The sequence below is a fragment of the Syngnathoides biaculeatus genome, chromosome 20 (assembly GCF_019802595.1).
Source record: "Syngnathoides biaculeatus isolate LvHL_M chromosome 20, ASM1980259v1, whole genome shotgun sequence".
In the NCBI taxonomy this organism is placed as follows: Eukaryota; Metazoa; Chordata; class Actinopteri; order Syngnathiformes; family Syngnathidae; genus Syngnathoides; species Syngnathoides biaculeatus.
In genome coordinates, this window is record NC_084659.1 from 2158665 (window position 1) to 2230753 (window position 72089).

The 72089-nt window shown below is 41.7% G+C and overlaps 2 protein-coding genes, 1 non-coding gene and 1 pseudogene across 12 annotated transcripts; 2 read left to right on the forward strand and 2 right to left on the reverse strand.

The window, feature by feature from the left end:
* Nucleotides 1-1156: 1156 nt before the first annotated feature.
* LOC133493630 (oocyte zinc finger protein XlCOF6.1-like) lies at nt 1157-16079 on the reverse strand. 3 transcript variants are annotated; one of them, XM_061807224.1, is made up of 4 exons: nt 15192-16079; nt 12523-12663; nt 3530-3719; nt 1157-3071 (listed from the first exon to the last, which is right to left on the reverse strand). In XM_061807224.1, exon 4 carries the CDS (start codon nt 2953-2955, stop codon nt 1759-1761), a length of 1197 nt encoding a protein of 398 aa, XP_061663208.1. In that variant the 5' UTR covers nt 2956-3071; nt 3530-3719; nt 12523-12663; nt 15192-16079; the 3' UTR covers nt 1157-1758. The 3 variants fall into 3 exon arrangements, with proteins under 3 accessions (XP_061663208.1, XP_061663207.1, XP_061663206.1); XM_061807223.1 differs by lacking the exon at nt 3530-3719; XM_061807222.1 differs by lacking the exon at nt 3530-3719 and having other exon boundaries at nt 12523-12668.
* An 18075-nt stretch (nt 16080-34154) lies between these two features.
* On the reverse strand, nt 34155-53161 carry LOC133493637 (gastrula zinc finger protein XlCGF17.1-like). Of its 8 annotated transcripts, XR_009793070.1 has the most exons (5): nt 49514-51251; nt 44960-45116; nt 38815-39207; nt 34859-34966; nt 34155-34778 (listed from the first exon to the last, which is right to left on the reverse strand). XR_009793070.1 is itself a non-coding variant. In XM_061807255.1 (4 exons), the coding sequence occupies exons 1-4, from the start codon at nt 49931-49933 to the stop codon at nt 34950-34952; spliced, it is 987 nt and encodes a 328-aa protein (XP_061663239.1). In that variant the 5' UTR covers nt 49934-51251; the 3' UTR covers nt 34843-34949. The 8 variants fall into 8 exon arrangements, 7 of the variants coding, with proteins under 7 accessions (XP_061663239.1, XP_061663240.1, XP_061663236.1 ...); XM_061807255.1 differs by lacking the exon at nt 34155-34778 and having other exon boundaries at nt 34843-34966; XM_061807252.1 differs by lacking the exons at nt 34155-34778; nt 34859-34966 and having other exon boundaries at nt 35011-39207; nt 49514-49857; nt 50440-51255.
* trnat-agu (transfer RNA threonine (anticodon AGU)) lies at nt 39592-39664 on the forward strand. The gene has a single exon. It is a non-coding gene; the product is annotated as a tRNA-Thr (tRNA).
* LOC133493941 (piwi-like protein 1) lies at nt 51390-57742 on the forward strand (annotated as a pseudogene).
* The last annotated feature ends 14347 nt before the right edge of the window (nt 57743-72089 follow it).

Sequence of the window (72089 nt, forward strand, 5' to 3'; positions counted from 1 at the left end):
GAGAGCCAAAGAATTAACCCTTTTTGTCAAATCTGCACCATGTGAAATTTGGAAAAGACCAAAGAGGCCAACCTGAGATTTGAACCCAGAACATCTCTCACCTTAAAGCCCATGTGTTATCCCTATAAACATTCTAAAATACATACTGTAATCAAAAGTACATACAATATTATTCACTTCAATGTCTTTACGAAAAAATAAATATGAGTGGAGAGAGCGTCATTGTTTGCGCAAAGTTGCGGAAATCTCATTCAACATCAAGTGGTAGCCACATTGGCTTCATCTTCTGTCCTTGATGTCACACTGGGACATTTGCCATTGAAAACATGCTGTGCCACCTACTATGGGAGACGAATATGCCCCTTCTGACACGGAAGCTCTTTTCATAACTGAGTGAAGTGACCTGGGCAAAATTACACAAAAGCTCACTGTAGTCCTTCTACAGGTTTTCAGAAGAATAGTACTTGGTCACTGGCTGAGAGATTCAGATCACATTTTGGTTCATAGGCGTCAGAGAATGGTGGTGTTATGGAAAGAATGGCAATTTTGTTACCTTGAAGGCCCTCATAATTCATTCACTTCTGTGCTCCATTATGTAGAAAAAAGGAAAAGAAAGAAAACAAAGTGTACAAAAACAAACAACCAAAACCTACGCTTGCGCGTCTGGATTCTTCTGCAGAAACTTGCCTACCAATATGGCTGCATAAACAAATGCACGTGGTGTCGCGACGTCACATTTAAATCTTCAATACTTCGAGAAGTTCAAATTCAGCAGGAAAAATGTTTCTCTCCAGTGTGTTTCCTCATGTGTCGTTTGCTCTTACAAGCAAAAGTTTTCCCAGACAGAACATTTCCATTGATAGTTGTCAGTGGGACAAATCACTTTCAGACTTTTAAATCACATTATCATCAGAGTGAGGAGTGACTTTATGTAATCACTATCGGATAGTGGAGTGAAGAGGCCGTCTTTTTGTGATCCTCCGCAGTGCCCTAATTTGGAGTTTTTCAGTTTCTTCAGCCTTGTCACTTGGGACAACGTTTTGCTTGATAGTGTGGGCCTTTTATCTTGGAGGGTTTGCAATGGGGGAAAAAATACATTTTAATTCCCTTTAATGGGGAAAATGTATTTGATGTATAAGCAGATGGAGTCAGCCTTATTGTATTTTATTCAAGATCACAAAAACATTTGACCACCAAAGTTCATTCTTTCCAATGTTTCAATAAATGATTCACTTATTTGATATTGACATCACTAAAATATTGAACAAAATGCATGCATAATCAGGAAAATGAAAAATACATTTTGGGACAACTGGTAAACAACTAATTCCCTTTTGAATGTCTCTTTTTCATCAACAAAATCCAACATTAAAAAGCCCTGGCAATGCTGGTGTGGGAAAAGGAATGTACCATTCTCTGAAGTGTGACTTCTTGTCCTCGTATTTTGTGCATAATATTTCAGAAGTCATGTGATAAACCTGACAAGGATTTAAGTAAATGCATGTACTATTGTAATCTTTGTCTCAAATATGTAAAGTACAAATACTGTTTAAATATTTTAATCCTCGTACCCGGATACACATACATGAAAATTGCTGGTGTGCATCTGTGGGGTGGGGTTGGAGAGGTACTTCTCAGTTTTTCACATTTCACGGAAGGTTCGGGTCCTGGAAACGAGGGATTACTGCACTGAGAAGAGAATTTTTGACCAAAGTGAGCAGCCAAAAGTTTCTTAATTGTGTCTTTTTAAAATTTCATTCACAGAGAATCTTTGGCCACATCTGAGGAGGAAAAAGATTTCACACCAGTGTGTGTTCTTGTGTGTCTTTTTAAATGTCCCTTCTCAGTGAATCTTTGATCACAAACTGGACATGAAAAAGGTTTCTCACCAGTGTGTGTTCTTGTGTGTCTTTTTAAATTTCCCTTCTCAGTGAATCTTTTATCACAAACAGGACATGAAAAGGGTTTCTCGCCAGTGTGTGTTCTTGTGTGCATTTTTAAGGTTCCCTTCTGTGAGAATCTTTGATCACAAACTGAACAGGAAAAAGGTTTCTCACCAGTGTGTGTTCTTGTGTGTCTTTTTAAATTTCTTTTCCATGTGAATCTTTGACCACAAACTAAGCAGGAAAAAGGATTCCCACCAGTGTGTGTTCTTGTGTGTAACTTTAAATCTTTTTTCCATGTGAATCTTTGACCGCAAACTAAGCAGGAAAAAGGTGTCTCACCAGTGTGTGTTCTTGTGTGTAATTTTAGGCTTCCATTCTGATTAAATCTTTGACCACAAACCAAGCAGGAAAAAGGTTTCACACCAGTGTGGGTTCTTGTGTGTCTTTTTAAATTTCCTTTCTCAGTGAATCTTTTATCACAAACTGGACATGAAAAAGGTTTCTCACCATTGTGTATTCTTGTGTGTATTTTTAAAGTTCCCTTCCGTATGAATCGTTGACCACACACTAAGCAGGAAAAAGGTTTCTCACCAGTGTGTGTTCTTGTGTGTATTTTTAAAGTTCCCTTCCGAGTGAATCTTTGACCACAAACTGAGCATGCAAAAGGCTTCTCACTTGTGTGTATTTTCATATGCTGTTTGAAATTCCTCATAGAAGCAAAGGTTTTCCCACACCGAGAACATTTCCAGCATTTGTTGGTAGTGTGACATGTCATATCACCTTCTGATTGTTCATCATCATCATCATCATGACCATCTGTTTGTAATGTTCCATTGTGGCACTCTCCATGACTTGAGCAGTTGCTGGTTGTCCTGAATGTCGTACCAGGGTAACACCGACTGCCAGAGAAAAATTCCTTGTGTGTTTTTACACACTTGGCCAATAAAGCTGAATCTGATTCTGGAGGCTCCGCCCCTCGTCTCTCCTCACTTCGACCTTCATCTTCACTCTTCAAATGGACACCAGTGGCTGGAACCTGGATGATTTCCTCCTGCTCTTCCTCTTTCATGTGAAGGACATCTTCCTCCTCCTCTTTGATACGCTTAACCTCTGCACCTTCTTCTTCCTGTTTGATGTGACCAGACACTGACTGCTGCCGCTCTGGATGAAGATAATCACTGACATCTGCAAGACAAAAGACAAAGTGGTTCAAGTATTTAACTGCAACTGCATGATGTAGAGGAGGAAATGGGGTGTTATTACTCAGTAGCTCACAATTGCAACAGATCACAGGTAAATGAATGACTTTGTTGTGACGGAGGACAAATGTTCAGGATGGAACAAAGTCCAAGTTGGCATGGTTTGAGCCACGACGAAAAAAAATCCAGAACTGAAATGGGAAAAGAATTTACGTGTTCCATAATCCCCTAATATTTTATCTGTATCGTGTATTGTTATATTTTTAGAGCAATAGAATGCAATTGTCAGTCATTGACAATTCTTCTTTTCCTTTTGGCCTATCCCATTAAGGGAAGCCACAGCGTGTCTTAGATGAATGCATATTTGTTTGACACTGTTTTACGCCGGGTCCCCTCCCTGATGCGACCCCTCTGCATTTAGCCGAGGATTGAAGCTTACAACACCTGGTATAGAGCTCGTGGACGTGACATTAGTGTCTGCACGGCGCCATATTGCCAGTCAAACCTAGCTGCTCAGCAGTGCTGGAGTTGATGAACCGGAGTAGATTTTTCCAGTTGCCCGAGACCTGTTGTGCAGTTGGTTGTCACAATAGACGAGAGAATTCTTCAAAGAGATCATTCTATGGGATACCAGCTGAAAAGACGAGAAAAGATCGATGGATTTCGGCAATTAAACGGGATGGATGAGGCCCAGTGAAATACACACAAGTGTAGCGATCACTTCATTTCAGGTAGGAATTATTCTTCTCAATCTCAAATAACCAAGAAGTATTTATAATGCCAAGTTGACTAATTTGAGAATAAAATGTATTTAAAAAAAAGTTTGTGTAAAACCAGGGGTCATTTATTTAAATATTGGTATTTGTACTGAAAAAATGAGAATTGTATAGAGATCCTGCACATGATGGATGGTGCCCAACGAAATACATACGCCTGTGTAGTGATCATTTCAGGTAAGAATTATTCTTCTCAATCTCAAATCATCAAGAAGTATTTATAACGCCAAATTGACTCATTTGAAAACAATGCATATTTAAAAAAAATAAAATGTCCGTCACAGAGAGATTTACGGAGATAAGCGTGTGGGAGCAAACACTTCAGTGTAGGGAGGCTAAAAACTTTTTCCAGTCGTAGTTAATGAATGCTCGTTTGTGTAAAACCACGGGTCATTTATTTAAATATTGGTATTTGTATTGAAAAAATCTGAGTGGGTCAATCACGATGTGGGATTTCTTCCTGATTGAGAACAGATTCAGCCACTAAATATTTGTATAAATCTACATTTTTATACGCTTTCAAACTCTTCTGTGTAACTCTCGATGACTGACTCACCAGATACATGTGTATATCCAGTTGTCCAAGACGGGGAAGCGATTTAAGTCAAATTTCTTATCAGTGAAAACATCGAGTTTGGCATTAAATATGGATTCTCTATGCCAACTGTCTCTAATTTTTCCACGTACGTTTGTTTATTATCACCATCTGAATGTCTAACGGTATCGGACAAAACTCTGGGTGTCGTGCTATAAGACATTTTCGTTTCATCTCAACGGAATTAACTTGTAACAATGCTTTGTTTGACCGGCAATAATGGTGATGCCACGTGATTTTATGATGTAGGTGCACGAGCTCTATTCCCAGGCGGTCTCAGATCCAAGAACTAACTGGGTTCCCACTCTTTTCCTGGAATTATTTTCCAGGACATTTTCAGCTAATACAGTGCGAGTCAAGTTATCACAACATACACTTGTAAACCCCGCCCCCAAGCTTTGGAGAAGTGTTATTTTCTACAATAGTACCTTATATTTTGTAAATGCAACCAGAGTGCTTCAAAGTTTATTCCTCTCCCTCTTTCTCTCTTGTACTTTCTCCACAAAATATTTTCATATATTTAACACATAACCAAAATTAATTTGTTAATTTACTGTATTTAGTTTACAGTACAGTTTACTTTGTACATGTGACACATCCATTGTTAAAGTAAAAGTCAAAATCACTGCAAAAATAAATTAAAAATACAAATATCAAAATAAAGTCGTATCCTGCAGTGTAAAAAGGTTAATATTAAACAAAGCAATGTCAATGAAATCAAAATGTTTCTCAAAAAAAAAATCTCAGTTACTCTAGCTTCTTGACACTCTCCTGCAGATATTTCAGCGTTTTGGCTCGAGCTTGTAAGCTCTTCTTTTTTTCTCAGTCACACTTTTGAGATTAGCATTGGATTTGGATAGTAATGTGAAGTCCCGTTTTTTTTTTTCTGCATTCACTGCCATTTGGTCTGCCTCCTTCTGCATCATCTTGCTGCTTTTCATTTTTCTTCTCTGTTTTGCTTTGATATTTTGTACATCTCGCTGGAGCTCTGTTCTTTTCGTCTCATTTGCAGTTTGTTCTTTTTTCTTTTTTTCATCCTCAAGGTACTGTATACACCTCATTCTTGCTTATTTGCAGTTTTGGTCTTTTGGCAGGGCTTCATCAACTGCACTCTCAGCCATTGCATCCTGGATCATGCGCAAAGCTATCAGACCCTTCTCCTTCAAGTTTTCTACTAGCATGTCCTTGTTGACGGAGTACCCTCGTTCCACTGTTGCTTGTCCATGAGACAGAGTGAAGAGACATTTCATCATGAATACTCTGCTCTGCCACTGAAAAAAATGACAAAAAATTCTTCAACCCTGCAACCGTAAGAAAATTTTGGAATTCTGCCTTGAGGTTTGCACTTGCATGCACTCAGAATGTTTTATACTGAGGAAGGAATTTGTCACACTCTGAGGCAGTGCACCATTCTGCATTGAGGAGAACCTGTAGGAGTTTCTTAAACATCGCTATTGCATGCTCAGTTTCTGTCACCATGATCTGAGGGTCCAGGGAGGTCATGTGTCGCACTGCTGGGTACACAACTGGATTATCTATCCATCCATCCATTATCTACCGCTTTTCCGGGTCGGGTCATGGGGGAAGTAGCTTCAGCAGGGATACCAAGACTTTCCTTTCCCCAGCCACTCCTACCAGCTCTTCCGGAGGGATCTCAAGGCGTTCCCAAGCCAGCCGAGTGACTGAGCCTCTCCAGCGTGTCCTGGGTCGTCCTCAGGGTCTCTTTCCAATGGGACATGCCTAGAACACCACACCAGGGAAGCATCCAGGAGGCATCCAAATCAGATGCCCCAGCCACCTCTTTTGGCGCCGCTCAATGCGGAGGAGTAGGAGCTCGACACTGACCCCCTCCCGAGCTTCTCGCCTTATCGCTAAGGGAGAGCCCTGACACCCTGCAGAGGAAACTCATTTTGGCCGCTTGTATCCGGGATCTTTTTCTTTCGGTCACGCCCCACAGCACGTGCCCATAGGTGAGGGCAGGAACGTAGATGGACTGGTAAATTGAGAACTTCGCCTTTTGACTTAGCTCCCTCTTTACCACAACGGACCGATACAAAGTCTGCATCATTGCAGACGCTGCACCGATCCGTCTGTCAATCTCCTGCTACATTCGTCTCTCCCTCGTGAACAAAGCCACAAGATACTTGAACTCCTCCACTTGGGGAACGATCTCATCCCCAACCTGGAGAGAGCACGCCATCCTTTTCCGACTGAGGACCATAGTCTCGGATTTGGAGGTGCTGATTCTCATCCAAGCTATTTCACACTCTGCTGCGAATCGCTCCAGTGAGAGCTGGAGATCAGGGCTTGATGAAGCCAACATGACCACATCTGCAAAAAGCAGTGATGCTCTGAGGCCACCAAACCGGACACACTCTACGCCTTGGCTGCGCCTACAAATTCTGTCCATAAAAGTTATGGGAAAAAAAAAAAAAACGGTGACAAAGGGCAGCCTTGGCGCAGTCCAATTCTCACTGGAAACGACTCTGACTTATTGCCGACAATGCGGACCAAGGTCTGACAGCAGTCGTAAAGGGGCCGAACAGCTCGAATCAGAGGGTCCGGTACCCCATACTCCCAAAGAATGCCCCACAGGACTCCAGAGGGACACGGTCAAATACCTTCTCCAAATCCACAAAATACATGTAGACTGGTTGGGCAAACTCTCTTGCACCCTCGAGGACCCTGCCGTGGGTGCAGAGCTGGTCCACTGTTCCACGGCCAGGACGAAAACCACATTCCTCCTCCTGAATCTGAGACTGGACCTCCCGACAGACCCTCCTCTCCAGTACCCCAGAGGAGACATTACCAGGGAGGCTGAGGACTGTGATCCCTCCATATTGAGAACACACCCTCCGGTCACCCTTCTTGAAAAGGGGGACCACCACCCCAGTTTAGCAATCCAGAGGCACTGTCCCCGATGTCCACGCGATGTTGCAGAGGCGCGTCAACCAGGACAGCTCCACAACATCCAAACCTTTGAGGAACTCCAGGCGAATCTCATTCACCCCTGGGGCCCTGCCACCAGGGAAATTTTTAACCAACTCAGTGACCTCAACCCCAGAGATAGAAGGCCAGAAATGCCCGATAGCACTCCTTCTTCAGCTTTACAGCATCCCTCACTATTTGTGTTGCCCCCACGACAGGCACCGACCACCTTATGCCCACACCTCAACAATGGAGGCACGGAACATCGTCCACTCAGACTCAATGACCCACACCTCCTCCGAGACGTGAGCAAAGTTCTTTTGGAGGTGGGAGTTGTAATTCCTTCTGACAGGGGAATTTGCCAGCCGTTTCCAGTAGACCCTCACAATATGTTTGGGCCCACCACATCAGACGGGCATCTTCCCTCACCATCAGAGCCAACTCATCACCAGGTGGTGATCAGTTGACAGCCCCCCCCCCCCCCTCTTCCCAAAGTGTCCAAGACATGCGGTTGCAAGTCAAATGAAACAACCACAAAGTCTATCATTGAACTGTGACCTAGCATGTCCTGGTGCCAAGTGGACATGTGAACACCCTTATGCCTGAACCCCAGCGAGGATGACGCCACCCCGGCGACAGTAGCTACCGCGAAATCCTCCTGTCTCCTTGAGTCAGTCCCCTTGCCGGTCCCCGGTGGACATACGGGTGACTGCTCACTGTTCTCCCGTCTGGTTTTCGGGAGACTCTGGTAATATCGAGTCAGTGCGAGCGCCACTTCGAGCTACAGGCAGCCGCCTTTGCCTCAGAGCCAAGATCGCTTCCGTTATTTCCAACCCGACGGGACGCGGAGAAGCGTAGGCTACCGCCGAGTGGAGCTGCAACGTGGACACGTCAGACTTCGGCATCCTTCATGAAGTCCATGGCGCAAGTGTTCCAGTATGCAGACCCTTGAATGCGTAACGGCAAAGTCTTCGATCACGGTGGCAAGGCAACTGCAGGGTTTCCGACTACGCGATTGGCTTCCGCATTCTTTCAGCCAAATGCCAGTGGAACAACAGGGCCCTCCAAGATAAATTCTTTCAAGGGCTGTCCCCTGGAATAAAGGACCAGTTGGTCCCACTGGACTGGCCGACAGACCAGGACCCTCTCATCGCTCTCACTTTGAAAATTGACAAGAGACTCATGGATCGGTAGCAGGACAGCGCCTGGCAAAGGAATATGCTTTTACGTATCAGGGATGCCGAGGCGGAGAAGCCCAGGCAGTTGGGCCTCTCCGCCTGTCACCCAAAGAACATCTACGTCAGCAGAGGGACGGACTCTGCTGACGTAGATGTTGTCAAACCAGCTGGTACCTCACCCCGAACCCTGACTACGGTGATTCTCAACCTCGTCCTGGACAGTCCGGACCAAACACGTCACCAAGTAACTCTATGTTCAGGAAGACAGCCACTCAGGGTGACTGCTTTCATCAACTCTGGTTTGGATGCCAATTTTTATAAATTCCCATCTGGTTAAAAGCACAGGTCTCGGGACTCGTGAGTGACAGCGCCCCTGTCATGCATACTCAGCGGATGGCAGTTTTCTATGCAAAATAACCCACCGTACTCAGACTCTAATGTAGACATTCCTGGACTCTCATTAAGAATGCATCAGCTTCCATGTTTTGGACACCAAGAACCATAATATAATCTATAATCAGGCTGACTTTTTTTTTGGGAAGGCTGTCACGCTATCGACCAAAACTGCCATCGACACATTGAGCACCCCTGCTCTGTACAAATTTACCTGTGATTTGGAACCCACAACGTTCTTGTTCTTTGCACCTGTGCAATCCATTATTCCTGACAAATTTGGTCTTTTGGAAATGTATGAAGAGTGAATCCATTCTCCTGAGTATTCAATAAAAATCCAGCAACTCAACGAGGCGGATTTTGGCTAAAACGCAGAAAATACACCCAATTTCTCGCCTGTACAAGAGGTAAGGACACTCAACTCTGCTGCTCCAACTGTCTGCAAAATACATCACTTCCGGCTTCCTTTTCAACCCAAAACAGTCGATTTTTCATGGCAGGAGTTGGGGAAAAAAATCGTTATACGGCAACATCCTGGCGTCCTGTGAACAAACGGATGATTCGATTCTGGCTGATTTTTTTTGGTTAACAACATACAAAATTTCATGGTTTTGGTGTCAGTGGCACTTTTCTATCACTAATTGTGATCAGAACTGTTTTCATTTTTTTTAAACCCGCTGCTCTGTCCCCAAAATTCCCAATAGTGTAAAGCCCAACTTACATCCAGTAAATGACACGATATTCTCAGTAATGAAGTTCAATAAATCCAAACACAGATCCTCAATCAATGATGGCCACCTCTCAGCTGTCCTTCACAAAACCACCTCAGACATTCAGCCAGATTTTAATGCCCTTGTTCAAACCCAAAACAGACTGGATTATTTTCACTAAAGAGGTAAAATGTAGTGAAATCAAGTAACAAGTTTCAGTGTTTATGGAGCTGGAACAAATTCAAAATAAATTGATAATTACTTTTGTGTATTACTTCGACGGGAGTATTTTCGGATTAGACATTATTCCACATATGACTTATTTGACCTATTTATATGAATATTGACAGAATACTTTGATTCCAATTACCAGTACAAGATATTAAAAATATCGAATTTAATGCATTTTACAATGGCACCAATTATGTTGTCGCTTTCAATGGTGTGGCCCTCTGACACAATTCTGGTTTCTCATGTGACCCCTTGCAAAAATGATTTGCTCACCCCTGGATTAATTTCAGTAGCCTAGAAAAGAATAAGTAACTTTTGAACCAGGCGGTCTACTACATTTTGTTTGTTTGTGTTTACCCTTTCGGGAGAGATTAGACCGTGCAGCCACATACTGTGTGTCTATATAAACTGTATTATACACACACACACACACACACACACACACAACACACACACACACACAAGCGCACGCACATGCACACACACACACACACACACACACACACCACACACACACACACACACACACAGAGTTCCCCTGTTATTCACTGGGGTTACATTCCTTACACCCCCGCATCCATCCATCCATCGTCTACCGCTTCTCTAGGTCCTAAATAATGAAAATTCGTAAATAATGGATGCAGTATTAATATACCATGTATAATTTGTACCATATTGTAACCATAAAATGCACTTAAAAATGAACAACATGCCTAATGTGCACAATTATTGTGTGACTGGTCCAATGAAGTACACTTGAACACAATGGTTATACCGTTACCATTTATGCCTCCACATTTTAGTGTGTATGTAAGCTACACTGTAATGGCACTCACTAGGCAAAGAGCAAGAGGTCCTGGGTTCAATCCCGGACCAGCCTGTGTGGAGTTTGCATGTTTTCCCCATGCTTGCGTGGGTTTTCTCCAGGCACTCGGGTTTCCTCCCACATCCCAAAAACATGCAACATTAATTGGACACTCTAAATTGCCCCTAGGTGTTTAACGGTATCAGACAAAACTCTGGGTGTCATGCTAGAAGACATTTTCATTTCATCTCAAAACTTTCAACAATGCTTTGTTTGACTGGCAATATGGCGAGTCACATGATTTTATGATGCAGGTGCACGATCTCTTGTGTTTATTTTGAAAAGTGTTGCGTTCGCATTTACTTGTGTGGACGCACACATGGCCAGTGAGCCATGAGTGTAGTTAAGCAAGAACAGGTAAAGCTCGCGAGGTTCCCCCATACCACTCATGGGGGTGCACTGTTTCATGGGGGTTGGGCCAATAATTGCCAGACAGGGACCTGACAGTCATAATAACAGGGGGAGGTGGGCTTTACACTTTACTACATGGCAGTGCTCATGAGGCTGGCAGGGCCCACCAGAAAGGATGGCTGCTTGGCGTGGGGGCTCCCCTCTAATGGCCCGTGGCTGCTCCCTTGGTTTCTACCCTCATTATTCTCTTGTCGGATCCCCGTACCTGCCCCCCTCCAAGAAATAACGGACAAGTTACCATCTCTGGCTTGGCTGGGACTGGCTGCATCGCGGACCCTGCAGGATTTGTGGGGCTTGCTGTTCTTTTGGGGGCGGTTGGGGGCCTGTGGGGCAGTGGTGGAGGGGGGATGGATTGAGTGCCTGTGGCCACCACCCAGTGCCCAGTTGTCGTGGCACCTTGGGCGGACCAGGGGTCCACCCTAGGTCCATTGGTATGGGAAGTGTCAGAGGATTTTTCTCGAGTGGCTCCCTGGTCCCGGCCCTGTCCTCGATTGATAAGGTGGGGTTTTTATCCTACGTGTTGCAATCCTAGGACACTTCTGTCAGTCTTTTTCCATGCATAATGGTCTGAATTAACTTCCATGCATACAGAGGCTCACACTCCAGAGATTCTTCCTTTGGGTGTGAGACTACTCACTGATTGGAACAAACAACTCAAATATAAATGAAGAGCTTCTGTATCACCTAACTTATTTTCTCGTTCTATAGACTTCTGTAATTCACTTAGTACTGCCACATTCCAGTTGTATAGGCCGGTTCAAGATCCTAGTCTTGCGTCCTTCTTCTCCTGTGTCCTATCCTGTCCTGTTGTTTCTTCAAAGGGTAGAGCACTTCAGTCCCATGCAACATCCATATTGAATGTTTGTTGTATATGTGGAATGATTTGTCATTCTGTACCACTTTTTATTTTTTTCCTCTCTCACGGTGCTGGAAATTCTGGTCGACTGGTCGACTCTGATCCTCAATAAAACCTAATTTAAAATAGGAAGAAATCACAGAGGAAGCTCAAAAACTCCACTGTGACAGTAAAACTGTTATGACATATAGGGAATGCTGATTCCCGTTCTGCTTGATCAAACAGCTGAACAGGACACACGCACATGCACACGCACACATACACACGCACACATACACACACAGATCCATCAATTTGCTTAACCACTTAACCTCACAAGGGTCACGGGAGTGCCGGAGCCTATCCCTGCTAACTTCAGGCGAACGGCAGACTCCACCCTGAACTGGTCGCCAGTTAGTCACATGAAGGTATGTTAATGTTACGTAAAATGCATCTTCAAAGAGGTCCCGTAAATAAGAATATCAAATTAGAATGCATAAAACAAGTGAACCGACCTGCTCTGCGTAGGACAATTCGAGGCTGCAGAATGAACACAGCGTCCAGTAGTTGACGTTGTGGCTCCTCCTCCTTTTTTGGTCCACAAACGTCTTCCTCGTACTCTCCAGTCTTTCTTGCACACATTTTCATAACACTTTCTGTGCTACATAAGATTGATGAGAACACCAAGTGAAAATCGGACATCTTAATTCTATCAAGATTCAGATTTTGACATTGTGTGTTAAACAGTACATTAGTGGAAATGTTAAAGCACCAAAAACTCAGCAAAAGGAAACAAAGAAGATCGAGATAAAGCTTTTTTATCTTCTACTCTACGAAAGACAGTTTGTGATGAGACCTACATTATTGAACAAAAGCATTTAGAAACCATCCAATGAGCAGTGCCGGAGCCTATCCCAATTATCTTTGTACAGGAGGCAGGGTAAACACTGAACTGGTCACGAGCCAATCGTACGGCACATAGAAATAATTAATCATTCGCAATCACACCTATGGGCAATTTAGAGTCTTCAATTAACCTACCACACATGTTTTTAGACTTCCTCCCAATGGTATTGGCCTGTTTGGAATGTGCCAATAATTACAATTTTTTTTGCTGATCGGACGATAATTTTTCTTTTCATAATTCGCTGATCGGAAAAATGACATGATCGATCGACTCTGCAAGAGACATTTACTTGTCATCGGCGTCTTGGGCAGAATATCTGAATCCAAAACCCAGTTCATTTTTATTTCTTACTATTTATTTGGCTTTACACAAACAGGATCCACCAACACCCCCCACCCCACTTTCTTTGATAATAACAGTTGGTGCGAGCCACTTTTGTTGTCGTCGCCATGGAAATGAGTGTATAAAGTCGCATTTGAGTTGACCAGAAAAAAACCCACTAGTAAGTTTCTTTCGGCTTGTCCCTTTCAGGGTCGCCACAGTGTGTCTTCTCAGATGAACGCACATATATTTTGCACAATTTTTACGCCGGATGCCCTTCCTGACGCTGATCGTAAAAAAATGGATGCAGTGGTATTGGAATGCAACCTTTTATTGCAGTAGACTGACATCGTGCAATGGTGAAAGAGATCCTGATCTGCACATTATGTGCCATCTCGCGTCTGCCTCGTCTCTCCCATCATTTGTTTTATAACTTTATTGGCCATCAGATATTCAAAGTACTGCGTCAAAAGACGTGAACAATTATATAAATACTACAATATAAAAAAAAATTTGCTTTTGGATTGAGATATACTGTGTATGATGTCTGAGCCAATTAGTGACATCATTGATCAGATCTGTGAATTATGACACTAAAACCAAATAAGTAATCATAGTCTCTTTTATATAGGGTTTTTTCATGTCTTTTGATTTTGTATTGTAAATATCTGACAGCCAATGTTTAAAAAAAAACAGACAACATGGAAGAATGGCTGAGAGATGACACGTGTTGTGCGGATCAGAAAAGACAAATTTGCTCTTTAGCGACTGCACTGTGAGACTACTGCAATAAAATCTTGTATTCCAATCCCACCTTCGTCCAATTTTTCTTACCATCATTGGGCATTACCTTGTCAACTAAAATGTTACCATTGGGGTGACAACATGAGTGTACTGGTCTGACTGGATAATAAAGAGAAAATGGGAGAAAAAAAAAAAACACGCTGGTGGTCACATCGGATGACTTTCGTGTAAGTCTAAGGTATGTTCACATACTTTTTATACTATACGACTTTCAAACAGGCAACAAAATATTACATAGGCTGGCAAACTATTGCTATCGCTCTTTTTAGCGGTTGTATTTAAACATGCTGCTGTTCTGTCCAGTCATGCTCTCAAGTTTCGGTGTGGGCAAAAGACGTAATTACAGTACAGTAATTTAATTACAGGAAGTTAGCACCCATTATTTCTATCTTGTTGTAATGTTGATTTGACCTGAAAAATATAATTATTTTTAAACCTCTTTGAGTAAAGGCACATATTTTACATTTGAAAAATCTCATGACACACAAGCACATTATAAAACTTAGATGCTTTAATTGCTGTATTAATTTACTGCCATCAAATACAAGACCATTAATTAGTTCTGTCGGTAACTTTACCTCACTGGCCTAAATAAATGAACAAAGATGCATTATTTAGTGTAAATATAAATTTATTTTTAAGCAATTAAGTCCAAAAGTGTATATAGTAAATGAACAGATTTAAATATAGTCATTAATTGCTTCAACTTGTGATCGGATCGTTTTAGACCTAGTTTTTGGAAGAAATTCTACACAGGCACGAGAAGAATATGCAAACGCGACATGAGCGAGGAAGGGATTTGAACCCCAAACGATAATAACAAAAATCAACCACTCAGAAGCCTAAAGAATTTAGAAGTTGGTGGGTGTGTTTGTTTTAACGCCAGAGTACAAATCCAATTAAATTTTTATGAACTAAGTCAAAGGAACACACACACACACACACTTGGAAAAGTAACTAATTTTCTTCCAGTTTAGATAATGGGTCACATATGACCCAGTGGGCCTTAACTACCAAAAAACAATGCATCTAATGCAGGGAGTAAAGAGTAACTGCGATGCGTTGTGAGCCCTTCATTACACTGGGCCATTTGTGTCCCCATGGGTTCTCCAGGATTAAGCGCATTTAAGTGTCAAGTTTGTCAATCCTTACCAGTCTTTATTTCTGGATGAATTTCTGATGAGAGAAGTGTTGATCACAAACGCGTCTCTTTGTAAGAAAGCTAAGCTAGCCCGAGAAGCTTCAACGTGTACGAGACAACTCCAACCGGACACGGAGATTGCATGAATGATGTTTTGGTGCACGAAAGTTGTGACCAGAGGCGTCCCGCGTCGAGGATTCACAACATTCTAAATTCAGGAAGATTTACGAAAACCCATCGAGTCTCCTACCGAATGACTAGAAGGAAAAAGAAATGGCTGATCCGTGCGCTCCAAATATTTAAGGCGACAGATCACCGCTGCTGCCCCTTCAAAATAAAAGTTTTTCTTTCCACTCCAGGTGGCCTACAATACAAGAAGCGAAACCCAAGGAAGGGAAGTCAACCCACAGCATTGTCACTATTGAACAACACTTGACCAAACAGGAATTTGGGTTCCCTGACCCGGACACGAACTCGGGCGGCGGTGGTGACAAAACTTAATCGCCACAGGACTCTAACCCCATCAAGACAATCTTGAAATGGGCAAGTTCTGGCTCAGCTTCCATTCTTTCAAGCCATTTTCTGCTGAAGCGTGTTGCATTGACTTGGATTTTTTAAAACCGTTTTTATTCTCTGTTTTTCTGCCCAATTTTTATGTCGTGTTTTCACGACTATTCCCCCCTATTTTTCGTAGTATCCCCCTCCCGCCCCTCATATATTTCTGACAAGTTTTTTTCCCCGAGCTATCGGAATGCATCAAACTCACGCCAGAACGGGCGAAAGACAAGTGAATGAGTGAGATTACTGCTCGCACACTTTCAGCCTACGCGTTAACCTCACCGGCAGGGGTGGGCAAACGTTTTAGGGGGCCACATTGACGTTTATATTTTGACAGGCGGGCCAAGTCACAAGCTTACATATGAAAAATAAACAGACAAAAAAATAATAACATTGTAACGTTGATGTGTTAATACTTAGATTTGCTTAAAATGGAAACTGTTTTTTCTTTCTTTTTTCTTCTTAATTTTTGCCAGTGCATTCAAGTTTGGTTTTGGTTTAGTTGTGGGAATTCAAAGGACAGCAACTGCCAAGTGGCAGGAATTTCACTTATCAACTTCCCAAATTAAAAAAAAACCTGCATGTAGCCATTGCTTGGTAACGCCACATAATTTACAGTTACATCTACATAGACCAATGACTTCATTAATAGTCTGAAATCATCAATTTAGTGCTAAATTGACATGACAACACACAACAGTACGTGTCTAAACATCAACAAGGACAGTAACAATATATACACTTCTCTAAGACTCTGAACTGACAGAATGATAGACAGATGGGTGCCGATTGTGCTCCATTATGCCAGCTCTCTCCCTGAATAAATACAGAGGGGTTGCGTCAGGAAGGGCATCCGGTGTAAAAATGTACCAAACAAATATGAACGTTCATCCATTAGCTAGTAATCAGTTCAGGGTTTACCCTGGCTCCCACCTGATTCTCTGCTCTGCCTTTGTCTTCTTAATCTTCTTACCTGCTACCAGAGTTATCGTACACACCACCATCCTATGCTGTCGAGCTACAATCTCCCCCACCACTACCTTACAGTCAGTCACCTTCAAATGACATTGTCTGCACAAAATATAATCTACCTGCGTGCTTCTACCTCCACTCTTGTAGGTCACTCTGTGTCCCCGTCTCTTCTGGAAACAAGTGTTCACCACTGCAAAGTCCACCACCATCTGACCCTCAAAGTTCCTTTGCTGGATGCCGCCCTTACCCATCATTTCTTCATCGCCCCTGTTTCATTCGCCAACATGTCCATTGAAATCTGCACAAATCACAACTCTGTCTCAATCTGAGATGTTCAGGACTACTTCGTCTTGTTCCTTCTAGAATTTCTCTTTCAACTTGCGGTCACATCCTACCTGTGGGGCATAGCTGCTAATCACATTTTCATAATACCCCCAATTTCAAATTTCATCCTCATCACTTGATCTGATACTCTTTTCACCTCCAAGTGAAGCCAGCTCTTCCTTTAGAATAACCCCTACTCCATTTCTCTTCCCATCTACTCCATGGTAAAATAAATTAAACCCTGCTCATAAACTTCGACCCTTACTCCCTTTCCACTTGCTCTCCCGGATGCACAATATATCAATTCTCATAACGTCATATTTCTCCTAATCATCATGTCAACTAACTGAGCTTTTCCTGTCATAGTCCCAATATTCAAAGTCCTAAAACACAGCTAAAACGCCTGAGAAACCAATATTATTTGTTACAGTAGCCTTTGTTTGCAATTGACCCCCTGTAGAAATTGGATCATCCGCGTCGCTGACCAGAGGCCAGAGATCTGCATAAACCACGCCCCTTTTTGGACCCGCAGTTCCCTCAGACAATGTTGTATGGTCCAGTATAGCTTTTGTTAGCGTTTTATCGCGTATTTGGGCTCTTTAACAATAGATATGGTTAAGAGGTGTAGTCACGGACTTTATAATATTGACGACAGGTATCCTGAAAGGCGAGTTGGTGGAGTTCAATTCGTACCCTTTCGAAAACCAGAATATCTGCGAAGAGACTGCATCAGCGGTGTACAATTGCACATGCAGTTTAGAGGGAACATTGGCTGACCTTTTTTTTTTTTTTTTTGAGCACTCATGGCCTTGAGGAGTACAGAGAAGGTCAGAAGCCGATACAATGTGTCTTTGTAGACTTAGAGAAAGCCCATGACAGAGTACCAAGAGAGGAACTGTGGTACTGCATGCGCAAGTCCGGTGTGGCAGAGAAATATGTTAGAATAGTGCTGGATATGTATGAGGGCAGCAGAACAGATGTGCCGTAGGTGTGTCAGAAGAATTTAAGGTGGAGGTAGGACTGCATCAGGGATCCGCCCTGAGGCCCTTCCTGTTTGCAGTTGTAATGGATGGGCTGACTGATGTTCACGCGTCACCTATCACCTGTGTACTCTGACCTCTATGACACACAAGATGGCATAATTGGAAACCTATCCATTGTTCACCAGAATGGATTCTAACATCCATTCATCCAGTTAAAGATGTTGAAATTCATTACATTTAACAAAATGATTACCGATTCACTGAGAAATCCTATAAATTGAGGGTATGGAGCTTTGTCCTTATATCTTGGTAACCCTTATTACAGGGTTCATACACTTCCAGAGAATCAAAATTCCATGAATTTTCCATGACTTTCCAGCTACTCAATACAAAATTCCATGACTGATATTGGATTGACTGGTTGTGGCAGACAGCAATATTTCAGCTATATCATAGTGTGTTGCCACTTAAATAACGTGCCAAAGCTTAACAATGTAGTAGGTGCATCATAATGACTGTGAAATTTATGGTTATTAATAATATAAACTATAATTAGAAGTGTATAAAAGTATTGTTGATAAGAAGTTCATTGGCTTTGTGTGTAATCAGCAGGGACATGGGCATGCTTTTACAAAGCCACTTTGAGTTTGCTTATCCTATCACTACAACATGGCAGTAAAGCACGCTCATAAGTGGTTTCTTTTCTGCTGTGTTGTAAGGTAAGATTACTCTTCAGTTACGAAGGCTTTATGCAAGCAAGCCTTGGGCTTCAAACTTGCCTACACCCAATGTTGCATCCAACTTTGTTTCATTTTTTTTAACCCACGATGACATGCCCATCTCTTTTTATTGGTATAAAACTGAATTATTGCTCGCAGAATATCTTTAGCAATGCATGTTGAAAGCTGAATGATGCTACCAACAAGTTTTCAGGTTAATGTTATGAGGTCTCCTATATTTGAAATACAGAATTAGCTTTTTGTGCATTGTATTGTCTATGCTTTCATCCTCTATCAGGCTGTGCTTATGTGGAAGTTTAACATTATACACCATCTCATCCTGTACTTTCTACTTTGCTACCATAATTAGCCCATATTCCCAATCTTTAAATAGTCATAATTTATTGTTATTTGAGCGATTGAGATCATTTGAGTAATATTTTAAAGGGGTTTCAAAGCTCTTCCCAATGATAGCAGAGACTTTTCAATTCCATGAGTTTCACATTTTATGTAACATACCTACCAGGTGCAGCAGTCTCCTGGCCACGCGCTCGGCTGGCCATTTTCCCCTGATGTTCTTTATTTTCAGTTTATGAATATGTAAAGTAAACACACACCAGCCCAAATCTCAAATGAGGTGAGTGTATTAAAATTAAAATCACGCCAATATCGTTGATGCATTTGTCTTGCAGTAGGCCGCACTTGCACATTTTACATTCAAACTTGACATGTGTTCTCTATGCTAGGTTGCTAGCCTCAATTTACAAGACCAGGCCACATTTTTCACCATTTGCATTAACTGACAATGAGTCCAATTATTTTTCGAAGACGACACCCCATTTCGAGCCATAGCAGCGGATAACAAATATGCACTTATACTCAACGTTATGTTACAATGCATACATTTTAATTCGCCTACTTACCCAAAAAGAACGATGTTTATGAGTGATTAACTAGCTAAGATGTCTGCTCACAAGGTTGCCCTTCCTTTGACTGACGTGTTTCCTAAGTGGCCTTGTCACCAACAAAATCTTTCCGCATTGAAACTACAAAACAGTACACCGCAGTTGAAATACAGTGTAACACACAATAGGCCACAGTTCAACAAATTACAAAAGTGCAAATAAAAATGCTCTTTCGGAATTTAACAAACTTAGACGTTTATTTGAAATTCTACAACGTTATTATGAGTTACTATTGGGAACTATATTTTGTCGCTCATTAACCTTTAGATTGTAAAAGTGCAGTTTGAATTATGGCCGAATGATGGCAGCAAAGCCCGGCTGTCAACAGTGACTGGTTCTCCGTGAACTCTTGACTTTTTTTTCCACAGAGAAACGTTTTTGAGAATACAGTATCAGCAGAATATTGCTGTAGTAGGGATAGCAGAAAAAAAAAAAAATAAGGATTTTCAAAATTCTGTAAAAAAAATAAGCGATGAAGGACTTTCTTTGCAGTTTTGTGACTGTGATCTAGGGATGAATTAAATGTTTTTGTTTCAATTTATTACTGAAAAATAGATCTTGTTTCATGACGAAAGTGTCTGCAATTAAGTATTGCCTTCATTACTGTAGGGATTTGCGATTTTGGACCCTACGCGTGTTCACGAGTCGAGGAAGATATGACCAATAATTAGAAAAAGTTAACGGCAAATGGATTTATTACAAAGGAATGTGCAATACAGACGTCCGGGTCTTATCTAGGTATCTGCCGCACACAAGACGTGTGTCTTCTGGCAGGATAGCCAATGAAGAAGATAAGAGCTGCCTGGTAATACAAGGTTTTTATATGTATGGCTCCATGGTAAAAGTGCTGGTGACCTTTAACCCCTCCCCTGATTCTGCTGCTTACCAGAATAGAACAAAAATACTCATAGGAGTTCTGTTCTTAACACACAAAGACAATCCATGGAGGAAAAGGCCATAAATAACAAACACCCACTTGGAGGAAGGGTACGCTTTCTTTTATTGAAGTAATCCTGCTCATTTGGCAAGAGGCCCTGTAGCTCAGTGGTTAGAACACTGGTTTGGTCAACCAGGGGTTGTTGGTTCATATCCCACTGGGGCCTCCACTCCCTGAGAAGGGTTGCGTCAGGAAGGGCATCCAGCATAAAAATTGTGCCAAACGTATAAGTGCGTTCATCTGAGATGATGAGCTGTGGTGACCCTGAAAGGGACAAGCCGAAAGAAACTGAATCCTGCTCATTTGTTCACACATCAAATTACATGTATTTCTAAATGGCTTAAAGTGTAAATCACAGTTGGGCCACAGAGTTGATGATACTCAATGATTCTTCCAATGCGTAGGGAATGAAGTATTTTGCAATTTTGTAAGACCAAACTCTGTGCCCCCCTGTCGTCATGCTCCACTGACAAGATTCATCAATCTCTGCACATTTTGCTTCACGTTCGGTGTAGAGTCAAGGGAGCAGAAACCCCCCCCCCCCCACATTGGGATTGTTTACTGCTGAACAACAAATGGTAATCACGATGCACAAGCCCACAGCAAGAGTCCAACAAAGTGCAGACTTCTGAATACATACTCTCCTTTCGGGTGAAGATTCTATGTTGGCCAGCAGCTGTGGCTCTGACCTTTGTCCAAATAAGGCCAACCAAAAAGTTTTTTTTTTTTAATTATTTGGACAGGAGTGTAATTGAGTTTTGTTAAAAAATGGATGTGTGCATTGGAAATTGTAATCATAATAATAAGTGCCATTTATCACACAAAGTAAAGTGTAAACAAAATAATTTCTTAGCGACAAAAAGACATCAAACGAGATTTGTTGGTTGCTGATATAGCAAACCAAACATCAATCCATCCATTTTCTTCGCCCCTTACCCTCATGAGGGTCACGGGGAGTAACCCCCCCCAACCCCAGTCTGTCTGGTAGCCGTCCAGACCACCAAAAGCGAGGTGTCCGGCTGGGCAGGTCAGCAGGTCGACACGGACAGCAAGAACCAGGGTCCCAACTGGGTGATTCAGGCGGACGTCCTCGAGGAGGAACCCAACGGCGAAGCAGGAACCAGACGGAAGCATGCGGCTGCTCCGGACAAAGGCTTCCCAGGACGTGGTTGCGAGGCGGCCGGGGATCGTCGCCGCCAAGGCTCGGTTGGGAGACAGCTGTGTGTCGGTCACCACCGAGGCTAGGTCGTGAGGCGGCCATGGGCCGGTCGTCGCCGAGGCTAGGTCGTGAAGTGGCCAGGAACCTGTCGCCGCCGAGGGTTGGTCAGGGGGCGGCCGAAGATCAGTCACTGTCATGGCATGGCCCTCAGACGGCTGCGGACCGGTTGCCATTGAAGCAGGAGAGGGAAGCAGCCATCGAGACAGGGGCGTGAGGCGGCCGCATCCCTGTCGCTGTCAAGACAGGAACGGGAGATGGAAGAATACCTGTTGCCGTTGAGACAGGGCCGTGAGGTGGCCACGGGCCGGTCAAAGCAGGAGCGGGGGTCGGCCGCGGGCCGGTCGCAGTCTAGACAGGAATGTGAGACTTCCGAATACCTGTCACCGCCGGTACCGGAATAAAGGGGACTGTGATGTCGTCGCCGCCTCCTGGACAGGAACGTGAGGCAGCTGACGAGCTGTCGCCGCCTCCTGGACAGGAACGTGAGGCAGCTGACGAGCTGTCGCCACCTCCTGGACAGGAACGTGAGACAGCTGACGAGCCGTCGCCGCCACCTGGACAGGAACGTGGGACGGCTGCTGAGTTGTCACCACCTGCTGGACAGGAATGTGAGGCGGCCTCGAAGCAGTTGCCACCGCCTGAACAGGAGCATGGGATTTGGAGAGTGGCTCCTGAAAAACCACAGGCCGCAGAATGCTGCGTTGTTGGTCTTTTGGTGTTTGACTTGGCACACCTGATCTGGGCGCTTGCTCATGAATGAGAGTCGACTGCTTCAGATGGAATCCGATTGGCTCGGAGTCAGGGTTCCCGGAGGCGAACTGGCAGAAATTAGGGGGCATGAATAGATCGTTCTTGGGAACAGCATGGAGCTACGGGAATGATAAAGTCCTCCCCGTCTTAACTGGAGGCAAATAGTTTGCCTCGTCATTATCTGAATTCACTCCATCCTCTGAACTTAACCCCTCTGCAATTCGTGTCTGAGTTTTGTCTTTTGGGAAAACAGTCATTTGACGCGCTCTGGCAGGTTTATCTTCGATCGCCAATTCCGGCCTTTTACTTCGACGCTTGCCCGGAAGCCTGTCTCCACCGTGACGTGGGTGTGACATGGCATTGGATCTGTTGCCACCAGCAATGTGAGCTTGGGTCGGTAGCGGATCAGTGGCTACCGTGCCGTGAGCGTGGGTTTGCTGTGAGTCTGTTGCAACCGCGGGTGGGTGTAGCTCGGCCAGTTATCTAATCCCCACCGAACCTGGGCCATGAGGACCGCAAGTTCGGCACTCTGCCGCTCTATTTCGAGATAGAAGACCTCATAATTCTCAAGTCGCTGCATCTCTGAATTTTCAGATGCCTTCCCCCTCTGGGCTGAAAGTTTCGCCATTTGCTCCGGGTCTGCTGGCTTAGTCGTTACGTTGAGGAGTGGATGGACGATGGCAGTGTCTTGGTTGCCGCGCAACGGGAGACACAAGGAAGCACCCTGATTGGGCGTCTCCTCTGGCCGTTACACGGAGGACCGAGGTAGATGGCCAAGCAGGTTCCCAAAAAAGGATTGGAGGACGAGGACTTGGACCTACCAGGCGAAGGCACTCGGTAGCTGGAAGCGTGGGGCGGTGACATAAATAGACTGGGACTGATCACAGGGAGAGGAAATTCACAGTCAATATCCGAATCACAGTCTGGCAGCCGGTCATATAAATTTAAGTCTTCCTCAAAGTCTGAAAAATCCCAGTCCAAAAAAATATCAGGTGGTGAGCGGGTTGAGGTCGGGACGTAATCATGACACACAGGCGGTGCGTGCTTCTAGGAAGAAGAGGACGACATCATGGAGCCTACCCGGATAGGATATGCTTGGTCCTCTGGCCGGCGGTTTTCCTGGCGTCGTTCCTGGCGACGCCGAGTCTTTCCTGCTGGGTCCTGTAATGGCCAGATCTTTCTGTCACGACCCATCGGTGCGGGGAAGGACCTAAATGCAGAACTCCGGAGGCGCAGAGGCAGTTCGGGAAAAGTGTTTATTCGTTCCAAGGTCGAGGATCAGGCAGACAGTCAACGGGAGCAGCGGTAACCAGGACTTCAGACGTAGAAGGCAGGTCAGCGAGCAGGCAGGGATTGGTACACGAGAGATCAGGAACAGGATTGCAAGAGTGAAACAAGACATTAAGCAACGATCTGGGAAATGCCAGTGACAAAACTCCAACTTAACCCCAACCCCACAAGGAGTGGGAGGAGCCAGCCCCCTGGCCAGAGTAAAATTGTGCAGCCTGTGAGAAGACTGTCCGCGCTCCTCACGTCGATGCCTGCCACTGTCAAGACCAACTGGTCATCGAGTGAACAAGCACAAGTCAGGATAACTGGTCATCGAGTGAACAAGCACAAGTCAGGATAAGGTATGGTAAGGTTCTGTATTGTGTTAAAACACGTGTGCTGGCCTTTGCAAACGTGCAGTTTTTACACGCGAGAGGCACATTTTGCACATGGCGTGGCAGCATGTGCGATTTTTTCAAAATGTCGTCCAGCGTGGAAAGCAGTTAGCGAATGTATTTTGTCTAATGGAAATGAGGGGCCAAAGCCAACAATAACAAAAGCACACTTTGCGAACCCTGCAATGGTTTGTTATTATGACTGGCCTGCAATCGGATTGACCTTTCCGATGGCAATCTTAAACTCCGTCCCCTGAGCTATGCCCCACAAGCTTTCAAAATGCCAATTGAACAAAACAATTTTGAAGTCGATTCTCTATCGCACATTCCAGATAATATTGGGGTATGTTTTTTGCCATATCTTTGTCGTCTTTATAAGTGAGTGTGTTTATTTGTTTGACTTGGCTCGTAATCAAACCCAGTGCTTTGTCTTAAAAGTCCGATGTGATACAAATAGGCATATAGACATTTCTCTTGCATGACATCGTGCATTTACGTATCACTAACCCAACTCTCCGGCATAAAACCAAACACACTTCATTCAGCAGGTCAGTGATACACTAACAAGGTTTTCTTGCAATGTATACAGCACTGATAATAATTCAATGAAACACAGAGGAGATACTTCACCTTCACTTACGGTAAGTATTTGAACATCCTGCTGGACCAATGTTTCCAGGGTGACTCTTGGTAATACACTAAGATATCATAGTTTGAAATCATGCATGGCACGGAAGGCTCCCCTGGTTAAACCAGCACATGTTAAGACCCATCTTACGTTTGCCAATGACCATTTGGATGATACAGAGGAGTCATGGGAAAAAGTTTTCTGGTCAGATGAGACCAAAATGGAACTTTTTGGTCATAATTCCACTAACCGTATTTGGAAGAAGATGAATGGTTAGTTCCATCCCAAGAACACCATCCCTACTGTGAAGCAAGGTTGGTGGTAGCATCATGCTTTGGGGGTGTTTTTCTGCACATGGGACAGGACGTCTGCACTGTAATAAGGAGAGGATGACCATGGCCATGTATTGTGATATTTTGGGGATCAACCTCTTTCCCTCAGTCAGAACGTTGAAAATGGATCGTGGCTAGGTCTTTCAACATGACAATGACCCGAAGCACAAAGCCAGGAAAACCAAGGTGTGGCTCCATGAGAAGCATCTCAAGGTTCTGGCGTGGCCTAGCCCGTCTCCAGACCTAAACCCAATAGAAAATCTCTGGAGGGAGCTGAAGCTCTGTGTTTCTCAGCAACAGCCCAAAAACCTGTCTGATCTAGAGGAGATCTGTGTGGAGGAGTGGGCCAAAATCCCTCCTTCAGTGTGTGCAAACCTGATGAACAACTACAGGAAACTTTTGACGTCTGTAATAGATACTTTTCTTTGACGTCACACCGACCACGTGTTTGTTTGTTTTGGACGGCAAGATCATGTCTACATATCATGGCTAGGAAGCGATAAATGTTTACTGTAATGTTTTGGCTACGGTTATCATTTGATCTTTTATTTTGAAAGTCCTTTGACAAATGAACACTGTAACCAAAAGTGATTGAGGCACTTGTGCTGGCGTGAGCAATAAATAAAGAAGAAAAAAAGAAGCCACATGTGAGCATTGTGTCGATGTCAGCGGGGTGACAGGACGATAAGGAAGTGAGCGGGGGGACGAAGTAAATATCACCCACGTTAAAAAGTACAGTTGGACTCACGTCTACGTTATTCAAGGAATATCATAACGTGGTGGCAGAGTGATGGAAGCATAATTACAGATTCACGGTAAAGAAAAAAAAACTCATGGGGGGGGGAGACAGAACAAAGAACGAAGAGGAGGCATTTGGTCTTCCAACTCACCCAATTTACCAGATGCATCGCGGAGATTCAAGCAACACACCAAACTCATTCTCACTCACTCAGGAAAAGTGCAGTTTCCTCCTGCTGTGGATCAGCGAAAAAGGACGGGATACGTTGATACTGACCGGAGATGAAGATAAGTTGCTAAAAACCTATTGCAAAAAAATGTCTGATGACCTCACTCCGAAAGCAAACCCCATATTTGCCAGACATAAGTTTCATGAGAAGGCGCAAGGTAACTGTGAGTCATTTGAGCACTTTGTGACAGAACTCAAGCTGTTGCTTGAAGACTGTAACTACACAAACAGTGACGAGATGGTCAGAGACTGCATATTTTTCACTAACAACTTACCGAGTGTGCGTGAAAGCTTACTCAGCCAGGGGCTGGCGCTCACGCTAAAAAAAGTGACGCTCCCACACGTTAGCCTCCGCAAACTCGGAAAGCAAAATTTCACTGCAGGTGCGAGGAGGCGTATTGACAGGCCAAAGACCTCCGTAAAGATATGTAAAAAGTGTGGAGGAAACCACAGTAAATTAGCTGAATGCCCAGCAAAAGGTAAACAATGCCTGAAGTGTCAGACCCTTTTTTCCGTCTATTCTTACAAGCATTGGCCACACAATGAAATACCATGATGAAAGACGCTTATTAGCAAGCCAATATTCACAAAAAGATCACTAAAACACGAGTTGTATTGTAGTTTTGCGGTCCAGTGGGTGTGGTAAACAAATGTCACGTCACTCATGACGACACCTGAAGAGTATCTATTACAAACAAAGGCTACTATAACAAATATTAAAATTGGTTTTCTCAGGTGTTGAAATACTTATTTGCAGCTGTATCACACAAATAAATCGTTAAAACATCATACATTGTGATTTCTGGATTTTTCCTTTTAGATTATCTCTCTCACAGTGGACATGCACATCCAATGAAAATTTCAGACCCCACCATAGTTTCTAAGTGGGAGAACTTGCACAGTGTTCAAATACTTAATTTCTTCACTGTACCTTTGAACATACAGCCTTGTGTTTGTTGATATTGTTCAGATTTAGTTGCACATACGGTCTTCCGCAAGCCTTAATCCATCGTAGACACTTCGTTAACTGTGTTTTAGGCTTTGAAAGTGAATCAACCGGGCCCCTTGTAACCTAGCAGGATATCTTTCATCAGAATCGCATGTTCCCCAAGCGCATCTGAGCACCATTTTCTTCATAAAATAACTTTTTCAAGTGCACGCTACTGACAACCAGCATTGCTTGTGGGACAATATGGCAAGAGGGGCGTGTCAAGCCAGGGGTTAAGACAATGCAGCTATCTGATTGGCTATTATTGTACGAGTGATTGGCAGGTCGGAAAGGTCCATTACACACGCGTGCTGGTGAAGGCACACGGTCAACTAGCAAATGGTTTGATGACAGCTGACGCCTCTCCTTCCGGCAGATGGTGACAAAATAGGGAATTGTTTTGGCTTGTGTGTGCCCAGCAAGGGTGTGGGGAAGTGAAAAAAAATCTGCTGAATTTCTAAAAGCTGAATGTTGTTCTAAAAATGCCACCTTAATAAGGTGGTCAAGTGTCTGCATTGGTTAGTGACATTTAGATCATGATCTCCTTTTTTGTTGTTTTTTTTTCAAGGGTGGTGACAGATTTGAACGGGCAATCCATCTCGACAGCTGTCTGCCTGGCGGGCCTCCAAGCTGGGGCTGGGGTAACGGAGTGGACGGAATCTTCAAAGACCACAAGCTCCAATGGGATATGTCCAAGTGGGGGCCCCGGTTGAACGCATTGCCCTGGACATCATGGGACCGCTAAATGAAACTGAGCACAGAAACCAATATGTGCTGGTGATACAGGATTATTTTACAAAGATTCTTCAGAAAGATTCCTGATGAGCAAGCTGCGACTGTCACTGAAGTTCTTGTGTCTGAGTGGGTGAGTCACTATAGGATACCTCAAGCTCTGCACAGCGATCAGGGTCGTAACTTGGAGTCTGACGTATTCCAAGGGATGTGCAGCCTGTTCGGCACAGATAAAACTCGCACAACGCCATTCCGACCTAAATCAAATGGCCAAGTTGAACACTTCAACGACACTCAGTGGATCCTAGCTTACAAAGCAGAACATTGTCATTGGGACTGGGACCTTATGGTCCCCTATGGTGTCATGGCCTAAAGGGCCACCAAGCACAGTGTGACAGGATTCACTCCGAACTTCGTGGTCGTGAAGCTTTTCGGGACGGGAGTGGTTGGGGGGTACTTGTTACTCATGTGGCTTATTGGTCTAGAGGTATGATTCTCGCTTTGGGTGCGAGAGGTCCCGGGTTCAACTCCTGGACGAACCCAACTATGTCATCTGTAGTGGATCAGTATGAAGTAATGATCCAACTTGCTGTCTTTCTCTCAAGTGGCCTGTGTAGCAAGTTAAGGGTTCATTGGGTATTAATGCTGCATGCTTTGGGAATGTGGGAGAAAACTGGAGTGCAAGGAGAAAACTCACAGAGGCACACAAGGGCATGCAAACTCAAAAGGTGGGGCTGGGATTGAACCTGGGTCCTCAGAACTGTGAGACCAATGCTCTACAGCTGCTCCACCATACTGCCAAATTGTAACAATCACTTCCAAATTTAAGTTTAAAAGGTAGGTAAATCCATCTATCCATTTTCTCAGCCGCTTATCCTCACAAGGGTCACAGGAGTGCTAGAGCCTCTCCCAGCTGCCAACGTGCAGGAGGCAGGGTACATCCTGAACTGGTTGCCAGCCAATTGCAGGTCACACGGACTCAGACAACTGCTGCTCTCACAATCACAAGTTTTTAACCCTATGACCTCCACTTTCCTCTGTACTTCAAGGACAAAGCAACAACACAGTCTGCAACTTGTTGTCGACACGTTGCAGCCAGTGGTGCGTTTTGATATGAAGTCCAACTCTTCTTCTTTTCCTTTGGCTTGTCCCGTTAGGGGTTGCCACATCGTGTCATCTTTATCCATTTAAGCCTATCTCGTGCATCCTCCTCTCTAACACCCACTGTCCTCATGTCCTCCCTCACAACATTCATCAACCTTTTTAATCATGTTCAAGTTTTTTTTCAGTAAGATAAAAAATAAACAGGTTGAATCATACAAATTTGTTTTTATTTGACAGTCATATTGTCCAAAGCTGGTGAAATACTTTCCCCAAAAATGACACCGTTGAATGACAAACATTTTGGGAAAGTTATTATTTCTAAATAAAAATGAAGAGGAAATTATCCTGAGAGCACTTGTATTTTGTTCATGTAGTTTCACAAGCACATTCAAACCATTTTTGTTGAACAAATAGCCATAGAATTCTCAACACTGTTGACCTCTTGAGCTTCCCGACCACTTGATATGCCATAGCACAAATAAAGCACCATGAAGCTTTGGACCTTGTGGAAATTAATTAACTGCAAGGATTCATTATTTCAGACATGTTATCCATTGCACTATTAGCTTGACGATGGATTCAAGCCCTACCCAAGCCCATCTCACAAATTGTCACTGTCCCATGCAAATTTCATCCATAAGGACTAAAAAAATTATCTTCATGGATTTAATCTTGCCATGATCTGGATTTGAACCAGGGTTGCTGCAGCCACAACACAGAGTACTAACCACTATACGATCACAGATGGTGAAATCTGGCAAGGTTGATTCTCTAAATCTGTCGACATGGCAACAAGGCTGAAGGATGCTGAGCCAGCACCAGTGAAACAATGTGAAAGACTCAATAGGCATTAAACTTTTTACTGTATATTAATCAACATTTGATATGGATTACCATTTCAACCGCTTTTGTGCTAAAATCTCGAGTGGTGATTAAAAGTGACATTCAGGTCACTCTCCACATAATCATCCATCCATTTTCTTAACCACTTATCCTCACAAAGATTTTAGGAGTGCTGGAGCCTATCCCAGCTGTCAACAGGCAGGAGGCGGGCTACACCCAGCCAATCGCAGGGCACATCGAGACAAACAGCCGCACTCACAATCACACCTCGGGGCAATTTAGAGTAACTAACATTGCATGTTTGTGGGATGTGGGAGGAAACCTGAGTGCTTAGAGAAAACCCATGCAGGCACGGGAGAACTTGCAAACTCCACACTGGCTGGGATGGGATTGAACCCAAGTTCTCAGAACTGTGAGGCCAACGCTTTACAGCCGCGCCACCGTAAAGTCCTTGCTCAGACAAAGTTTTAGAACAAATACCAGGCACAGATCAGCAGCATTAATCTATGGAAACTTCCACTCTCCTCAAGATTTACAACATGAACAGAAAACCCAGTCAAACAGCTCCTTGACGAGCACGCGAGAAAATAAAGCATGTTTGCAGCTGCTCTTGAAACGGGGACCTTTCACGTGTGAGGCGAACGTGATAACCACTATACTATTGAAAGTGGGCCATTGTGGGACTGCAAAAGAAACCCATGGAATCCTCTTGTAGAATTTTTTTGTTTTTGCTTTCATTCTTCTTTAGGAGAAACCAGTTTTCAGGTCTGACTAAACTTAAATTTAAACTTAAATCTAAATTAAAGCGAAAACCTGAACTCAAAACAACACTTAATTAGTGTTGAGACACAAAAACAATCATAATCACATTTAATGGCTAAGTATGTAACAACATTTGTCCATCCATTTTGTTTGGCGCTCATTCTCACAAGGGTCACGGGAGCTTTGGAGCCTATCCCAGCTGTCAACGGGCAGGAAGCAGGGTACAACCTGAACTGGTTTCCAGCCACAAACAGCCACACTCACACCTTGGGGAAATTTAGAGTGTCCAATTAATCTTGCATCTTTTGAGATGTGGAATGAAACCGGAGTGCCCGGAGAAAACCCACGCAGGCAGGGGGAGAACATGAAAACTCCACACAGGGAGGACTGGGGTTGAACCCGGGCCCTCGGAACTGTGAGGCCAATGCTTTCCAACCTCTGCACCGTGCTGGTGTATGTCACAACACACAAGAAAATTGTCTCTCTCAGTACAGTATTAGTGTACAGCAAAACATGAGTGGCAAACAGCTGCCTGGACGCTCAGTTTGCTTTTCCTCTCCTTCCATCTGTTTCCTGGTCCTTTTGCACTCAAGAGAGTCTGGCTGCAGAACTCACCTCTCAGTCCCCTCATCTTACGTCTCAAGTCCCATCCTGCAGATCCCCGCCTGGCAAGGAACGAAGTCCAATAATTTGAAAATCGTGTCCATTTCTGTTTCAGCGTTGAAAGAAGTCCAGTCATTGAATTAACAATGTATCAGATAGGTCATGTCATATGTACTGTACCTTGAAAATTATTATTTTAATCCGATATCATTTAAGGATGTTTTGAGAATATTCATATCGCCAATTTTGAATATTCCCAGTCGCCGACATTTTGGCGAGTCACATGACCTACGTGCGCTGATGTGACTTATTATGTGGGCAAAGAAAGGCTCGCTTACGTTGTGACACAATTACGGCCAGCTTTGATTTCTCAGATTTATCCTCATCTGATACAGAAATAGCAGTATCGGTTGATCGGGAAGATGGAGGAATACTTCCAAATAAATTGCTCAATACTGAAACATTTTATGCCTCCACCTAGAATTTAGACAGTGAATTTCATACAGCAAATTGGAGCCGGTTTAATTTCAGAAAGCGAATTGTAGCCAGTTGAATCTCAGGAGACTGAAAATATTGCATTTTATTTTTAAATGTTGAATTTTTTAATATATATACAACCTTTCCCAACTCCCCGAGAGGGGTTGCATCAGGAAGGGCATTCGGGGTAAAAAGAGTGCCAAACAAATATGAACGTCCATCTGAGATGACACACTGTGGCCACCCCTCACAGGTAAAGCCAAAAGTAGAAGCAACCTTTCCCACAATATAAGGCCTATCTTTCACTGATGGGTTCTACCAGAGTTGCCTTTTTCACATCCTTCATCACCACGAGGGGAGTTCTCAGTGTCACGACCCATCGGAACGGGAGTAGGACCCAAATGCGAGGCTCGGAAGATGCAAGGTAGTTCGGGGAGAAACGTTTATTATTCCGTGGTCGGGGATCGGGCAGGCAGTCAGGTGCAGCAGCGGTAGTTGGGACGTTGGGCGAAGAGAGCAGGTGAGCGGGCAGGCAGGAGTCGGTACACGGGAGATCGATCAAGGAAGGCAGAAGTCTCAAGGGAGTCAGGCTTACAGGGTCGGTTGGAGAACAGGCGGAGGTCAGGACACACGGGTTGACGATCAGGGATACGGAAGTACTCGAACGGGGCATGAAGCTCAACGATCCTGCGGCGGACCAGTCGTCATCGGGGTCCTATATATACACACACACGGGATAATCAGCCCGCATGAGGCGCAGGTGTGTGCCTCCCAATTAGCACGAGCGCGTGGGCACCCGCACAGCCCGGGCTGGAGCGGCAGGATCATGACACTCAGTCCAGGCTTCCAGAGGACAATGCTATGAAACTCGCTATGGAAGGAAATGCAATCCAGGTCCGCTCCAAATATCTTTCCTTCCAGTCCCTCAAGTTCCTGACAACAAAGATTCTTCAGAGGACTGTCCATGGCTACGCATCGGTCGCATGTGCACCAATGATTCTCAGGCTGGCCTAAACGCACTCCAAAATCAATAGGATGGATGAATGGTGTGTCCCACGCATCGTTCTCCGAATTGTCGGACCACGCGTCATTCCCGTCCGAAGGACTATCCAAAAATTCTACATTATTTACAGCCAGGTTCAAATCTGTACGGAAGTATTCCTTTGTCTTCTCGAGCAACCGATAATGCTATTTGTTCATCAGATGAGGCTAAATCCGAGAAATCAACGATGGCCATAATTGCATCACAACGTAAGCGAGCCTTTGTTTGCGCACGTAATACGTCACATCCGCGCACGTAGGTCAGGTGACTTGCCAAAATGGCGGCGACCATGAAAATTTGGAATTGCCGATATATTCTCCAAACAACCGTAGAAGATATTACATTAAAATCATAATTTTCAAGGTACAGTACATACGACATGATCTATCTGATTCATTGTTAATTCAACGACTTCTCTAACGAACTTAGTTGAATATTTTCAAAAAATCTTTGATTTCCAGTTTCATCCCACTTCGTTTACACACTCCTTTCATTTCTGGTTGACGTGTTTGAATGTTTGATGTATAAATAAATAAGCCATATTTAATAAGTGAAAAAGGGGAAATGATGATGACTGTTCAAGAAATCATTCATATGTTCTCATTTTGTAAATAGTTGGTAACACATCACCACCTTGCTTGCACCTTTGAACTTATTGTCTTGATACAAATGTCATTAATCAGACAGATGTAATCAACCTGACAGATGTAATCAATTAAACAGTCACACACACACTCTCATCATGTGACTTATGTGAATAAAAAAAGTTGCAGCGCGACACGAGTCGGAGTTGACTGGTCGTAGGGAGAGGCTCTGCTCGCTCCCCTTGGAGAAAGTAAAACTTAAAGCCTTGTCTGTTTGCCTTTTTAATAGAGATTTACAATTATCCCTCTAAGCTGCGCGCCTGCGCAATTGCGCCCTTGCAGCACACACTCAGCGCACATTAAAACCGATCCAGCGCAGTGAACCACAGCCTGACTTTTTTTTTTTTTTCAAACACGGTAGCATGCAGTCTCTAACAAGCTGCTCGGCCACACCATGCCACACACTCTACTTCGTTGTTTACCTGACACCACCCACCTCCCGCTCTTAACACACTCATAATTACAAACACCACCCAACACCGGTGCTTTAGATAAGACGTAGAGCAAAGACAAGTTAGACAGGGTGCTCATGTTTACTCGAGGTAATAATGGCAAAAGTTAAAAAAAAAAAAAAGAAATGTTGCTTTCATGAATGTCAGAGTATGTGAATAATAATAATAATAATAATAATAATGAAGAAAAAGTGGTGAAACTGAATGAGATTTTCTCTTTTTTGAGTGAGAAAGGTCTGGTTTGAAGCCAAAGTAGAAAGTGCAAGATGAGAAGGTGTATAATGTCAAAATTACACCGAGGCGCAGCCTGATAAAGAATGAAAGCACAGACAATACAGTGCATAAAAAGCTAATTCTGTATTTTAAAAATAGGAGACCTCATAACATTAACCTTAAAACTGTTTGGTAGCATCATTCAGCTTTCAACATGCATTGCTAAAGATATTATGCAAGCAATAATTCAGTTTTACACCAAGAAAAACCTTGTGGGTTAAAAAAATGAAACAAACTTAGATGCGACATTTCAAATTTACAATTCATAGTTGGCTTACTTTGGTTAGCAATGTATTTTTTGTTTGTTGACATTTTCATTGTAAATTTGGAAAAATAAAATACTCCCATTCCATCTCCTTAGACAACCCTGTTCCTCAATCTGCACCAGACCATGACACCAAGAGACGGATCTGCTCTCAACACCAGATGGAGATGAAGACAGAGCTGCAGATTCTGAGGCTGTGACCAGGATGTTGCCCGGTGTGCAGAGCAGGCCACTTGACAAGCAGCTCTTGTGGCACAAAGGGATGTTTTTTTCATTTGACTGTGCTGCTCAGTTGTGAGTTAGTTACAATTTGCTTCCATACCAAGCCCCATATTTACAACTCCAGCATGCCGTTAGCAACAATGCTACCACCCTGATGCGTGTTCACCAGAAGCCTTGATTTCATAAAACAGAAAAAAGGCATGCATTAGTGTTTTGAAGTCGCGTAGAGGGTATGTTAGTAATGTAAACTTACCTCACAACATGGCTTTGTGGGTAACTTGATACTAGTGACTGAGGCAGTGGCGACTAACGAGGTACCGGTCTTACTTCTACTGTCCCCATCGTCAGGTCCCTGGTTCGCCTGCGACATTACAGTAAAGAAAATAAGTATTTCAACACCCCGCTATATTGCAAATTCTCCCACTTAGAAATAAATCATGGAGGGGTCTGAAATTTTCATCGGAGGTGCATGTCCACTGTGAGAGAGATAATCTAAAAAATCCGGAAATCAATGTATGATTTTTTTCAACGATTTATTTGTGTGATAACAGCTGCAAATAAGTATTTGAAAACCTGTCCATCAGCTATAATTTTGACCCTGAAAGATCTGTTAGTCCGCCTTTAAAAGCGACAACTCCATGTATTATCCTGAATCAGATGCACTGGTGTGGGGTCGGTAGCTGCATAAAGACACCTGTCTACCCCATATAATCAGTAAGACTCAAACTTGTAACATGGCCAAGACCAAGGATCTGTCCAAAGACACCAGAGACAAAATTATACTTCTCCACATGGCTGGAAAGATCTACGGAGAAATTGCCAAGCAGCTCGGTTAAAAAAGGTCCACTGTTGGAACAATCATTAGAAAAAGGAAGAAGCTAAACATGATAGTCAATCTCAGAGAGTAGCCCCATGCAAAATATCACCTCATGGGGTCTGAATGATCCTTCGGAAGGTGAGGAATCAGCCCAGGACTAAACAACAGGACTTGGTCAATGACCACAAAAGAGCTGGGACCACCGTTTCCAAGGTGATTGTTGGTAATGCACTAAGACGTCATGGTTTGAAATCATGCATGGCACGGAAGGTTCCCCTGCTTAAACCAGCACGTTAAAGCCCATCTTAAATTTGCCATTGACCATTTGAACAATACAGAAGAGTCCCGGCAGAATGTTTTGTGGTCAGATGAGACCAAAATGGAACTTTTTGGTCATAATTCCACTTACCATGTTTGGAAGAAGACAAATGGCTAGTTCCATCCCAAAAACACCATCCCTGCTGTGAAGCATGGGGGTGGTAGCATCAGGGTATGGGGGTGTTTTTCTGCACATGGGACAGGACGACTGCACTGTATTAAGGAGAGGATGACCGTGGCCATGTATTGTGAGATTTAGGGGATCAACCTCTTTTCCTCAGTCAGAGTATTCAAGATGGAATCGTGTCTAGGTCTTTCAACATGACAATGACCCAAAGCACAAAGCCAGGAAAACCAACCAGCAACGGCCCAGAAACCAGTCTGATCTAGAGATCTGTGTGGAGGAGTGGGCCAAAATCCCTCCTTCAGAGTGTGGAAACCTGGTGAACAAGTACAGGAAAAGTTCGACCTCTGTAATTGCAAACATAGGCTACTGTACCAAATATTAACATTGGTTTTCTCAGGTGTTAAAATACTTGTTTGGAGCTGTATCACACAAATCGTTAAAAAAACATCATACATTGTGATTTTTCTTTTTAGATTACCTCTCTCTCACAGTGGACTTCCACCTGCGATGAAAATTGCAGATGCTTCCATGATTTCTAAGTGGGAGAACTTGCAATATGGCAGGGTGTTCAAATACTTATTTTCTTCACTGTGTGTTATCAACAGCGAGGGTAGGTTGACGTGTTTTTTATTTGTATGATTATAGTTCACAATCACCATTAATTTTGGAAATTGAGCCTCCGAACGTGATTTTACGTTATCTTAGTTATTGCTCCGTTAGTATAATTAATTCCTTTTAGAAACACCTGTTTGACACATCCATAGCCTGAAAGCTGAGAGGGGGCCCAGGTAATTCTAGTTTTGAAATCTGTGATTTAGTTTTATTCATTCAAATGTGGCAAGCTTGTTAACCCGACATGTTTTTGTGGTGTGTTGTGGATTTACATTCCATTTTTTGGGCCTGCCTTAGTGCCACTTTAAAGGCATTTTAATTTTCAAGAGGGAAAAAGAATGTGACATACAAGCAAGTTGTACTCACTGAAGAAGGATTTTTTTTAAAATTACATATACACTTTAGTTTGCCATGAAAACTCAAGGACTCTTTCCGACTTCAAAGAATCATTCATTAATTTGACAAGGACATCACTGCATGATTGGAAAACTAGACATTCATTATTTCTAACATTTGTCCACAGGTTTTTTTAGAAAAGACAACAAACATAAACAGAGTAGGTAATAACATTTTTGGGGGTAAATTTGTACAATACTCATGATTTTTTTTTTTTGTTAAACTTAGATTTCTTCAAAGCTTCTTCATAAAGAATATTTGACCAAAAACTGAGAAGGACAGTTTTCCCACACTGAGAACATTTCCATCGTTTGTCAGTGTGACAGGTCATCTCCCATCTGGATTTCAGATCCAGATCATTAGTGTGAGGAGAATCTTGTCACTACAGTATTTGATCGTCGCTATCTGGTTGTGATCCTCCACAGTTCTCTAGCTTTGAAGTTTTTCCACGTCGGCCTCATCGCTTGGGCCATGTTTTCTGTTAAGGTGTGAGCATTTCTTTTGGGAGGTTTTCCAATGGATAAAAGACATTTCAATACATTTTTAATGGGGTAAGAGGATTTGATAAACAAATTGAGCCAACCTCTTTGTTATAAGATGTATTTTATGAACTATCACATATACACCATTTTCACCAAAAGTCCCAAGATTTTTGATCGGATTATTTTAAAAGGACAAAATGCATAAATTGGTCAAAGGAAGTATGGATCTTCATGGCCCATATTTCACAAATAAATACATTTTCTTCCCCCGCACCTTATGATATCAGTACATTTTCAAACAATTGGGAAACAATTAATTCCCTTTCAAACACCCCCTTTTCATTACCGAAATTGAAAATTAAAATGCACTGGCTTAGCTGGTATGGGAAACCCTATGTACTATCCTATAAAGTGGCAGTAATTATAATTTCACATATATTGTAGTTGTCAGGTGGAATCCCCTCATTGAAAAAATTAAAACTTTTCAGTAAAAAAACAAAAACGGTACATAGAATGCATTAAATGCTTCTTCGTCCCTGCTATTTTGACCAGTACATTTGTGTTTCTGAGCCTGATAATTACTAAAGAATCTTTTGCCACAAACTGAACAGCAAAATTTCTCACCAGTATGGGTTCTTGTGTGTATTTTCAAATCACTTTTCTGAGGAAACTTTTACCACAAACTGCACAGGGAAATGCTTCTCACCAGTGTGTTGTTGTGTGTCTTTTTAAGTATCTCTTGTCGGAGAATCTTTGGCCACAAATTGAGCATGAAAAAGGCTTCTCACCAGTGTGGGTTCTTGTGTGCGTTTTAAAGTTTCTGTTGTCAGATAATCTTTGACCACAAACTGCATTTCTCGCCAGTGTGTATTTTTAAAGTTCCCTTCCATGAGAGGTTTTAACCGCAAACTGAGCAGAAAAATAGGTTTTTCACCAGTATGCGTTCTTGCGTGTATTTTTAAGGTTCCCTTCAGAGAGAATCTTTGACCACAAACTGCACAGGAAAAAGGCTTCTCGCCACTGTGGGTTTTTGTGTGTATTTTTAAGCTTTGCTTTCCAGAGAATCTGTGACCACAAACTGAGCAGGAAAATGGTTTCTCACCAGTGTCTATTTGTGTGATATTTTAAGTGTACATTCCGAGAGAACCTTTGACCACAAATTGAACAGGAAAAACGTTTCTCACCAGAGTGTGTGCTTGTGTGTGATGTTAAGTTTGCCTTATGAGTGAATCTTTGGCTACAAACTGAGCAGGAAAAAGGTTTCTCACCAGTGCGTGTTCTTGTGTGTGATTTTAAGTTTGCCTTATGAGTGAATCTTTGACCACAAACTAAACAGGTAAAATCTTTCAGTCCTGTGTGTATTTTCAGGTTACATTTCATTTTGCTCTTATGAGCAAACATTTTCCCACAGTGAGAACATTTCCAGTGTTTGTTTTCTGTGTGACATGTCAAATCACCTTTACACTGTCCATTAACATCAAGGTCAGGAGAGTCTGATAACATGTCACCATGTTCAGATAGTGACACTATGAGACCGTCTAGATGTGATCCTTCGTCGTGGTGTCCATCACTTTTTGTCATGGGTTGACTTGAGCAGCTACTTGGAGGCTCTGCCCCTCTGCTCTCCTCACTTTGACCATCTTCACTCTTCAAAGGGACATAAGTCGATGGAAACTTAGTGACATCCTCCTCCTCCTGTTTGATGTGGGATCGCTCTGTTTCATCCTCATTTTTAATCGAAATTGGCTCTTCTTCCTCTTTGATGTGTTGCGCCTCCTCGTCCTCCATTTCCTCTTTAATGTGAGAGGGCTCTGGCTCCTGCCACTCAGTCCGAAGATTTTCAGTGATGTCTGGAGGCCACAGAAAGACAAACACATGGTTTGGTAACTCTTTTTTTTTTTTTGTGAAACTTTGATGTTTATAGTTTTTGATAGTTTAGATTTATGTTTAAGGTTAATGTGAAATTCAGAGAAGTTGAATATACTGGAAATAACACAATTGGGCAGGACAAAAACAAAAATAACAGGAAAAAGTGTAAAATAAACTTCTCAAAACAAGTACTGTAATTTCTTGTCTAATGTGTCCTGAACTATAATGCACACCCACAAAGTTGACCAAAAAAAAAAAAAAAAAAAAAAAAAAAAAAAAAAAAAAAAAAAAAAAACAAGAAAACCCGTTACACCAATATACAATGCCCACCACCAATTTGCAGCTATCTGTATGTTCAAAAATGAGGCCCCGTAGCTCAGTGGTTAGAGCACTGGTTTAGTAAACCAGGGGTTGTGGGTTCGTATCCCACTGGGGCCTCCACTCCCTGAGAAGGGTTGTGTCAGGAAGGGCATCCGGCGTAAAAATTGTGCCAAACATATAAATGCAATCATCTGAGATGACACGCTGTGGCGACCCTGAAAGGGACAAGCTGAAAAAAAACACACACACTGTATGTTCAAAATATTGGGAATTATCTGTATTTCTATTTTAATATGTTTGTACTGTTATTGTTTGGTACTTGTATTGTTGTTCAAAAAAAAATATTGAAATTCAAAAACAACAACAAATCAATAATTATCGTATTTTTACTGATGCAGCTGATATATATATTTTGGGACAGGCCACAGGAAACTTGTCCTGGTCCATGTAATTGTCACAACAGAATCCCTCAATTAACTAAGATAAATGCTCAATGATGGTATAACATTTAATGGACCTTTTTGGTGGCGATCTTAAGCTCCGCCTCCTTAGCCATGTCCCACAAGCTTCGAAAATGGCGATTGAACAGAAAATGTTTGAAGTCTATTCTCTATCTGGTATTCCGAGTAAAATTGCGGTATGTTTTTTGCCAAATGCGGCAGACTTGGCCAGGAGTGTTCTACAGAGAGGTGTCAACTATTTCATGCAAGGATATGTACACGAAATTAAGATTTTGGACAGAGCAGGACGCAATGTCAGAATTACAGTGAAATGTTGGCGATCGATGCAAAAACGTTTGACACCTCACAAACTTCATATTGAAATGATAATATTGTGGAATTGTACTGCACATGTAAAGCATGGTGAATACTTTTTACTTGGAAAGATCACAAGTAATATTAGTGTAGTCTGAGTCAGAGGGTGTATGCATTTGACTTAACTCGTGATGGAACACAGTGCTATGTCTTAAAAGTCCGATGTGATACAAATGGGCAAATAGACATTTCTCTTGCGCATTTAGTTTGACTAACCCGATTCTTTGGCATACAACATTACATACTTCATTCAGCAGGTCAGTGATACGCTAACAAAGTGAAAGTTGCTCTCCTGCAATGTATCAAACTCTGATAATAATTCAATCAAACTCAGAGAATATACTTCTCCATCATTATCTTCGAACATACAGCCTTGTGTTGTCATGTCAGAATTGCACGTTCCCCAAGCGCATCTGAAGACCATTTTGTTCGTAACATTAACTTTTTCAAGCGCAGACGACTGACAACCAGCATTGCTTGTGGGACAATACAGCGAGAGGGGGGTGTCAAGCCAGGGGTTAAGATAAGTGATGGAGAAGTATCTACTCTGTTTGTTTTCATTATTATCAGTGCTTTATTCATTCCAGGAGAACAACTTTCACTTTGTTAGTGTATCACTGACCTGCTGAATGAAGTGTGTAATGTTTCATGCCGAAGAATCGGGTTAGTGATACTAAATGTTCGATGTCATGCAAGAGAAATGTCTATTTCCCTATTTGTATGTCATCGGACTTTTAAGACAGGACAGTGGGTTCCATTACGAGCCAAGTCAAATGAATACACCCACTCACTTAAGACTACAATGATATTACTTGTATCAAATGAGCGTCATGGCCACATTAAAAAAAAGAAATGGGAGGTCGCACACGACGGACCTTTCTGACTGGGGATCTCCCCCTTAGCTACAGTTGCCTTGCCCCACATTCTTCCAAAATGGCAACATATTTGAAGTCTATTCTCTATTGGGTATTCCAGGTAATGTTGGGGTATGTTTTTTGCCAAATGCGTCAGACTTGTCCAAGAGAGTTATACAGAGAGGTCTCAACTATTTCACGCAAGGATATGGACACGGAATTAAGGTTTTGGACAGAGCAAGATGCAGTGTCAGAGTTACAGCGAAACGTTGGCGATCGATGCAAAAAAGTTAGACACCTCACAAACTTCATATTAAAATCCAACAGGATAAAATAGTGGAATCGTACTGTGCATGTAAAGCAGGGTGAGTATTTTTTACTTGGAAAGATCACGCGTAATATTGTCACCTTTATAAGTGAGTGGGTGTATTCATTTGACTTGGCTGGTAATTGAACCCAGTGCTCTGTCACAAATCTGATGTGATACAAATGGGCGAATAGACATTTCTCTTGCATGACATCACACATTTAGTATCACTAACCAGACTCTTCGGCATGAAACATTACACAGTTCATTCAGCAGGTCAGTGTTACATTCACAAAGTGAAAGTTGTTCAGATACAATGTATAAAGGACTGACAATAATCAAATAAAACTAAGAGAAGATACTTCTCCCTCACTTACCTTCGAACATAAACCCTTATAGCATAAACCATTTTCTTTGTAACATTAACTTTTCCAAGCGCACGCTACTGACAACCAGTTTTGCTTGTGGAACAATGTGGCGCGAGGGGCATGTCAAGTCAGGGGCTAAGACAAGGCGGCTATCTGATCGACGATCTGATTGACAGTTCGGAAATGTCCATTACAGAGGTCAAACGTTTCCTGTAGTTGTTCACCAGGTTTGCACACACAGCAGGAGGGACTTTGGCCCATTCCTCTACACAGATCTTCTCGAGATCAGACAGATTTCTGGGCTTTCTCTGAGAAATACGGAGTTTCAGATTCCTCCAAAGATTTTCTATTGGGTTTAGAGCTGGAGAGAGGCTAGGCCATGCCAGAAGCTTGATATGCTTGTTACGGAGCCACTCCTTGGTTTTCCTGGCTGTGTGGTTCGGGTTATTGTCATGTTGAAAGGCCCAGCCACGACCCATCTTGAATGCTCTGACTGAGGGAAAGAGGTTGTTCCCCAAAATCTCACAATACATGGCCACAGTCATCCTCTCCTTAATACAGTACAGTCGTCCTAATGATGGAGAGGTCTGACATTTTCATCGTAGGTGCATATCCACTGTGAGAGAGATAATCTAAAATGTATGTAAAAATTTATGATTTTTTTAAACAATTTATTTGTGTGATACAGCTGCAAATAAGGATTTGAACACCTGAGAAAACCAATGTTAATATTTGCTACAGTAGCCTTTGTTTGCAATCACAATGTCCAAACAGTTCCTGTAGTTGTTCACCAGGTTTGCATACACTGTAGGAGGGATTTTGGCCCAGTCCCCCACACAGATCTTCTCTAGATCAGTTTCAGCTCCCTGCAAAGATTTCTTATTGGATTTAGGTCTGGAGACTGGCGAGGCTATGCCAGAACCTTAATATGGAGCCTCTCCTTGGCTTTCCTGGCTGTGTGCTTCGGGTCATTGTCATGTTGAAAGACCCATCTTGAATGCTCTGACTGAGAGAAAGAGGTTGTTCCCCAAAATCTCACAATACATGGCCACAGTCATCCTCTCCTTAATAGAGTACACTTGTCCTGTCCCATGTGCAGAAAAACACCTCCAAAGCATGATGCTACCACCCCCAAGCTTGACAGTAGGGATGGTGTTCTTGGGATGGAACTCATCATTTGTCTTTCTCCAAACATGGTTAGTGGAATTATGACCAAAAAGTTCCGTTTTGGTCTCATCTGAATACAAAACATGTTTAGCTTCTTCCGTTTTCTAATGATTGCTCCAAGAGTGGACCTTTTTTCACCAAGCTGCGTAGCAATTTCTCCGTAGCCCTTTCCAGCCATGTGGAGTTGTACAATTTTGTTTCTGGTATCTTTGGACAGCTCGTTAGTCTTGGCCATGTTACAAGTTTGAGTCTTAGTGATTGTATGGGGTGGACAAGTGTCTTTATGCAGCTCTCGACCCCACACCGGTGCATCTGATTCAGGATAATACATGCAGTGGAGGTGGACTTTTACAGGCGGACTAAAAGGTCTTTGAGGGTCAGAATTCTAGCTGATGGACAGGTGTTCAAATACTTATTTGCAGCTGTATCACACAAATAAATCATTAAAAAAAAATCATACATTGTGATTTCTGGATTTTTCTTTTTAGATTATCTCTCCCACAGTGGACATGCACCTAAAATGAAAATTTCAGACCCCTTCATGATTTCTAAGTGGGAGAACTTGCAAATTAGCAGGGTGTTCAAATACTTATTTTCTGTATTTGCCGTTCACAGTATAATGTAGTGACACTTTTAAATCACACATTAGAAGAAATATCAGGTTTAGTGATCGTTTAAACAAGTGAGTTGAATAGTTTTTACTAAGTCAACGAACACATGATACTTCAATGAAATAAATGTTTCTCATGTAGATTAATTCCGGATAATTTTACTTGGGATGGGTTTCTGCATCAGCCTCTAAAGCAAAAAAAAAAAAAAGAAAAAAAATACATTTCTATAATAAGTCTGAGGTGTATCCCAATCCTGGGCGATGACAGATTGTTAGTCTGATGTGCAAAAAAAAATGTGTTCAGGACTCTATTATATATATATATTGCTCTATTTACTGTAGTACTTGTGGTTGTCATAGGGGTGGTAGTACAACCACAATTCCAATGAAGTTGGGATGTTGTGTTCAACAACAACAACAAAAAAAAAAAAACAACTATTTGCAAATCATGTTCAAAGTGATAAACTCTTTTTTCCGCAAACTAAGAATTTTACAGCTGCAACACATTCCAAAAAACCTGGGACAAGTTCATGATTACCACTGTTACATCACCTTTTCTTTTCACAACAATCACTAAACATCTGGGAACTGAGGACACTAATTCTTGAAGCTTTGTTGATAGAAATCTTTCCCATTCTTCCTTTGATGTACAGCTTCATGTGTTAAACAGTCCGGCATCCCCCTTGTCATACTTTACGCTTGATAATGGGCCGCATGTTTGCAATTGGAGACAAGTCTGGACTGCAGGCAGGCCAGTCTAATACCTGCATTCTTTTACTACAAAACCTTCCAGTTGTAAAATGTGCAGAATGTAGTTTGGCATTGTCTTGCTGTAATAACCAAGTGTCCATAGAAAAAAATACATTACCTGGATGGCAACAAATGCTTCTCCAAAATCAATATGTAGGTATCTTTTAGCATGAATGGTGCATGCAGAGATGTGCAAGTTAGCTAAGCCATTGGGAATAACACAGCCTTATACCATCACAGATGCTGGCTTTTGAACATTGCATCTGTAACAGTCCGGAAGGGTCACGCTAAAAACACGTGCTGGCATGCATGCTCACAGTGTAACCAACGTGTTCAAGTGTACTTCATTGGACAAGCTGAGCACGTGGTCTTCCCCTTGTCCACTGACAATCCCTATTCACTGTCCATGTATTCCATTTTCACTTAGAAAGCCCCACCCCAAAGAAAAACGTAACTGCCTGAAGAAACATTAAAAAAAAAAAAAAAAAAAACTTCGTCCTATGACTTTGAAAATTAAAATGCATGCAAGAAGTGAACCAACCTGATCTGAGGAGCACAATTTGAGGCTGCAGATTGAACACAGCGCCCAGTAGTTCACGTTGTGGCTTCTTCTCCTCTTTTGGGCCCCAAAGTTCCTCCTCGTAGTCTCCTGTGCTACTTGTACACATTTTCACATGGCGTTTACACCAATTTCCTCTCTATGTTGGACGGAAGAGAAAAGCAAGTGAAAAATCGCACAAGTGAAAATTATATCAAAATTACGACATTGTGGGTTAAACAATATATTAAAGAAAATGCCAAAGTACCACAATTAAAAAAAAAGATAAAAGGAGAACCTGTAGTTATACATTGTAAGAAAAACTAGACAGAATACTTGTGTGTGTGTTAAAGGTGAATTCCAATCTGAATCACATATGAAAAAAACATTTGTAGATCATGATTATCAGCAAAAGTGTATTGCACATTGACGAATTCCCCAGGACAACCCGAGCGCACAGCAGAAATTCCAGATAAGATTCGTGATGTGACACACAGGAAAACAAAAATGACCGGAGAGCAAGATTCATTTGACAATCATTCACTGTGATTTGACGGGCGCGTAACCCAACTGCAAAGACGTAGTTGATGTAGAATGTAGCTTCAGCAGGCATAACATAACAAAACGTCTTTAAAGGTCCACTGGTATTAAATGTTAGTGTATGTTAGTACTATGTTATTAATGAAAAAACGGCAGCCGGTATGGACCCAGCCATTTTTTCACCACAAAACATGATTTTGACGTATATGGCATTTTGTAACTCCCGCCATGAAAATCCTCTCGAGGGATTTGTTTTCGACAACAAGCAGGAAGTGACGTTAAGGGCAGTAGCACACTCAAGCTGGCCTTGTCGGCCGGGGTGGCTCGTCGCAGCGGCTCATCTCTGCCGCAGAAGTGAATCGGACGGGGAAGCGGTTTGGCCCCGGCAAGGTGGTTTGGCCGTGATCCGCATATCATCTAAATATGGCTCGAAACAATTGGGTAATATTGCCCCGGTAACTTCACTCGGTTGTAAGATGTTCTCTTCTTCGAAAAGAGCTTCTGTGTCAGAAGGGGTGTGTTCGTCTCCCGCAGTAGGGCCCACAGTGTGTTTTCAATGGCAAATGTCCGGCGTGACGTCATGGGCAGGAGATGCAGCCAATATGGCGACCACTTGGATGCCAAATGACACTCTCGCAACTTTGCCCTTTGCTCATATTTACTTTTTTGTACAGACATTGAAGTGAATAATATTATACGTATTTTTCATTACAATATCTATTTTTGAATGTTTATAGGCATGATACTTGGGCTTTAAGGAACTGTCTCAAAATAAAAAGTGTAAATTATCTGTTAATTGTTAAAACTGAAGGCCCTGAAGAAGAATTGTTCAATTTTAATAAAAGTTAGTGTTGAACAGTGATGTTATTTTCTACAGTCAGGAGTACAAAGAGAATTGAGAAACCAATAAAAATATAAGTCCTTTTACGTCTGAAAGTTATTTGTATGCATGTAATCTGAAGAACAAGAAAGAGTATTAGTCATGTTAGTAGACTGCAGTTTGACCGGCATTTGATTGGCTATCTTTTTTGCTATGATTATAGAAAAGTGGCAAAAAAATTTTTTGGGGGCTTAACAAAATGGCTAATGATGAAAAAAGGCTAGCCAGGGCCCTGAGTTATGCCAAAAGCACATGTTCCGCACTTCTTCACGTACTAGGAGCGCATTTACTTTGAAAGTCATCATGAGCCATGTCAAAGGAAATTCAGTTACACTGAAAACATTTCTGGGATATAACACAGGTAATGTTTCAGTATCTAATTATAATAAGTATGAGATTGTGATTTACTTTGACTTGATTTAAGTTCTAACATTAGACGAGTCTGCCCATATATCTAAATTCATTCATTTTCCCCGTGGTACGCGTTATCTTGAAGTTGAAAACTTTTCCCCTCTACATGCTTTAGGAAGATATAGATCATCTACTGGTAGCTTTCATTCATGGATTGACAATAGATACCGCCATAAATTACGCTAGATGATAATACAGGACCATTGCCGACAGGAATGTTTATTACAATGTATCCCTAGCTTGTTGCCACTAACGCCGATTATGTTGAACTAAATTTTCAGCATTTTCAAATCATTGCGGGTATAGACCGTTTGTATTTACACTGAAGAAAATAAGTATTTGAACACCCTGCTATATTGCAAGATCTCCCACTTGGAAATCATGGAGGAGTCTGAAATTTTCATTGTAGATGCATGTCCATTGTGAGAATCTGAAAAGAAAATTCCAGAAATCACAATGTATGATTTTTTTCAACAAGTTATTTGTGTGATACAGCTGCAAATAAGTATTTGAACACCTGTCTATCAGCTAGAATTCTGACCCTCAAAGACCTGTTAGTCCGCCTTTAAAAGTACACCTCCACTCCATGTATTATCCTGAATCAGATGCACCTGTGGGAGGTCGTTAGTGTATAAAGACACCTGTCCACCCCATACAATCAGCAATACTCAAACTTGTAACATGGCCAAGACCAAATAGCTGTCTAAAGACACCAGAGACAAAATTGTACAACTCCACTCGACTGGAAAGGGCTTCGGAGAAATTGCCAAACAGCTTGGTGAAAGGTCCACTGTTGGAGCAATCATTAGAAAATGGAAGAAGCAAAACACGACGGTCAATCTCAATCTGAGTGGAGCCCAATGCAAGATATCACCTCGTGGGGTCTCAATGATCCTTAGAAAGGTAAGGAATCAGCCCAGGACTACACGACAGGACTTGGCAAATTACCTGAAAAGCTGGGACCACCGTTTCCAAGGTGACTGTTGGTAATACACTAAGACGTTGTGGTTTGAAATAATGCATGCACGGAAGGTTGCCCTACTTAAACCAGCACATGTCAAGGCCCGTCTTAAATTTGCTAATGACCATCTGGATGATACAGAGGAATCATGGGAGAAGGTTTTGTGGTCAGATGAGACCAAAATGGAACTTTTTGGTCCTAACTCCACTAACTGTGTTTGGAGGAACACGAATGATGAGTTCCATCCCAAGAACACCATCCCTACTGTGAAGCATGGGTGTGGTAACATCATGTTTTGGGGGTGTTTTTCTGCACATGGGACAGGACAACTTCATTAATTGTATAAAGGAGAGGATGACCGCGGCCATGTATTGTGAGATTTTGGGGAACAACCTCTTTCTCTCAGTCAGAGCATTCAAGATGGGTCTTTCAACATGACAATGACCCGAAGCACACAGCCAGGAAAACCAAGGAGAGGCTCCGTAAGAAGCATATTAAGGTTCTGGCATAGCCTCGCCAGTCTCCAGACCTAAATCCAATAAGAAATCTTTGCAGGGAGCTGAAACTGATCTAGAGAAGATCTGTGTGGGGGACTGGGCCAAAATCCCTCCTACAGTGTATGCAAACCTGGTGAACAACTACAGGAACTGTTTGACCATTGTGATTGCAAACAAAGGCTACTGTAGCAAATATTAACATTGGTTTTCTCAGGTGTTCAAATCCTTATTTGCAGCTGTATCACACAAATAAATTGTTTAAAAAAATCATACATTTTTACATACATTTTAGATTATCTCTCTCACAGTGGATATGCACCTACGATGAAAATGTCAGACCTCTCCATCATTTCTAAGTGTGAGAACTTGCAATACAGCAGGGTGTTCAAATACTTATTTTTCTTCACTGTATTCCTTGACAGGCCATTGTATTTAACTTTTCTTCAGATAAAGTTTGCTCGATCAAGAATTTTTAGTGATGAAAAATTTTAAATACCATTTTGTACCATGTTCTACGAATATCAGTTGAAATTGAAAATGATCATTTCTCAGTTTGAAATTTTGTTCTATTTTAGTTATGTATTTGTTGATTTTATTTTTAAATTACTGTTATGTTATATTAACCGAGTATTTTAAGGTCCCTAATCACATGGACCACACCCGTAACTATATCTTCGAGCATGACTGACCACACCCGTATATTTTTCAAATGTGAGTGATTGGATAAGGGTCTTTGACCTGTACACGTTTGTGAATGTGAACAGATTTGTTTTTTTATTTATTATCTCCACAGGTGTGCATGCACAAGATGCAGACCCATGAAAACAACAGAAGAAAGTTTTTGTAAAAGGAAGTATACAATTAAATTTGCAAATAATAGAATTTACATTATTTGATTGTTTGAAACTATTCTGGGAGTGACTAGTATGTCATACTTAACTTTTTAACAGTGTCGTATTTTATTAAAATTAAAAACTCAGCACACATCAGAACATTAGCTTGGCTGCATTTGTCAATAGCCAAATACACTTCCTTGTGATACTGCTTGTTTGGGGTGGAATCACAGACATTGTTAACATTTCACAAAACTGTCATTAAATTAATAAATAACAAAAGGTTAGTATACAACAGTATCCTGTTTTTTTAGTTGAGAATGGCCAAACGATTTGCTGTAATGAAACACTTTTCGCCAAGAATGACATATGCTGCTTTCATTCAACCATGTCAACAGTGTTAAGTTTTCAGAAAATAAAATACGATCAACATACCTCCACAACTTGTCTTCTAACAAAAACTCTTCTCAGTTTTGGTACTTCCTGTGGAGGGGCTTCTGAGCCTGTTGCACCTTGTCCAGGTTTAGCGGCTGATTCAAGTTCACGTTTGGTCCGTTTAGCAACAGTGACCTGTTCAGGGGTCGTAACTGGATGTATGGTAGGCACTGATCCAGGTTTTAATTTTTTTTTACATTTAAACCCCATCTCAGACATGAGTCCACCAGTAAAAGAGTCTGGGGTGAAATGTTCACTGCAGATGACAGAATGTTGACTGGGCATGGAAAAATTCGCCTTCTTCTTTTGCACAAACCTGACCCACTGACTACTGAGGCTTGGATCTTTGGGAAAACAATGTAAACTGTGACCAGAATAATTTGAATTACTACAAAACTGAACCACACACTTTTTTACCATTGTTACAGATTGACTTTATCTTAAAATCAATGTATTCTCGAAAAACAAATGCGTTTTTTTCTTTGGCGTCAACAAGCAATGCTGCCAGAGATAATCCAATTCCATAAATACAAGTGGCCTCTGTATAACGTTAAAGGTAAAAAAAACAAAAAACAAAAAAAAAAAAAAATGGAAGGAGGCGCCATGTCCGGCAAAAATCGATCAAAGTTCGGGTATTTTTATTCAAAAACACTTGTATTTTTCGGTAAAATCATCGAACATGATTTGTACTTTATCGTACAGTTGAACATATATTTTCATCTAGAGAAGTTAAAATGCGCTCGAAAATTTACGTTTCCTACCCTTAAAATTTAGATCACAGTAACGATGACGATTCCGGAAATACGTGTTTCAGGACGTTACTTCGGTATCTTACCCAAACAGTGTTTTTTGGTGTTCTCATTTGCGGTCGTTTTTCCCGCCACATTTAAATGTTATGATTAGATATTGTAGTCCGCACTACTTACTGATTGGTAGCGGAAAGAAGAACTTTGCCGTACGCTTGATTTCTGCTGAGGAAAGTGTCGATCGCAAAGAAATGTCTTTGTTAGCAAGATTAAGCTAAGACGAAAAGCTTCAACGTGCATGAGACGACTCCAGCCGGACACGAAGATTGCATGAAAGCTGTTTTGGTCCACTAAAGTAGTGATCAGGGGCGTCCTACGTCGATGATTCGTAACATTGGGTCCAAATTCAGCAAGTCTTACTGTATACACGAACCTCCTCCCGCATACCCAGAAGTGAAAGGCGACGATCTTTTCCGGCGAAGCTTTTGCTTCGTCTTTTTTTTCACTGTTTTTGACGGAGTATTACCGCCACCTATTGCCATGGAGTGTGACTCGGTACATCTTCAACCTCCATTGATTCATTTTCTCACCCACTTATCCTCACGAGGGTCGAGAGGGCGCTTGACCCTACCCCAGCTGTCAACAGCCAGGATGCAAGGGACACCCTGAACTGGTCGCCAGCCAATCGTAGGGCACATGGAGACAAAACAATCACACTCAAAATCACACCTAGGGCCAATTTAAAGTGCCCCGTGAATACGTGTTTTTGGAATGTGGGAGAAACCCGGTGTGTCCAGAGAAAACCCACGCAAACATGGGGAGAAGGTACAAATTCCACACAGGCGATGCAGAGAACTGTGAGGCTGACGCTAGAAGCAGTCGTTAAGTCGTTCTCATTTTAACACATTTTAATCACATGGACTATTTTTAAGCGTCTATGCCTTCTCCTGTATATTAAAATAAAAGGAGTATGTAAAAAGTCACATTTTTTATATCTTCTTTGATCTGCTAATGTGCTTCTATTTGAATTCAAAAGATGTACTTACAACCATCCAACATTTACGCATGAATCTTGATCTCACAGGGCTGAGTGCGGGTTACCGTATGTATTGTATGTATGTGTTACAAAAATGCATGTGAGGTCAGCTTCGTCAGCCACATGTAACTGCTCGAGTCGGTGGTCTGTCGGTTTAAATATTTCTGGCCCAAGGGATCCTGGGTAATACGCTATTCCTTTTCACCATGCGGCGCGAGGGTCGATTGGCTTGTGTAAATTTTCCTGAATGTGGACCAAATGTTGTAAATCCTGGTCGCGGGACGCCCGTGATCACTACTTTAGTGGATTACAACGTCACTCGTGTTATCTTCGTGTCCGGTTGGAGTCGTCTCGTTGAAGCTTCTCAGCTTTTCTTCGCCTCGCTTGTTGACAGACGCGTTTGCGATCAACAGTTCCCTGAGCAGAAGTCAAGGCTGAAGTAAAGTCTTCAGCTTTCCACCACCAACGAGCAAGGTTTGACAAAACTGACACTTAAGTGCACACGCCAACAACTAAATTCTGTTGGCTTTATCCGGGAGTAAAATTTTCTTGATCATTAAAAAAAAAAAAAATCAAATTAATGGAATTGGAAAAAAAAGGCCGCACGGCTCAGCGGCAAAACGTTGGCCTCACAGTTCTAAGGACCTGGGTTCAATCCCGGCCCCTCTCTGTGTGGAGTTTGCATGTTCTCCCAGTGGCTGCGTGGGTTTCCTCCGGGCACTCCGGTTTCCTCCCACATCCAGTTCAGGGTGTGCACTGACTCCTGCCGGTTGACAGCTGAGATAGGCTCCAGCACTCCCGTGACCCTCGTGTGGATAAGTGGCAAAGAAAATGGATGGGTGGAATTGAAAACAACTCTCCCATTATTGGAAAGAGCTTTGAAAACCCTCTGAAATATTACTTCATGATCTCAATATCTCAAATACCATAAAGGTTATGACCAGTTGGGAATATGGGCTAATAATGGTATTGGTAAAACAATAGAGAGCATCGATCACGAGGCAGAGCACGTGGCCAGGAGACTGCTGCACCTGGGGTATGCAACGTGAAATGTGGTATTGTAACGCTGGAGAAAAGGAGTCGGAGGCGGAGTGTCGGACACAGGAACAAAACTTGTTTTTTGGCAGACATCAAAACACTACTCGCATAACGGCGGGAACTCTGTGAACTCTCACTCCGGAAGAGCAACAACAAAAACAGTCCGTGGGGAACCCCGCACCCTAACTCGTGGTATCGCGGGTGAATTACGTAAACACCACATTATTATCAAATTTCAAAGGGCTAAAACCTCAAATGTGGATGAGCTAGAGTCCAGATGCTGAATAGGCATTTCAAATGTGGAATCGTCTTGAGTTCCAATGTGGCAGAGCCAAATGGACAAATTTGGAAGAGAGAGAGTAGGCCAACAAAGCTCCTTGATACTTCTTTCTGCTGAATGTGCAGCCCCATGGAAAATAATTTGAAAATGGTTCAAATTAGACAACCATCACATGTATCAGGGGACGTGAAAACCTCCGTGGCAAACGTGCAACTTGTAATCCTCATTGCCCTTGCAAGATTCTTGTTCGAGAGCCAGCATCAGAGGTTTCAGAACAACCAGAGGCCGGGCTCGTCGGCCGAGGGCGGCAGAAAACTGCGCCAGTAGCTTATCCTGAAGAAGGTATGTTGTCATATCTTTACGATAGAAATATTGGTGGCTTCAAATCGTTCACGCCATGTCTGTGTGACAAAAGCAAACAGACTCAAATAGGCTGAGTGCTGTGATATACCTGTAGTTTTGTTAACATCGTCAACTGGTGGTCCTTGTCTCCGACCAATATTGTAGATGTTCTTGAGATCTCTGCTGGATTTCAACAAGTGAGGAAAGGAGAAAGAGGCACACGGAAGAGACCACAATGATGGCGGCGTTAACACCCCGACAGATGATGGAGCATGTCAAAGCTTCAAAGTCTGGTGTGCTCCTTTAAAAGATCACAAACATTTATTCCAGTCTTCATAAAAAAAAGAAGAAAATAGATACGATGGGTGCAACTAGTGGTTACGTAAACAATAAATCTTCCACTGATATTTTTTTTAGGAACTAGTGGCTCACCTATTGAGTTGTCTGCCAACTTCTTTTGTATCCTGTCCCGCCCTCAATGGGTTCTGTACCAATACCACGTGGACTTCAAGCCACCAATGGAGTCCTGTCGTGAGTCCTGCACAAGGAACTCTGGGCAAAGTTCACTGCTTCGTTGGAGGAATGCTCTTTCTCCAGCAAAGACTTCGTAACAAGGTGCCACCACGCTCCACATTGACACCATAATTCAGACATAGTACAAATAGAACAATCTGGGCACGCATTGAGTACATGGAACATTATTGGACACGTGTGCCATGTGTTCAGGTGACTGCATTGCAAAGTATGACAAGTAATGGTGAGAAAGTGGAGATCAGTGTGACCCTGACAGATGAACTGTCTCCAACGTCACCAGTTTGCCTGCGGTTGTATAACATTATATTCAGAAGGTCAGCATTGGAGATCCCATGTGCTGTGTGGTTCACTTTAATTGAAAATATTTTCACTCAACAGTTTTTCTCATTTGTCCCAAAATGTGTATTCACAGTTTGTTGGATGCATGTCCAATTCTGACATTGTTTTTTTTATGTCTTCTGAAGGATTTTGCGACTCCTTACCATGCAACAGTTTGGACGCAATTATTACTATGACAAAGATCCACTCAGCATTCCACAGCACAGGTGTATATATATATATTTTTTGCTCTGACATTAACAATACAACTCACAAAGGAACTTAAATGTAGATGAGCATGTTTTGTGAGCATTGAATTCTTGTATGAAATCTTTTTCTGGCTTACAAGAATAGAAAAAACCTAGTTCATTGGTGGATTATATTTGAGCTCTTCCCAAATGTTTAATATGTGGATAATTCAGAATTATTTCCCTCCCCCTTCCCTCCCAGATTGACCATATGGCCAGGCGACACAACAAGCATCTTGCATTACAAGTCGGCCATCATGCTGTGTACCGACGTTAGCCACAAAGGGGTGCGTTGTGAGACTGTTCTGGACTTTATGATCAACCTGAGGGAGAGGTGCAGACCTCATTCCTTCACTGATGTCTGTGCCAAGGAGCTTGTTGGACTCATAGTTCTCACTAAGTAAGAAGTACTTTAAACCTATGCTAACCCTAATGACAGATTTGTTTATTTGTTCATAGTTTTTTTTTGTGTGTGTGTGTGTTTGTCAATGTTAGGTACAACAACAAAACCTACAGGATTGATGACATTGGTTGGGATCAAACACCCTGCAACACATTTAAAAGACATCTTCTTCAAGAACTACTACAAAAAGGTTGGTTGCCAGAACGATGAGTCTGGAACTCCTGAAAGGGAGAAAAATTGATGAGTCACATCTACTGTTAATAATGCTGTATTGCCCAAAGAGAGCATTAGAGATGCAATTTAAGCATTAGAATTTTATTTGTACATATAAAAAACAGTGCTTGTGAGCATTTTACAGGGATTACTGTGCTTTGAGCTTTCTTGATTAACTTCTGAGTGTTAACTGAAGTCCCCTTGAAAGGGAAGATTTAAATCGTTGTGGTTGTTTTAAAGTCGTGACTCTACCACACTAAACTACATTTTAGTACAAGTTTTTACAGCACTTGAAATGCACAAAATCAAACAAAACAAACTGACTGAAGTCAATGTTTAAATGAAAAGATTTGTGGCCGAAGATATCATTGTAATTGCAGTAAAATGAGTGTTGTAATCTATCTCAAAGTACAGTCATAAGAATTATGTCTATTTCAATACTCTTGGAGGCTGGTGTTTGTTTGTTTTTCCATTTGTTAGCCATCTAATGTGTCTGAATTATTATTTTTTTAGTGATACGGTGTGGAAATCCAATACAGCAATAAAGTTCTCCTGGTCAGCCACATGAAGAGGCTTGCTCGAGGTCAAACACCTCCTTGACCAGCTTTGCTCATCCCAGAGCTGTGCTACCTCACAGGTTCTTACCCCAATACACACGTCAAATTCTCTGCGACTTGGTTGACAAGTTGGTACTACACAAATCCTGAACTCAACCCTGAGTCCTTGTGACAATTATACTTTTGTAATTATTTTATTAATTTTGTAATTGTAATTACCTCAAAATAGCAGTAAAAGACATTTACATCCTCGTTTGCTTGGAAAGAACTTGTTACAATCAGAAACTAACCCACAAGGACCACAAATCAATCTTCAAATGTCCTGGAAACTGCCTTACACACATTTGTTGTCTGAACTCAGTCAATGACATCTACTAAACATCCTGATCCAATCAAGTGACTGAATGCAAGTGTTTCTTGACAACCTTTCAAACATGGTGGCCAGGATTGGTGACATAGGAAATGTAAATCTCTTCTCACTTGCCTCACTTCGTTAACCCATTCATGGGCAGGGTGGCATTTTTTTTGCCTTATTGAGAGAAAAGTCTCCTAATAGGCCACAATCAAGGAAATAACACTTCCTTTTCGTTTATGGTTAAATTATATGATAACTTTACTAATTTATAATGTCATCCCAAAAATGGGATGCTGCCCGCAAGAGGGTACTTGGGTTTTCTTAGATCGTCCCAAAAATCAGAATCAGATGAAAACACTTAAATATTTTCATATACTGAAGGATATGAGCCGTGAAAATGATGTCCCAAAAATGGGACACTGCCCACGAATTAAACAAGAATTTCAAATAATCCTGAAAAAAAGATGTGATGCCCACGTGTCAGAGATGTTCCTAGAAAGACAGCTAAGACAAGCTTGAGGACTGTAGAGTGAACTCAAACCAACCAAGATTGTCTTTCTCGCGAAGGACAACTGAGAGACCCAATACATGAGTGTGCTCCCTCAGACTGCCAAAGTGGTAGTCCCTGTCTGCTCTTTTCATTGCTTTCTCAGGTCTAAGGGTTACATGGTTACACACTGAAAATGCTGACACAGATGGCTACACCAACAGCACATAAACACGAAGGTACATGTTTCTTTAAGGCTGCAAGAGTCTCTTGATAAACCCACAAGGGAAAAAGCAGGGCATTGTTTAAAGACATGATTATGGCATTTGGGGGTATCATCTTGTGGTAAAAAGGTGTTATATCCTCCCAGTGTTGAGGAGTATCTGCTTAAGATCAGAAGGGAAACATGCTGAGGTCAGGATGGAGACATCGCTTCCCAATCTTCAGGTGTTTCAGCTTAAGGTGGGCAGGGGGCATCGCCTCCCAGGTGTCACTGGGTCACACTTCAAGACATGCACACAGCTCACAAAAAGAACAATTCAGACTAAGACTAACAGAAACAAACGCATGATAAAATAATCCTAACAGCAACTAAAGTACTAATGATATACTTTAATCATGATAACTAACATAGTAATAGAATTCCTTAATACCACATCACATTAAAAACTCCAAAAATGTGTTCCATCGTCACCAACTCACACTGTTACGCCGCACATTATTTTTCTTCAAGGGGGAAAAGGTCTGGGTTCTTATCAGTTCAGCTTATGTTTATTTCTCAGGCCTGACTGACTATACCATCATGAAGTACCTGAGTGTGCACACCAAACTGGTCCCAGAACAGAGGGCAGGACGCCATCTCAGATTTTCGGAAAACATAAATGAGTGCGTGTCCTTGTGTTCAACTTTAAACCTGATTGGTTGTCAATTTTTCCCAACAACTGCTGCTAACCCTAACCTTCATTTTCCGGTTAACTTATGACCCACCTTTATAGAAGTGAACATTGGAGAAAGCTATTTTTCAAATAGAGGCTTTGAAGTCTTTTTAAATTATTATTTGCATTCTAAATTTCATACCTACAAACTACATTGCGACCTTTTCTGCATACTCTTTGATGAACAAGGTGTCGTTGACCTCAGCCTTGTACCAGACAGAATGGTCTGAAATATCTGGATGGCCAACATCTGTATAACGTTTATGTTGACAGTCCCCTGAATAATTTGTATTTCAATTGAAGTTTTGTAAATATCAGAATCAATCAGAATAAAAGCAGGTGTGGGAATTGAACTTAGACGCAATGCGTAGCTGTGACTTTTCCAATGTGTAATATTTGTTTTGTCTTTGTCAAGGAGGTACTCAAAGGTCAAACTGTTAAAATTGTTTTTGGCAATAAAGAAAAGAGAATTGCTGAGAGTGAACACTTGGACACTCTATCTTTAAAAACCAAAGACCCGGTCTGAAACGTTGGTGTTCCAATAGATTCTGGCCTGACTTTCAACAGTCATATAAAATCAATCACAATACCTGCCTTTTTCCATCTGAAGAACATATCTAGTCAAGGCTTGTATGTGTCAAGCAGACCAGGAGAAGCTCATCCATACTTTTATCTCAAGTAAACTTGACTATTGTAATGGTCTTCTGACAGACCTTCCCAAAAAGATAATTTAACAGCTGCAGAACAAAGCGGTCAGAGCAATAACTCCAATTCTAAAGTCCTTACACTGGTTTCCAATCAGCTTTAGAATATATTTTACAGTTCTGCTACTGCTCTATAAATCAACAAATGGTTCAGGTCCTGAACACATACAAACCCAATCGACCTCAGAGATCAACTGACTCAGTTAAATGGTGGAGTGCAGTGTCCAATGCGAACATGGTGAAGCAGCACTTAGCTATTACGCTCGACACAAATGGAATCAGTTGCCAATAGAGGTGATGTCAGGCCCAAGTGTGAGTGTTTTTAAATCCAGGTTAAACTTTTCTTTTTTTCTCCTGCTTTTCAGAGTATTTCTAATTTTAATATTTCTTGGACTGTGTGCTGTTTTTAATTGTACCTTTTCTTTTTTTTCATATATATATATTGTCTTTTTCCCCTATTTGAAATGTTTTAGGTCTTTGTATTCAAATGCTTACAGGAATTGTTCATACCATTCACAATATATTCCTAAAATATTGACGCAATGTAGTCAAACGGTCCCGTTTGAATTGATTTTAGGTGATCATTGCAGTCCCTGCTCCTTGCCAGTATGCCCACAAGTTGGTCTTTCTTGTGGGTCAAAGCCACAGAGAGCCCAGCATGGACCTCCTGTTTTATTTGTGAGGGAAGGATTTTTTTTATTTTTTTGCTGTTGCTTATGTTTGTTGTGAAAACTAGTGAAATGTGGAGAATCACAAGGTTTTTTTTTTAACCTTCAACATTTTACATTTAATAATGCTGTCATATTTGCATATGTTCCAAAATAAATTAATTTTAAAAAGATTGCACATGCACCCGGGAATTTGTTTGTATCCATCAATATATCTCGTACTGTGGTATAACACCAAAAAACATGAATTCACTCGTAGGCAGAAACTTTCTGCAATACTAGAAATGTTTGACCTCTCAACATATTAAGTGTCCAACACACATCTTAGACCTGGTCATCTCTAAGGATATTGAAATTCTATCGATTAACATTAAGGATATGGCTATTTATGAGCATTTTTGTGTATTTTTTGAATTACAGATTCTTCCAAAAGTTCAGACAACCTCTATATCTATTAGGAAAAGGTACATAAATGAGAATACTGCCACTAAGTTTATGGAGACTGTGGCTGTGCCACAGACTGTGAATGCTGAGACAGTTGAACGTTTGGACAATTTCACCTCAAATCACAAATGCCATGAATGCTGTCGCTCCTGTTAAAACTAAGACCGTCCTGAGGCAACCTAGAACACCGTAGAGGAGCACAATGACGGTCAAAAGCTCTAAATCAGAGTGTAGGAAAGCACAACGCAAGTGGAGAAAAACTAAACTCCAAATTGACTATGACCTCTACAGACGGTGTCTTTGTAATTTCATCCAAGAGTTAGTCAGAGCTAATCAGCAACACTTTTCTAAAAGCATCAGTAAGAACCTCAACGATACTCGTGCTCTGTTTGCTGTAGTTGACAAGCTTACAACCCCCCCAATCCAGAACTCGTAACACCTGACAAATGCAATGAGTTTGCTTGTTATTTTAGTGAAAAAATACAATCCATCAGATCAAATGACAGCACAAATAAGCAAAAAAACAATGATTTTACGTCTGAATCCACCCAGAGAAAAACTCTTAACTTGTCAGAATTTGATGCAGTTGACCAAAAGAGCAAGAGGAAGACCAAAGAAAAGGTTGATGGATGTTGTGAGGGAGGACATGAGGACAGTGGGTGTTAGAGAGGAGGATGCACGAGATAGGCTTAAATGGAAAAAGATGACATGCTGTGGCGACCCCTAACGGGACAAGCCGAAAGAAAAAGACGAAGAAGAAGTCTGGCAAGTTTCCCCAAAGCTCTTAAAGTAGCATCTGCTAAGCGTCTTCTATAAAACAGCATTGGACCTTTCCATGTTAGCAAGCTATAGACCCATTTCAAATCTCCTGTTCATAGCCAAGATTCTTGTGAAAGTTATTTTTAATCAATTCAGTAATTTCTTGAATTTAAATAGACTTTTTGACAAATTTCAATCAGTTTTCTGAACTCCTCACAGTACAGAATCTGCTCTTACCAAAGTGCCAAATGATATGAGGTTGAATACTGACTCAGGAAAGGTGTCAATTGTGGTCTTGTTGGATCTCACTGCGGCTTTTGAAATGGTAGATCATAATATACCGTTGAACAGGTTGGAAATAAATGTAACGGTCCTTAAATGGTTTAGGTCCTACCTGGACGAAAGGATCTACTTTGCAACCAATGGAGGTGCTCAGTCTCAGCGAATGGCAATGTCCTATGAGGTCCCTCAAGGGTCAGTTCTTGGACCTCTCCTATTCGGCCTGTATATCCTACCCTTGGGTCAAATTCTTCAAAACTTTAATTTTGACTATCAGAACTATGCCGATGACACAGTTATTTTGTATTTAGCAGTGTCTCCAGATGACTCCAGTTCAATTGAAGTATTCGGCCACTCTCTAAATCGGAAAAATTACTGGATGAGCCAAAATGCTCAAATAAATCACGACAAAACTGAGACAATTGTTTTTGGCAATGAAGAAAAGAGAATTGCTGTGAGTAAACACCTGGACTCTCTATTTTTAAAGCCAAAGACCAAGTCCGAAACCTTGGTGTTCTGATTGATTCCGATCTAACTTTCAACAACCATATCAAATCAATCACATAACTGGATTCTACCATCTGAATAACATCTTTAGAGCAAAGGCTTCTTTGTGTCAAGCAGACCAGGAAAAGCTCATCAATGCTTTTATCTCAAGGAGACTTGACAACTGTAATGGTCTTCTGACTGGATTCCCCCAAAAGAGTATTAAACAGGTGCACTTCATTCAGAATGCTGCACCTCGCGTTCTGACCAAAACAAAGCGGCATATAACTCCAATCCTAAAGTCCTTGCAATGGCTTCCAGTCAGCTTTAGAATAGATTTTGAAGTTCTGCTACTGGTCTATAAATCAATTAATGATTTAGGTCCTGAATACATAAAAGAAATGCTTACGGAGTACAAACCCGGTCGAGCTCTGAGATCGACTGACTCATGTCAAATAGTGGAGCGCAGAGTCCAAAGTAAACATGGTGTGAATAAGGTGACATCAGCCCCAAATGTGTTTTTTAAATCCAGGTTGAAAACTTTTTTTTTTTCCTCACGCTCTTTAGAGTATCCACTTTTTAATCATATTACTTGCACTGTACACAGTTTTAATTCTTATTTTAAATATATATTTTGTCCTTTTTATTTTTATCCTGCTTTAAATGTTTCACAATCTTTGTTTCAAATGGTTTTAATTATATAAAGCACATTGCGTTACCTCGTTTATGAAATTCACTATACGAATAAATTTGCTTTGTTTTGCTTTGCTAGATTGCATTGTTTTGTTGGATTGTCTTTAAGTCTTCAGATTGTCTTGTTATGGGACTGTCATATATTGTCTTACATTGACTTGATATTGCTGTATATCTGTACTGTTTTGGACAACTTTTGGTTCGATAAGATACTGGAGAAGGAACAAGGTTCTTGTGCACACAGAAAGGTAAGAAAATCTTAATGTGACATGTAATCAAGGAAATTTCTCTCATCAGTAAATCATGCAAATAAACAGTAGGAGTAATGCTAATATTTCCAGTTTTCCATCGTATTTAGTGTGGAAGTCTATGGAATGCTCTCAGTTACTGTTTGTGTTTTTGTGTTTCACAGCCGTCTCGGGACGCAAGTACACAAGAGAGGACTTGCTTACCATCAGAGAGCCTTCTTCTGACTTTGTTTTGACAACTCTCGCCAATTCGCTGAAGCTTTTTCCAGAGTTACTAGTCTCCGCGCTCTTCAAAACCTTGCGATCCGGTACACAAGTCCGGCTGCGTATGCGGGGACATCTAACGCTTCCGACAAAAGACTTTGTATGTTCTGCGGCTCTGTGCTTCACGGAGACTTGGCTTTGTGGAAGATTGCCCGACGCTGCTATCCAGCTGCCCGGTCTCAACCTCCATCGTGTTGATGTGTCGCAGAGGTAAGATAACAAGCTTCATGGTTACTCTTTTCAGAAGGCCAACATTACAGTTAAGATCGTTTTTTGTTTGTGACTTGAAAGATTTGAGAATTTTGTAAAATACTGGATTTGTTTTTTCTTTTGTCTTTCTGCCATTGTCATCAAATTTTAAACAAAAAATGAACATTTCACTTTGCTTGTGGTAAACTCATACAGGTTTTACTTTTTGGAAAAAAAGTTGAATAAATGGAGTTTGCCTCGATATGAAAAAAAAAATAATATTCCACCACCTTTGTTTTCCATGTTAGCATACAGGTAAATGCTCATCCTTTGTGATTTCTGTCACATAGGTAAAAGATCAAGGGTACAATACTGCACCTTTGTTACGGAGTCCTGAGTCCCATGATGTGTGTATGCCAGGTAGTCTAATAGTCTGAGCTTGATGTGCTGTCGGTCGCATCTTCAATAAATGCAGTTAGGAACATAATGTCGTCCACCTTCCCTATGTCTGAGTAACGGGAACTCAGGGATCGAAAATGGCCGCCCTTTGAGGCTGCCCAACGGGTGACGTCATGTGAAAACAACCCATTGGAATTAGTGTTGACTTGAGACACAAAAACAACAAAGTATTACCGGCAAATAGCTGCCTGGTCGCTCAGCTTGCTTTTCCTTTCATTCCAACAGTTTCCGTGTCCTCTTGCACTCAAGAAAGTCTGGCTGCAGACCTCACCTCTCATCCCCCCCCCCCCCCCACCTCACAATTCATGTCCCCTCCTGCAGACCCCAACAGCCACCGTCAGGCAGGGAACTGTTGGTGGACGCTTTTTCCTCCGTGTGTTCGTTTAATTTCGGATAGTGAGAATGTTGGTTATTCAAATACAGGCTGGAGACGATGAACAGTTTCTTCGAAGCTTTTACTTACAGAATATTCCCGGCACAAATGAGTGACAGACAATGGCTGTAGCAGATCACATGTGCAAAGATACAGAGGCCTTGCAGCATTTGAACCTTTTACTTACAGAATATTCTGGGCACAAATGAGTGACAGAGAATGGCTGTAGCAGATCACATATGCAAAGATACAGAGGACCTGCAGCATTCTTATACTGTCAGAAGGGTCCGCATCACAAAAATATGAAAGGAAAATAAAGAGCATCACAAGAAAATCTCATCATAAAATAAAAAGCATCACAAAATATCTGCATCATAAGGACTAAACCAATTCTATCTGGTAATAACTGGCACATTCCTACGTCCTGTTCTCTAGTAAACATTTCAGCTAGGTTCACTTCAGGTTAACTGATGAGTTGGCATGCTTCAAACACGAGTTATACAGTCATGACTAAAATTGAGCAGAAGACACACTTCAGAACAAAGTAGAATAATTTGAAAACTGTGTTCATTTCTGTTTCAACGTTTTAGGAATTTAGTTGAATACTTTCAAAATGATCTTTGATTTCCAGTTTCAGCGCACACTTCATTTAGACACTCCTGTAACATATAAATATGGTCTTTTGTGCCCTCAACATGTAAGGTTTGACAGTTTATTGGCCCCAGAGGGAAATCGGAGACCAGTGGGACCGCTTATATTTGGTGGAGATGAAAAGTACAACCAGCGCTTGTTAGTCCTCAAGGCAAGCGAGAAACTGTCTGCTGTAATCTTTTCCTTCCACATATCTTGTTTTATCCGTCCATCCCTTTTCTGAGCCACTTATCTCCACAACGGTCACAGGAGTACTGGAGCCCACCACAGCTAACATCAGGCAAAAGAGACTACATTGTGAACTGGTTGCCTGTCAATCGCCGGGTACATAATTGAGACCATCACTGAACAGGAATCAACCCTACGCTGCCCATACCAAAGTCAGGTGTGTGTACCGCTACACCATCAGTGACTTTCAGTTGCATCTGATTTTCATTTAATTGTGTAAACCCACCTGCCCCCCACTGCATGTTTGCCCTCTGTTAGTTGTGGCAAATTTTATTTTCCTGAGGGAATCTATTTCATACTAGTGTGAACCCAAATGTCTGACTTTTCTGGTTTGTGATACTTTATATACCATCCTGGAACAGAAATCTCCATTTTTCAATTTCCTATCATCACATTCTATTTCACATTCATAGTGTTTTAGATCCCGAGGTCTTTGAACCTGGGACTTCTCGCACCCTAAGCGAGAATCATGCCCTAAGACCAACGAGCCACAAGATGACACCTTGGCTTTCATGTTGCATGCAACTTTACCACTTTGCAAGGGAAAATGATGAACACACATAAACATTTTCTTTATTGTAAACGGGTCAATAAAATCCTTGCATGTTCTACACACTTGGTCAGTAAAGATGATTCTGATTCTAATTCTAGTTGCATGCCTGATGTTTGAGGTCTGCAGGATGGGACTTGAGATGTGATGTGGGGGGCCTCAGAGGTGAGGTCTGCAGCCAGACTCTCTCGAGTGCAAAAGGACCAAGAAAGAGAGAAAGAAGAGATGCAAATTGGGCATGTGGGTTGTTTGCCAAGGCTATTCATCAATTATTCTTTTTTCATCTTAACACGAATTGCTTGACAATGTTTTTGGTGATTTCACCTTTTCACATTGACCCAAATTAATTGCCCTGGACAAAGGATTTAGCTGCACTGCCACCATGGGGACCTACACTCAGTTCAAGACACCACCCAAACTCAATGCTGTTGTTTCCATGTGCAAGACACAGATACTGTACCCTGAACTGCTCCCCCGTTGTTTAAATTGCCCCCTGCTCCAGTGTGTTTTGCGAACAAGTGTTTGTCTTCATTGTGATGAGTTACATGCAGAAAACAAATTTTGTGTACATGGATGCATGTTAATAATAAAGATGAGTCTTTTATTTCCAAGTGTCCTCATGAAGACCTGATGACTCTTTTCTCCTGGATGTGTCAGTGATGATTCTCTTTTGTCTTAGGTTACACCTTTTTTTAGTAGTTTGTCTATAGATTATAGATTCTTCTATGTTTTTTTTTTTGTCACAAACATCCTTTCCACCCATTGTCCAAGCTGCTTATCAACACAAGGGTGACCAGAGTGCTCGAGCCTATCCCAGCCAACTTTGGGGTAAGGGTGGGTGACACCATGAACTAATTGCCAGTCAGTCATCGGGCACATATTGACACCATCATGGAGGAGAAATTGGACCTATCCTGCCTGCTCCAACCACATTGGAGTGGACCACTACACAATTCCCGACTTACGGTCACAAACAGTGAAATGTATTTTTTTCCCATCAGATCATGAGAAAGTTCTTACTTACGAGCCGTCCACATTTGGTTGCAAATATGTCAGCTGTTTCCATGGTTTGTTGGAGATCACAATCACCTCACACGCGAAAGGTCCTCGGTTTGAAACTAAGTGGAAACAGCATCTTCAGTGTCTGTTTCTTGTCAGGAAGTTGTCTGAGGTTTGCTGATCTTGTTTTAAATTTCAGGGCATGCAACAGTATGATTCTTCCGGTGTGACATCTCGGATGTTCCAAATGTCAGCCATATGGACACAAAACAGCATTGAGGAAAGCAAGACAGCGTTGTCCAAATTGTGGAGGAGAAATGCTGTCATTGCAGAGGACAACTCTGGGTGACATTTGGGTGGGGATGCAAAAATAAATCAGCGAGTAAAATCAGTGATGCTTTCCACAGTAACAAGAAGAGACGTTCCCTCATACTTCGAAAAATATTTTAACTTAATTGAATTTGTGAGTGTGGCTGTTTGTCTCCATGTGCCCTGCGATTGGTTGGCAACCAGTTCAGGGTGTACCCCGCCTACTGTCCGTTGAAAGCTGGGATAGGCTCCAGCACTCCCTACAAGCCTCGTGAGGATAAGTGGCTAAGAAAATGGATGGATGGATGATCCATCCAGCCTATCCCGATCTCAAAACAGGGACCTTTCATGTGTGAGGCAAACATGATAACCACTGCACTATAGAAACCCATAGAATCCTCTTCTGGATTCTTTTCCCCCTTTCATTCTTCTTCCGGAGAAACAAGTTTTCAGGTCTGAAAAACAAAAAGCTGAAATCAAAACAACAGTAGTGGAATTATTGTTGAGACACAAAAACAATCAGAATCACATTAAATAGCCAAGTAACAACATCAATTTTCTTTGCCGCTAATCATTATAAGGGTCATGAGAGCGCTGGAGCCTATCCCAGCAGACTTTACTGTGAACTGGTTGCCAGCCAGTCGCAGTGCACATAATTGACACTATTACTGAGCACGAATCAACCGTACGCTGTCCACACCAAAGTCAGGTGTGTGTACCACTACACCATCAGGGACTTTCAGTCTTATCTGGTTTTCATTTAATTGTGTAAACCCACCTGCTCCCTACTGCATCTTTGCCCTCTGCCAGTTATGGTCAATATGAATATTTAATTTTCCTAAGGGAAGAAAAAAATCCTTTCATTCTCATTCAGGAGAAAAACGTTTTCAAGTCTGACTTTCCTCGGAAATTAAAGTTAAAGCGAAAAGCGGAAATCAAAACAATACTCTAGTGGAATTAGTGTTGAGACACAAAAACAACAAAGTTTTAGCGGCAAGAAGCTGCCAGGATGCTCATCGGTTTCCTGGTCCTCTTACACTCAAGGGAGTCTGGCTGCAGACCACATCTCTCACCCCCCACCTCATGTCCCAAGTCCCATCCTGCAAACCCCAACTGCCACCATCAGGCAGGGAACGAAGTAGAATAATTTGAAAATTTTCAAAACAATCTTTCATTTGTACTTGCATCTTTTTCAAGCCATTCATGTACAGCGTTGCATACTTCATTTCCACACTCCTTTCATTCCAAAAGTGTTTTAATTCTTTATGGATAAATAAGGGTTATTTAAAAAGTCAAGAAGGATAGATGCTGATGATGATGATGACAATGATGATGATGATGATAGCTCTTCAATCAATCTACCATTGATGTTTACATGGCATGGAACAAAACCAGAGTGGCCGGAGAAAACCCACACGGTGATCACGCCAACTCTTTCATTGCTGTTCTGAACCGCTGGTCCCCCAGGGAGAATATCAGCTTTTGTTGGCTGGGAAAGGGATACAGTTTTACTGGCATGTTAAATGTGCAATGCATTGTGGGTTTCTTCTTCATTGTCATTGTTAGGATTTGTGTATGCTCTCTCTCTGAATGTTGTGAAAACGTTTGCATGTGTGAAAATAATAGTAGTTTCGGTTTTGAACTGTCAATTGTTTATGTGTATGAATTATCTATCCATCCATTTTCTAAGCCACTTATCCCCACAACGGTCACAGGAGTGCTGGAGCCCATCCCAGCTAACATCAGGCAAAAGACAGTGCACACTGTGAACTGGTTGCCAGTTAGTCACACGGGACATAATTTACACCATCACTGAGCAGGAATCAAACCTACGCTGTTAACACTAACGTCAGGTGTGTGTACCACGACACCATCAGTGACTTTCAGTCTCATCTGGTTTTCATTTAATTGTGTAAACCCATCTGGCCCCTACTGCATGTTTGTGGTCAATGTGAATGTTTTATTTTACTGAGGGAATCCGTTTCATACTTGTGTGAATCCAAATGTCTGACTTTTCTGGTTTATGGTACTTTACACACCATCCTGTAACAGAAATCTATATTTTTCAATTTCAATTCATCACATTCTATGTCACATAGATAGTGTTTAAGATACCGAGGTCTTTGAACCTGGGACCTCTCATACCCGGAGCAAGAAGCATGCCCCTGCCCCGACTAACAAGTCACAAGATGTACATGTTGACATGTTTTTTTTTTAAATCTTGTCACTCGACCAGGAGGGGACAACCTGTGGCTCTCGTGTCACATGCAGCTTTTTAGCACCGCCCTAGTGAAAATGATTACCAAACAATGAATGTATTATTTATTGTAAATTGATAAATATTTTTTTCTTTTGTACTTTCCTCAATGTTTTATTAGGATTACATTAGATTACCTTTCATATACGATGTTACATAGAGGTATCCTCTGGGGGGCTCTGGGAGAGGGGGTTCTCAATTTCTCTTTTTTTTTTGGTGGGCTAGTAACAGGAAACAATTGAGAATCAATCAAAGGAGTGATGTTTTTGCCACGGTGTAACACGTGACAACGTTTTAGAGGGGCTCTTTTGGGAGTTGAAGCTGAGACCTCTCACCCCCTAAACAAGAATCATACCTCTAGACCAACAAGCCACAAACCTTCAACTTAGACACCCTTTTGAGAATTATGACACAAGACCAGGAGTAAGTCGACAGCTCTCGAGTCTTTTAAGTACCACCCTCATGTCTCCATGGAGCTTTTTCAAAAATGTATGAAATTGGGTGGCCCGGTGGATCAGCTGGTGAAGTTTTGGCCTTACAGTTCTGAGGATTCGGGTTCAATCCCGGCCCCGCCTGTGTGGAGTTTGCATGTTCTCCCTGTTCCTGCGTGGGTTTTCTCCAGGCACTCCGGTTTCCTCCCACATCCCATCAACATGCAACATTAATTGGACATCCTAAATTGCCCCTAGGTGTGATTGTGAATGTGGCTGTTTGTCTCAACGTGCCCGGCGATTGGCTGGCAACAAGTTCAGGGTGTACCCTGCCCCCTGCCTGTTGACAGCTGGGATAGGCTCCAGCACTTCTTGCGACCCTAGTGAGGATAAGCAACACAAGAAAATGGATGGATGTATGAAATTGGAAAAAGATGGTAAATCATTGGCCTCACAGTTCTGAAGTGCAAGGTTCAATCCCAGCCCTGCTTGTGTGGATGTTTCATGTTCTCCCCATGCCTGTGTAGTGGTTCTAACTCTGCGTTGTGTAGTTTTTTGGATGATGGATGAGAAGACACACACATTGGCTGGTCTCACCTTGGTTTAATCTTCTCTCTGTATTATAAAGGAGACTCATTCACGGATGTTAACAGATTTCGCTTCACAATTACTCTCAAAACTCTTACACTCAGGAATCTCACAAACAAGAGAAAATATATCACAAAAACAAATAACATGATTTATGTCGCAACAGATGAAAAAAATATTTAAAAAACTTGCATAATCTCACATACCTGTTTTACAAAGGAGACACATTCATGGATGTTCACAGTTTTTTCTTTACAAGTACTCTTAAAACTCTGCAACATCAGGAACACGGTCACCACACGGCTTCTGCTCACACTCATTCACACCGCACAAAGCACATGGTCACCTAACGACACAGGGACCTTGACATCTCAACTTCTCCAGCAAGCGAGTTTATTTTTGAAATTAATGAAACACATTCAACACTGCACCTCTGTGACTACACCCGCTTTGCAAACTATTTAAACTAACTTGACTTACCTTACACTCAGAAGTCTCACAAACAAGAGGAAGTATTTAAGTAGTTTTGTATTTTGCATTCTGTACACTGTTTTTTTAAATCAATATTTTATAGTTATGCATTTTGTTATTTATAAAATTGAAAATAAACATGTTGGTTGTTGCATTATCACCCATATAAAGAAATTTGATTCGAGGGATCCCACCAGCTTTTATCCCATTTCCTCTCAAAACAAGAAGCTCGTCATAAACTTGATTGGAACACTTCAGTGAAACAAGTGGACAGATCCTGACAAGGACTTACAGTGGCATTCAACCATTTGGAAAAATTCTTACAGGTCCAGCCACAGATCTCCAAGGCTTGGCTGGCCTTTCTGGGTATCAACGTCCTAGCTGCCGGGAGTTGGTTGGGGTTTTGGTTAGTTACGGTTTAAAGCACATTTTATCCTGGACCTCATACTGTATGGGATGCACTGTATAGTCTAACACGAAAAGTCAATGCTTCTTTACAGTCTGGTTCGATCATTCAGTCAGTTGGTATGGACACAGAATTATCGGGAAAGATAGTATACATTACTTTGTGAATTTTTAGACCAGTGCTAATTCATAACATATATCCAGAGGAAGCTTTTAAAAAAGACAAATACAAGAAAATAAACGTCATAAATGCGGAAACAGATTTTTGGAAATCCGGACTGATCGTTACTTTTGAGATCAAGCAATTTTTAAAAAAGCTTTTTGACTACTCCGATTCTCACCAGTAAACTTGTTCCTTTGCCCAATACTTCAAGGATGTCTAAGCAGGAAAAAGGTTTTTTTCCAGTGTGTTTTCTCATATGTTGTATGCTCTTACTCACAAAAATTTTCACACACAGAACATTTACATTGATTGTTGTCAGTGTTACAAATCACTTTCTGACTTTTAAATCATATCATCATCAGAGTAGTGAGAGAGCGACCTAATGCCGTCACTATTTGATAGTGGAGGGAAGAGGCTGTCTGCTTGTGATCCTCCACAGTGGCCCAATTTGGATATTTTCACTTCGGCCTTGTTGCTTGGGCCATGTTTTGCTTGAAAGTGCAGGCCTTCTGTTTATGGAGTGTTAGCAATGGGGGAAAAAAAACATTTTAATTCTTTTTAAATGGGAAAATGGATTTGATGTACAAGCAAATGGAGTCAGCCTCACTGTATTTATTTAGGATCACAACTACATTTTCCAATCATTAGTCAGATTCTTTCCAGTGCTTCAATCGACTACTCAATTATCTGTTATTGATATCACTAAAACATTGGACAAAATGCATGCATGCTCAGGAAAATGAAAAATGGATTTTGGAGCAATTGGTACACAACTACAGTACTTCCCTTTCAAACGCCCGTTTTCCATCAACAAAATCCAACCTTAAAAAGCACTGACAATGCTGCTGTGGGAAAAGATATGTGTCATTGTCTGAAAAAGGCAATAATTATTTTTTTATACATTGTAGCTGTCAACTTCAAAATTAAAACTTTTGAGGGAATTAAAAACACAAAATACAGCTTGCTTGAGTTTATTAACACCCCTTTGTTCAAGTTGGTAGTGTATCTTACATTGCTGTCAAATATTGTTACATCGAATGAACAATAGATTGTCCCCAAAATAATGTTCCCTCACAAATTTACTGTGCTTAATAAAACAACAACAAACATTTCTAGAATGGGATGGAAAAGGACCTCATCCTAAAAATGACAAACACAGCAGGCTATCACTTCCTTGCAAGGCTCAGTCATCAAATGTGGCTTCATGTATCAAAAATGTCAATCGGCAAAACATATGCAGACATTTCTACTCAAACCAGCTTAATACACAGAATTTTTTTTTAATGACTACCCCGATATTTTCGTTTTACAGATCAGATAAGTTCAAATCAAGATATACAATAATAGCTGGGACACAGAACACAAGAAAGTTAACGCTCAGCCAATAACACTATGGGTTGTTTTCACGTGACGTCACCCGTCGTGCTCTCTCGAGCAAATAGGTGACGGCGGCTATTTTATTGCCTTGACCTGAGCTCCGTACTCATACATTGAGAAGAAGAACTTTTAATAAGATGCCTATTTACGGTACCGTGGGTTGCTCAAACAGAACTGGGGTGAACAAAGATGTTATTTATTATAAATCGCCTAAAATGATCACTAATCAGGGGATGAAGTCCAAATTCGCAGTTAACAGAGATGAAGGTTATGAAAAAGAACGATTTACTGTAAAGATATCACGACGGAGGAGCAGGGGGATCGGACACTTGTCTGCTCTAGACATTTCCTAAATGTTTAGTTTTTTATAGTTAGGTTGTTGTAGCTTACAAAAATTGGGGTCTTGGTGGTATTTTGTAAGCTATTTGCCTGAGGCAGCACAACAAGTGACGTCATGTGAAAACAATCCATATTTAGGGTTTTTGTGGTTAAGTTTATCCGTGTTAAAATCTCCGAGAATAATGACAGGTGAATCTGGGTGCTTTTGCTCAATCTCGTTTATCTGCTTGACAAGTTATCAGCGCGGCGGTCATGCTAGCTTGAGGTGGAACGTAAACACCGACTCGGATAAAAGCACTCACGTGGCGAATAAAACGGTTTACAGTTCAAAAACAACGACTCTAAAAGCGGGCTGCAGTGTGTGGTGAGCTCTGCAACATCCATGCACCATTTCTCATTGATACAAAACCATATTCCACCGCCTTTCGTTTTCTGTGTTAGCATACAGGTAAGTGCCCATATATATTTTTTAATATCAAGGCAAACTCCATTTATTCCATTTTTTTTCAAAAAGTAAAGCCTGTATATGAGTTCACCACAAGCAAAGCGAAATGTTTATTATTTGATGACAATCGCAGAAAGACAAAAGAATAAACAATCCAGTATTTCACAAAATTCTCGAATCTTTCAAGTGACAAAAAAAAAAAGAATCTTAACTGTAATTTTGGCCTTCCTAAAAGAGTATCACTTAAGCTTGTTAGCTCAGCGACACAATCAGCACATGGATGTTGAAGCCGGGCTGTGTGATAG

What these genes read in the sequence shown, in the direction of transcription:
- LOC133493637 (XM_061807249.1), bottom strand. Translation starts at nt 49,933, where the DNA reads ATGGTAAAAAAGTGTGTGGTTCAGTTTTGTAGTAATTCAAATTATTCT. An exon ending in TTAGAAGACAAGTTGTGGAG is followed by an intron (nt 45,117 to 49,513) that starts GTATGTTGATCG and finishes CGTCCAACATAG; the next exon opens with AGAGGAAATTGGTGTAAACG. An exon ending in AATTGTGCTCCTCAGATCAG is followed by an intron (nt 39,208 to 44,959) that starts GTTGGTTCACTT and finishes TGTGGCCTCCAG; the next exon opens with ACATCACTGAAAATCTTCGG.
- LOC133493630 (XM_061807223.1), bottom strand. Translation starts at nt 12,655, where the DNA reads ATGAAAATGTGTGCAAGAAAGACTGGAGAGTACGAGGAAGACGTTTGT. An exon ending in AATTGTCCTACGCAGAGCAG is followed by an intron (nt 3,072 to 12,522) that starts GTCGGTTCACTT and finishes TTTGTCTTGCAG; the next exon opens with ATGTCAGTGATTATCTTCAT.